This window comes from Gopherus flavomarginatus, chromosome 1 (assembly GCF_025201925.1).
Source record: "Gopherus flavomarginatus isolate rGopFla2 chromosome 1, rGopFla2.mat.asm, whole genome shotgun sequence".
Taxonomy (NCBI): Eukaryota; Metazoa; Chordata; order Testudines; family Testudinidae; genus Gopherus; species Gopherus flavomarginatus.
In genome coordinates this window covers 253847813-253919901 of record NC_066617.1, presented here as the reverse complement: position 1 = coordinate 253919901, position 72089 = coordinate 253847813, and the positions used below count along the sequence as shown (strand labels likewise).

At 39.2% G+C, this 72089-nt stretch overlaps 1 long non-coding RNA gene across 1 annotated transcript; it reads right to left on the bottom strand.

Moving 5' to 3' along the window:
* Positions 1-20391: 20391 nt before the first annotated feature.
* LOC127034332 (uncharacterized) lies at positions 20392-51087 on the bottom strand. The gene is made up of 4 exons (XR_007769353.1): positions 51033-51087; positions 50339-50420; positions 37024-37302; positions 20392-20682 (listed from the first exon to the last, which is right to left on the bottom strand). It is a non-coding gene; the product is annotated as an uncharacterized LOC127034332 (long non-coding RNA).
* Positions 51088-72089: the final 21002 nt, after the last annotated feature.

Here is a 72089-nt window from a genome sequence, read left to right as displayed (position 1 = left end):
CCCAGTCCTTCCAACCCTACCCTCAGGATTGGGATCCTCTATGGACCAGTTTTAAACCAGGCTATTTATCCAAAAAAATCCTTCTGTTGTCTGTTGGTCCCTGGAGAATCCAGTTTGAGCTAGTATATTCACACCTTTCCAGGGGGGGAAGCTTCAAAGGGCTGATAATGGAGGAAATAAATTAGAACTCCCTTCTTGCTAAAGAAGGTATGCACAACACCACAATAACACATGCATAATGGAATGTTTAATACAATGGGCCTCAAAAGGTACTAATCCTACTTCAACCCCGATTCAATTCAAGGTTTAACTTAATTAAATACATTTCTTTTTAATTCCATATGGTTTATTCAGGATATTCTGGGCCACAGAGAAGGCTGCAGTTTTCTTTGAAAATGGTGCCATGAATGGCTGCTGATGACCATTGGGGTCTCAGAATGCATTCAGGCCACAATCACCAAAGTACTTCAGCTTCACTAAATCATGTCCTTGATGACTTGCAGCTAGCATTTCAGTGTAGAAGGACACCTTTTCTGCTGTGAAGACAAAGGCTTAGGGAATAATAACAAAAGAAAAGACACCAAAAAACCCCACTCCTAGAAGTGTTAAGGGGAAAAAATGCAGCTGAATCAGTGGTAGGAAGTGTGAGAGTTTTTCTAAAATGCTCCTGTACAGACATGGTAACTGTTGCATGCAGGAAAGTCCAAACCAGAATAGTGGAGTGTGAAAACAGAACTGAATGGATTAGGAACTTTGATTTGCATTTTGGTAAGTTACAAATACAGCAGTATAAATATTATCATCACAGGATTTTTTCTCCCCACCCCAATATGCCATAAGATAGCATTTCATAAGGGGAAAAAAATAACCAAAATAATCTCTTCTGGTATTAAGTCTGAGATTATCTTTTAAAGACAAGAGCTGTTTTACCATCCCTCTCCCGCAAAAATAAAATAAAATAAAAAGTTCTAAGCACAATATAAAATGGGTAATGAAAAATATAAATGCTCTTTCAACTAAAGAAGAGAATCGCTTCATAATTTACACTATCTATACTTGAAAAGAGAAAAACGTCACTACCCATGAGTTATTGGTTTCCCACTCTTCATTAAACATTCCCTGTCTGTGTTTCTATCTATTTAGTGCATATTCTTCCCATTCCCTTGTCAGTGCCCTTAGATACAAGGAATATATCTGAGACTCAGTGCACAAAGAATTTTCATTTTAATACACAGCAAATTAGAGGCATTGCACATGCATGTATATGTGGCGTACCAGACTATTAACCTCTAATGTGGATTCTTTTTCCTTGGATAATCTTTTGCCCGCATCACATTACTATACTCTAACATTTGAAAACCAATTAATTTATCTCTTGGAGGGTGTATTTTGCTGAATTTGTCAATGACAATGAACATAAAATAAAGTATTCAAATATAAATCAGTCTAAAGTACTGTAATTGTTGACAGGAAACTGAATGGTGTGAACTGTATATAGTGCATATAGAAATGTACTTGCTCCGTAAACTCTTCCATGGATTTAAACAAAGACAAAAATAGGTATAACTTGCCTGATACTGTTTAGTTATGTAACAGATTGAGGATCTAGGTTTTAGTCACTGAAAATGTGATAAACAACACTGTGCATTAACGCAGAAAACAGATTGAGCTTTTTAATGGTACATCAAATAAGACTTTATTAGCATCTATTAGGTTCAACCCAAAACCGGGGAAATAGCATTAATGAGCATCATATATCAGTCTGTCTGTTATTAGATAACATTATCCCTTAAAACTAGCAAGTTATATAGTACTTTATACTTTTTACCTTTATCTTTAGAATTAACTGCTGACATTCTATCCTGTTACACTGGCCTTACTATTAGTAATAGTGAACCAATTTATAAACCCATTAGTGACACTTTTTCCCAAAGATAAAAACAGTCAAAATTATCTGGCAGCAATTAATCTTAATGGCTGTATGCAGTAAACAGCAATGGGCTAATTCCAGCTCTGTCAGCCCCATCAAACAATCCCACATTAGGCAGCTTTTCACTGATCCATTAAGCATATTCAGAACAACAACAAATTCAATGCTGAAGGCATATGCACTAAACATTACAACAGTGATCTTCTGAAGCCATCATTATCTCTTAAATAGTACTTCCCCCATGTATTATCATTATGCTGTACATTAGAAATACTTTGATTAAACTCCCTTAATTCATAACAGACAGCTGCAGACCATTTATGCAGTTAATCTCAACACAACAGCTATTGAGGAAATATAACAAATGAAGGCTGTAAACTGGAAGTCATTACGAGGAAAGATACTGGTTTTCTAGCCCTCTTAGAGCAAAGTGCATGGCAAGATTATGCTTTAGGACTTCAGTAAAGCTGACTGAAACCCTAATGACCTTCCTCTTTTCCTGCAACATCTACAACACAAGATGCAGTTTTTAGGGTGTGCAGCTGGGATCAAATAAACTTCCAAAGGACCAAAGTCACACTCGAGACATAACTCACAAACCAGTCTCCCCACACGCTTTTCTGATTTCACTCAGAGCTTGCAGTAATATGTCATTATGGAAGAACTGTTCTTTCTTTCTTTCTCTCTGTAGCCAGTAACAGACACACTGTGAAAGACTGCAGACGTTCCAGTTTTCTTTCCTCATAGTAATAGCAGTTTCGAGGATTTTATTCTACTGTTTTCTCTTTAAGGTATAATGGATATGAAATTGCAAGCAAATTTGCATAAAACATTTACATGGTGATGTAAAGAAAACAATATCAGGATGAGAAAGAAATCACTAGCTAAATTATATTTCCACTCTGACCTTAAATTCTCATGAGGTATTCTTATTTACTAACATGAAAGTGTTAAACAGATACAAGTTTATGGTGTTTTCTTAAGTTTTCATCAACTAGGTTCCAGAAAAAAATGTACATATAAAAAAAAATCACTCTGAAGTGTCCTTTCTACACTTTAGGGAAAAAGAGAGCTGAGTTTGTGTTGCTAAACTAGATCATACCTTATCTTAATGTAAAAACCTAAAAATCGGTGGGATTTGGGCACAAAATATACTTTCACAAATTCTTTACTTCTCAAGTATAAAGAAACCATAAAAGTGTTAGTGAATAGGATCTATGTGTCTAAAAGTTCTTCCCCATTTATAAATAGTTTATTTGTTTTTTTAAGGATATAAACCACAGACATAGTGTCTACCTTTGAATGAAATGACCAAATAAATAAAACTTCAATCTGGCATAGGCCTGTCAGTGCTGCTCTTAGTTTCAGTTTATAAGTAATATAGAATGCAGAACCTCTGCAGCACTTTCAGAGGTGTCAGTGTGGAATATTACATGTCAGGAGTAGTACCCTCTTGGGTTAAACAAGACAACTCATGACACTGAAGGTAGATGATTATCCCAAGTCAGTCCTATTTTATATTTGTCCCAACACTTTCTAAAACTCAGGGTTATCAGGAGTTCACTAGGCCACAGCTGTATACTAATTTTCCCAAATAACATGCAGTGTAAAACTGTGTATACTAACACTACAACATTACAATGAAAAACAATGCCCCATTTGTAGCTAGGGATAGGTTAAATCCATTTTTATAGTGTTCATTGGGGTGAAATTCAGCCCTCTGCAGAGAACCAGCATAAGACCTATGCAGTGCTTAAACTGTATTTTGAGGACTTAACTGATGCACAGGACTCTGCAGAGGGATGATTTTCATTCTAGAATGCGAAATATTAGTCATTACTATCTAGTGAATTGAAATTATAGTGCATATCATGATCTTCTACCTTCAGCAGGGAAAGGATGGTCTTGTGATTAAGTTACAGATTTTGAAACCAGGCGCTCTGAGTTTTCTTCCCATCTGAAAATGTTCAATCATATAATCTTGGTCAAATCACTTTAATGGTCTGTGCCTCAATTTCCCCTCTTATAGCATGGATAATATGCTTTAAGTACATCACAGGAGTGCCAATTAATGGATAATGTCCAAAGCCTTCTGAGATTTTCAAGTAGAAAGTGTTACAGAAAAATCATTATTTATTTAAACCATGGTATAATGTTTCATATGAATCAAGGCACTCTGCCTCCGTGTCCCATAACAAGATAGGGTGCTTGAGTTACTTAATCGTAACAAAGCTGTGGGCATTTAGAAGTCTACCCTACGCTGAAGTCCTGTAAAACTTATACCTCCCTTTCTGCACGCCAGCCAGAGTTCTAACTGCCACGTACTGAGAGGTAACCAGTCTCTTCAGCAATAATGTGATAAGCTCACCAATACACTTAATCAGAAGAAGTGCCAACTTCCTGAATTCCTGGGGGATGCTCGACCCCCGCTCCACCACAGATCCTGCCCCGACTCCACCCCTTCCCCCAGACCCCACCCTCGCCCCACCTCTTCCCACCCCTGCTCCGCCTCTTCCCACCCCATTCCACCCCTCCCCCACCCCTTCCTGCCTCCACTTCTCCCCCACCCTTGAGTGCTTCCTGCATGCTGCTGAACAGCTGATCACTGGTGGGGAGAAGAAGAGGGGAGTAGCTGATTGGTGGGGCCTGCAGGAGGGCTGGAAGAGGGGGAGGAGCTGATCCATGAGGCTGCTGGTGGGTGCTGAGCATCCCCAGTTTTTTTTTTCTGTGGGTGCTCCAGTCCCAGAGCACCCACAGAGTCAGCGCCTATGATCAGAAGGATGACCAGTCTTATGACTTCAGCCATGAAGAAGTGAATTAAATCATTCCATTAGTGTATAATTAAAGGAATCAACTAGTTATAAAAACTATGTTGAGATTAATTATTAATTGTTTAAAAAATTTATATTATGGCAGTTCACAGAAGCCCCAATCAGCATTGAGGACACGTGCTGCCAGACACTATACAAACACAGAGGAAGACATGGTTCCTGCCTCTAGGAGCCTGCTAACCCTATCACCTGCAGTGACTGATTTGTTCATTAATAAATGAGGGAGGCAAAAATCAGTTTCAGCAGACATCACCAATATTGCTTCATGTCAACTTCATTAAAGGTGTTTAAGAGCAAATTAGATGCAACTGCTAAATGAACTCCTGTTCCTATATATGGAATGGCTTTGATGACAATGAGGTGTCTTACCACTATAAGAAATATGAGCCAATAATATCAAAGTGAAATACCTGTTCCCATACTCAAAAAGAAATGCACTGATCATCTTCACACTAGGCAAGGCAGACTTATTATTGGCTAAACTACTCAAGATAGTTAAGACCAAAGCAGATTGTGAAGAACTTCAAAAAGATCTCACAAAACTAAGTGATTGGGCAACAAAATGGCAAATGAAATTTAATGTGGATAAATGTAAAGTAATGCACATTGGAAAAAATAACCCCAACTATACATACAATATGATGTGGGCTAATTTAGCTACAACAATTCAGGAAAAAGATCTTGGCGTCATCATGGACAGTTCTCTGAAGATGTTCACGCAGTGCGCAGAGGTAGTCAAAAAAGCAAACAGGATGTTAGGAATCATTAAAAAGGGGATAGAGAATAAGACTGAGAATATATTATTGCCCTTATATAAATCCATGGTAAGCCCATATCTTGAATACTGCGTACAGATGTGGTCTCCTCACCTCAAAAAAGATATTCTAGCACTAGAAAAGGTTCAGAACAGGGCAACTAAAATGATTAGGGGTTTGGAGAGGGTCCCATATGAGGAAAGATTAAAGAGGCTAGGCCTCTTCAGCTTGGAAAGGAGGAGACGAAGGGGGGATATGATAGAGGTATATAAAATCATGAGTGATGTTGAGAAAGTGGATAAGGAAAAGTTATTTACTTATTCCCATAATACAAGAACCAAATGAAATTCATAGGTAGCAGGTTTAAAACAAATAAAAGGAAGTTCTTCTTCATACAGCGCACAGTCAACTTGTGGAACTCCTTACCTGAGGAGGTTGTGAAGGCTGGCACTATAACAATGTTTAAAAGGGAACTGGATAAATTCATGGTGGCTAAGTCCATAAATGGCTATTAGCCAGGAAGGGCAAAGAATGGTGTCCCTAGCTTCTGTTCATCAGAGGATGGAGATGGATGGCAGGCGAGAGATCACTTGATCATTGCCTGTTAGCTTCACTCCCTCTGGGGCACCTGGCATTGGCCACTGTCAGTAGACAGATACTGGGCTAGATGGACCTTTGGTCTGACCCAGTACAGCAGTTCTTATGTTACCAAGGAAGGTAATGCTATGGTATTTTGTAATATATTTTTAAAAGTAAACTGTGTTTCATAAGAAAAAAAGTGGATATAATAATAATTATATTCATATGCAATTGTCAGCAATTTATAGCCAATTTATCAATGACCATGCAGCTGCATTCATTGTAGTTTAAAAAAACAAAACAAAAAACAAAACAAAAACAAAAAAAGCCCACCTCACATAATGTTTACATAGTCTTTGAAAGCATAGCATCTTAGCGGGGGAACAGGAAGCCACTGGAGTAATTAGAAAGGTATATTGCAGTGCATATAATCATAGAAGGATGTTTGTATTATAGTCCAACACATCATTAAGGATACAATTGTTATTTAATGTGGCACAATCATCTTTCTACTCTTCATGAAATCCACTTAAGTAATTACTTTTCTTAGCTCATTGGCTCTATGAACTGACAGTTTAGCAAGTGTTATATCTAAAGAAATATTAAATCTCAGTTTTCATAATGCCTGCACCCTTTTTAAGTTTGATTGTTACTGCTTAGTTGGAATGACCACTGCCTCATCAGAAAATAAAAAAGGCCAGAGGATTGGGAGTGGGGGAAGAAGAGGCAATTGATTAGAAGCTTAAAACAAACATTTAAGGGTTGCAATATTGATCTGAAAAATTGGAAATGTATTAAGAAAGCCCTACTCCTCTTCACTTTCCTGTGCTTATTTATAGAACATATTCTAAAATTAGGGATACGTTAAACCAATGAACTGAAATGTGTGTGCATTCTTCGTTTATTTTTGCACCTGCTAACAGCAATAGGATACTATCACTGCAGTTTTTTAATGTTTGGACTTTCTGTTTCCAGAAATGCCACCTTACTGCCTCAACGGGGAACTTGATGAGGCCAGCAGTGAAAATGGAAAATCCCAGCAGCAAAGGACAGACACACTCGCTAAGGGATACTAAGTAGCTCTTCCCCTTGGGAATCTCTGGCATCCACTGACCAGCTCGCAGGAGGGGCACTGTTTGGCCAGAATTCCCCAGGTCCCAGGGTTTAACTGGGTGCAAGGGCCCTGTGGAGCCTCTTCTGGCTCCATTACAGCAGCCTCACCCTACCCACCCACACTAGCAATGAGAATCCAGCCAGACAGATGCTGCAGGTCTAGTCAATCACTTGTTTGGGGGTCAGGAAGGATTTTTTTTTCTCCCCTGGGCCAATTGGCAGATGACCAGAGAGTGTTTTGCCTTCCTTGCAGCGCCTTCAAGCCATAGTGGGTTAAGTAGGAACATGGTTGTACCTAACTGAGGTACTGGAGTTAAGTTTTTTATTCATTACAATTTGAAGCTGATTTCCAGTGAGGTTAAAATGATGAAATAAATGGTTCTCAGAGGTAAAAGACCTGGGATTTTGGTGATGGGCCTTGCTCTTGTGGGATAAGGTGAGACCTTGTGGCCCTCGTGGGCCAAGGTCAGACCTTGTGGCAGGCCTTACCTTTCTGCACCCTCTGCCATCCTAGTGGAGGGGTGGGTGCTAGGGCTCAGAGAAAGCTGAGTTCTGGAGGGTAGGCTAAGGGGAACCTACCCTGAGTTCTGGGTATATGGTAAGAAGCCCTGTATCCTCTCGAATGGAACCAAATAAATGCCTGGTATAGGAGTGCATGTGCGCTGGGTTGGTAGGGCCCCTCCCCTGTGTTAAATTTTAATAAAAGTTTCAGCCTGCTGCTTAATTCCATAAGTCCTCATTTTGCTGCTGTGTCCACATCAAAGAAAAATTATACAAAACAACATTGTTCAAAGTTTTATAAAGTAATAACTTTTGAAGCTACCAAAAACATTAGCCTATTTTTTTCTAATGTTACTGTACTTAGATCAAAACCAATAAATAGCTAAAGAAATACAACACCTATGAAATCAAACCTCATTCAAAATAAAGGTCTTTACATGCATATATATTTTAGTATGAAGTACAAGACTTTTCTGCAAAGCTTGCCTAGCATTTAGCAAAGACAACATTGAAGAGCAGTGTGTAAATTGCTAGACAATATTTTTTTTTGCATTTTAAACTTTAAGCTTGTTTTCCAAAGATGTTATGGTTTTCATGTTTACTATCATTACAACAAGGTAAGTCTGAAATACCTTTATCTTATTTGGTAGATTTGTGCTTGATGCTCTTTGTTTGAATAGAAGTGTCAGCTGTATTTTACTTTACTGTATAAAAAAGTTTCAGAATTTAATTAAGGGTCAAGTACCAGCAGTAGATAAATGCAACAGCTAAAGCTGTTCTGATCTCTCTGAAGTCTGCAATCATGAAAATTATTATCATTGAGTAAAACTGGTCTCAATGATGGTAACTGGGAGATGGAATCTGTGCTAGTCAGCCATAATTTACATAATAATGGGTTCCCAGTTTTCATCAGCACCTTTTGTTTGTACAGTGCTTACTGCTACAGTAAATTGTTGAAATGTCATTCCTATCCAATCAGCCAGAAAATATCAACAGTAAACAAGGCACAAGAAGAAATTCTCTGATTAAAAGTATGGTGGAAGTATTAGTAAAACTGAAGACTCTGTAATAGTCTGAGTGATAGTATTCTGGTATTTTCAATCATACAGTTGTACAGCTTATGAAACATTATTATTTTTTAATGAGGAAACAACACACAGGCTGTGATGTCATTCAAAAATCTCAACAAATGAATCAGCCTTATTTGTTCACATTTGTATTTGTCATTACCTGTTCGTTTCCCTTTCCAGAGTGGCAGTCTACCGCATCTTACCAAGCAATCCAGATTAAACTAAAAATTTACCTTTGTACTTTACGATGATATGGGCTGGACGCTATAGGGCTCTAAGAATAGTACCAAGATGAGTACCATATCTGGACTAAGACTGCTGCTTCAAATCTCTCTGTCTCACACACACACACAAAGCTAGATGCTATTTAAATTAATATGAATTCAATGTGTCTTTGAGCCACCCTCTAAAACCACAGAAGAGCAAGGAGAGGATGAATTAGTACAATATATGCTTTATAACCATTATAATCGCAAACTATATTAAAATTAAAGGCTTCAGATTGTGTTTCAAATAAAAATGAGTAAAGTGGCATCCTGCCAAAGAGTACTAGAAACTACTCTTGTGTGGAACTGAAACACTTAGCTCATATAATACTTAATTTATTTTTATGAAATGACAAGTTACATAAATGTATGTTTAAATCGGAGCAAAAAAAAATTTTTCTTTAAAGTTGCTTTGTATTCTGGCCCATAAAGGTGGACACAGTTACAACCAGTATATAAACAGAACAAAACACAATAAACTTCCGGCAAGTGGGTTTTCCAGCTATTCACTCCTAAAATGATTTTTAAAAATGTGATCATGTAGTTGAGTCACCAAAGAAAAGGCTCCCAGTACCTTCTTTTGAAATGAATCGGAGTTTAAAAATCTATTGAAATGAAGTGTTGACATAAGGAAATATTTTGTAGAGCTTTCAGGTTTCTTTACCATTCACTTTATTTTGCTTGGCTACTTTTCTTTTTTTTTCCCTACTTCTTCTCTTTGAAAATCCTACATTGTCCAAACCCTTTCGATTAAGCAGCGCGCCTGAATGAAAGCATTGTGATGATGTGGCAGTGCATCAATAAACAGGATGCCTCTCAAAGCTGGACAAGATGCTGAGAAATAGGGTTGATCAGTGGTAATTACTCTGACACTTCATGCAGTACAGTGAATTAGGACTTTGGGCCAAATGAAGAAGTAGTAGTTGATGTTCCACATTGTGAATGCATCAGTGCCTGAACCCATTACGAGTTTAAATGGAGATGGGAATTTACTATACACATTTTTTTTTGTTATGACTATGGAGCAGTGTGCAGTAATTCAGAATGCTGAGAGAACTGCATTTGTATTTTGTCTACAGATCTTACATTCATTTTCTGTAAAAACACAAATAATTAAATAAAGGGATGCCCACAGCAACCATATTTATAGGAAGAAACCCACTGTCTTGAAGAAGGCACCCATGTGCCAAGTAAGTAAGTGGAATTACTCTGTGGCAAATCTACAGAAACTAAGGTACATGAAAACACATAGCAGGAGGGGAAATACAGCTAAAAAGGCAACTAGTTAGCAGCTGCCACTATGACCTTTAACTGCATCCATGGTAACTGGGCTAAAGATGGAGTTCCATTTTATTATTCTCACACCCACAATGTTAAGCCTATGAATCCCATTGCAATTTAATGGCTGAAATCAGAAGGCAGATCTGTGTTCATTGGACCAGTGCCGACATCCTCTTAGCTAATGAGCGCAATAAACATTTTCATGCCAGGAAACCAGTGCAAGTGGAAATATTATGCCATACAGAAATATATCCCCCAAACACAAAGAAATGGTCAGTAAAGTCAGTTCTTTATGATCATTTGCATATAGTATAATTTTTCAGGTTTGAAGCCATGCATCTTTGAAGCAGGAAGATATTTAATTCACATGCTGTTTAATGCTGTGGCATGCAACACAGTTCATTTTACATTAAAAATGTTAAGAAGAAGTATGTATTTCAGTGTTAATGTAGTACATAATGAAATTTCTCATTATTTTCCTAAAATCTTCTTACTTTTTTAATGTATTTTTCTTTTATGCGCCAATAATATATTTCATCCTCTTTTCTTGGCTATCTAGAGTATCACCAACTGAGCAAAAGACAGTAAAACAGTAAAGTGTTTCAACAAGAAAGAGGGCTTTGTTCTAACTTTAGTCTCTATTGTAATTTGACTCAAGCAGTTTTCTTAAGAATCAGTGACAACGTCATATCTTTGTCATGTGAGCAGAAAGCAAGACATATATCATCCTTACTTGGGCTGAAGAACCAGAGCAATGACAACAGCAGTTAAAGGGTCTGCACTAGATATATCTTTGAATTCACATGCACATCTGCCTCTGATTTCTGTGGTTACCTGTAAAATGGAAAATCAAAGATCTAGAATGCAATTAAAAACTGAGTTTTAAACCTTTACCTGGAAAATCAGATAACTGAGGGCTATACATAATTATTTAAAAAAAATTAAAATATATAATGTTTAGCTTTACTAATACATTTTACCTGTTATCTTTTTTTCAGAAAAAGGCAAACCGATCTTCTAATAACACAACAGACTGTTGTAAAGTATGAAACCTTGACTGTGTAAATGTACAGTTAGTAGAAGAAGGTCACCAAAAGTCTCCTGAATTCTTAGGTAAACCTATCTTATTTGCTTCAATACAGTTCAGTCATAGACATAAAACTACATTAGTTCATTCACTGAGAGTAATAAATAAAATATTCCTGTCTCTCACAGTCAACTTCCTCCTCCATCTTAAATTATATCAGAATTTTATTTTTGGTAAAATGTTAGCCCAGCATAAAAGAGAGAGGGCTTAATAACTTCCCCTGACAAGATCAAGATATATAAATATATATATATATATATATAATTCTGTATGGAATAATGCCAAAAATCCTTTGTAACAAAAAGCTTGAACTATTTTGCTAACAGAAGCTGCTTGTTCTGGTATCTGTAAAGGTCACACAGAAAATAATTTTGGTGCTTCTTATTTTTTAAAATAATGTCACTTTTTATTATTATTGTAACATTTTTTGACAACAAAGAAAAGAGAAAACAGAAGATGTGATACCCCAAGCCACCAGGTATACTATTTATTAAAAGATATTAGATTAAGAAAGCTGTTAACCAATTATATCAAAGCCTGGAAATGTCACACAAGCCAATGAAATCTCCCTGGTAACATCCAGAAATAATATGCTTTGGATCATACTGTATATTAAATGACAACTGCCAATTTAAAAAAGAAGTCCTCCAAAATCTTTGATGTATGACAATTCTGAAGTTGAAATACACCGTTCTTACCATTTAACATCCTTGAGATAAAAAGCTTCTGACACATTGACTAATGTGAAGAAATAAGTGCTTCTCGTTTACCCCCCTAAAGTAGTACTGGACTGCAGGGTGCAGGCTTTTTAAGGAGAAACTTGATACGTAATAACCTGGCAATGTTATTGTTTTATTTGGTTAAAAACTACATACATTTATAGCTATTATATTACCCTGATAAAAACAGGGAAAAGTTGAGGTTTAGTTCTCCTAGAGCATATACTGTTTTTTACTATGTTTAGTATTTCTTTCCATTAATATAGTCACCTATTGTAATAAATATGTTACAAATCTTATGTTAAAAAAAACCTGTATTCTGAGTGGAGATTAAACAGTGTTTGCACGTGTACTTTACTGAGTTATTAATAGTTAATCTACAATTCAATGAATTGTGATTGGTTAGAGATATCACGGAATAGGATAAAACCTGATTTTGGAGCAAATAGGTCAAAAAAGTACACTTCCACTGACTGTCCAACGATACTTTGACATACTCTAGCTATTGAATTAGGCCATTTAGAGAGCAGAACTCTTCAGTTAGTTGAAGTTTCTCACAGGTCTTGTCTACACATAAAATTTGTATTGCTTTAACTATACAACTATTTACTGACAGCAATGTAGTTAAAGAGGTACAGCCACCTAGCATGGACACAGTTATACTAGTAAAAAGGTGTATATACCTATGTAGCTTATTCCAGTAGAGGAAGGGGAAAAGCTGTATGGTATAAAGCTATTTTATACCAGTATTACTATGTCCACACAACCGGTTGTACCAGTATAAAAATAGGTTAGGGAAAAAAAGTCATACCTGTAACTGCCATAGTCGTACCACTACCAAATTAGTATAGATCAGGCCACTGATGGCCTATTACTGATACTGACAGTGTGCAAAGAGGTCAACGTCTCCTTTTTGAAGGGAGAAAAACAAAACAAAAACCAAAATAATCCCAAAACACAAATCTGAGAACAATCTATTTTTTTAAAAAGGACAAGAATATACGAATTGCTGTACTGGATTTACCCGTTTCTGGTCTCTGACAGTGGCCAGTGCCAAATGCTTCAGAGGAAGGTGCAAGAAACCCTGCAGCAGGCACATGTAAGATAATCTGCCCCTGAGATTTAAGGCCAATCATAATGCTAGAGGAAGGAAGAGCAATTTACATCCTCCTGTGCCAGCTGATTCCCCTCCCACTCCCCCTCCCCCTCCCCCAAGAACCCAGTGGGATTCACTTGGGAGGAGGCAGGAGGTACACTGCTAGTTGTCTTCCCTCAAGACTCCTCTAAGGTAACCAGTTTAAACTGGTTCTCTTAAGAAAAAACAATAACCACCACTCATGGAGCCAGACCCACTGCTTCACTAAGTCTCTAGAGGACATAAAACTGCTGAACCAGTATCCTGGGAAACTACCTTGGGGTAGGGGAAAGCACTTAAAAGTTTACCTGGGAATTCATTCCTATTATCATTATTTCTATATTTGCTCTTTTATATTTGTTATATTCAGACACAATTTGCTCCCTAGCCTTGGTGGTTGCTGAGGAATTCCAGTTTCATAAGAGAAACCCAGGAAGACAAGAAAATGGTTTCATAATTTGTGGCAGTCTTTAAAAGGCTCAGTGAACATTGTGAACTTGATGCTATGTTAAATGACACTCTTGTTGACATGTTGGTCTGTGGTATATGCAGTGAGACAATACAAATGTACCTTTCGTCTGAGCCTCCTTTTATATACCAGATGACAATAGAAATCAAATTTGGTTACAAACTTTGCAGTAAGGAAGTCCTGAGAGCTGAATGTCTTTTCAAAAGTCCACAAGCTAGCAGCAGAATTTTCAAGTAAGTATCATGTACCCAGGAATCTCACCTTTGTGGCTAGCTGGGTCATTCAGAAGACAGGTATTGGTGTAAAAAGCTGGTATGCTGACATTGTGGTAAAAGAAAAAAGAAAGGGGCACATTGAGCATCTCTGCAGGTATGAAAAAAGTGTCTACAGGAAAGACTGGGACCAGGAAAGTTAATGAAACAGGGCATTAAAAAGTGATAAAATACCCAGTAACAGGACCAAGATGGACAGATAACTCAGAAGAAGACATGACCTCTTGAATAGGGGGGAAGTGGCAGATGTGGAATAGCATGTCTTAAGTAACGCTTTTGATACTGTCTCGTATGACCTTCTCATAAACAAACTAGGGAAATGCAACCTAGATGGAGCTACTATAAGGTGAGTGCAAAACTGGTTGCAAAACCATTCCCAAAGAGCAGTTATCAGTGGTTCACAGTGGCTCACAGCCATAGTGGAAGGGTATAATAAGTGGGGTCCTACAGGGATCAGTTCTGTGTCTGGTTCTGTTCAATATCTTCATCAATGATTTAGATAATTGTATAGAGCAGTGGTGGGCAACCTGTGGCCCGCGAGACATTTCAATTATGTTGATCATCCGCAGGCACGGCCCCCCTTAGTTCCCGTTCTCGGCCAATGGGAGATGAGGGAAGTGGTGGCCAGCACGTCCCTGTGGCCTGCCGCTTCCAGCAGTTCCCATTGGCCGGGAATAGCAAACCGCAGCCACTGGAAGCTACGGGGGGCTGAGCCTGCGGATGGTCAACGTCAGCAAAATGTCTCACGGCCCACAATCAGATTACTCTGATGGGCCGCAGGTTTCCCATCACTGGTATAGAAATACATTTATAAAGTTTGTGGACAATACCAAACTGGGAGGGGTTGCAAGTGCTTTGGAGGATAGGATTATAATTCAGAATGATCTGGACAAATTGGAGAAATGGTCTGAAGTAAATAGGATGAAATTCAATAAGGACAAATGCAAAATACTCCATTTAGGACAGAACAATCAGTTGCACACATACGAAATGGGAATGACTGCCTAGGAAGGAGTCCTGCAGGAAGGGATCTGGGGCTAATAGTGCATCGCAAGCTAAAGATGAATCAACAGTGTGACACTGTTGCAGAAAAAGTGAACATTATTCTGGGATGTATTAACAGGAGTAGACAATACACAAGAAGTAATTCTTCCACTCCACTCCACGCTGATTTGACCTCACCTGGAGTATTGTGTCCAGTTCTGGGTGCCACATTTCAGGAAAGATGTGGACAAATAGGAGAAAGTCCAGAGAAGAGCAACAAAAAATGAATGAAGGTCTAGAAAACACGACCTATGAGGGAAGATTGAAAACATGGGGTTTGTTCAGTCTGGAAAAGAGAAGACTGAGAGGGGACATAATAACAGTTTTCAAGTACATAAAAGGTTGTTACAAGAAGGAGGGAGAAAAAATGTTTTTCTAAACCTCTTAGGATAGGACAAGAAGCAATGGGCTTAAATTGCAGCAAGGGAGATCTAGGTTGGACATTAGGAAAAACTTCTTAACTGTCAGGGTGGTTAAGCACTGTAATAAACTGCCTAGGGAGGTTGTGGAATCACTATCATTGGTGATTTTTAAGAGCAGGTTAGACAAACACCTATCAGAGATGGTCTAGGTAATACTCGGTCCTGCCATGAGTGCAGGGGACTGGACTAAATGACCTCTTGAGGTCCCTTCCAGTCCTGATTCTATAGCCTCAGTATTAGTTCTACTGATTCTTGTATTCTATGTATTCTTCCATATCCTCACTATGAGTGATTTTTTGCACAAATCCTCTGTGATTCCATTATTGAAAGAACAACCATTACCAATAGAAATAGATACAGGAGGTACCACATCATTTCTATCAAATGCAGTGTATTATAATGAACACTAGAGCTTGTCAGGAAACAGTGTTTTCTGTGGACATTTTTTACATTGTGGCAAAAAATCGGAAATCAAAATATTTTAGTCAAAACCGAAAACACTTCTATTTGGAAATGCCAATGTGGTGCATCATAAGAGATGTAGTTTGGGTGCTTCATGCCTCCATTCTCCTGTATAGGCCAGAGATTCTGGCTGGACTATATCTTCCATAATGTAATAGGGTCTTCCTTCTTGGCAAGCCACGTGGTGTACCATGGGAGTCCCCTGGTGTGGTGCATCATGGGATATAAAGTCCAGTTGTGGAGCCCAACCTATAAAGGAGAATGGGAACACAAGGCACACAAATCACAACTCTCATGAGGTTCTGCAGAAGCATTTCCAAATAAAAATAATTTTATTTGGGACTGAAACGAGCAAATTGTTTGCTGAAAAAACAAAGAATCAAAAATGTCCACAGAAAGTGGACACTTTTCTTTAAATAAATAAATAAATAAATAAATAAATAAAGGTTTTGTAGACCCCCTCAACTTTTCCATTGAAAAAGTTTCCAACCAGACTTAGCTAACACATTTTCAACAAGACTTAGCTAACACATTCATCTTCTATAGTCTGCCCAGAGGTGAAAGTAAGCCAGTACGGTCCGGTACGTTGTTGGGAGCACAGGCCTTTTCCCACACCCTGCTGCCGGAGCTCAAGTAGTGCTTTAAAGGGCCCGGTGCTCCCCGGTGCAGCCAGAGCTCCAAGCCCTTTAATTCCCTGCCCGAGCCCTGCCACCACTACCCCAAATAACTCCCAAATAGATGTTAGTCTCTAAGGTGCCAAAAGGACTCCTCGTTATTTTTGTCCCAGTCCTGTCTCTTCCCTACCCTGACTCATCCCAGTCTCATTCAACTTGTCAACACAGCCTTGCTCTGCATTCCTTAGGCTTTCATCAGAGTCCCGATCTCCTAACTCCACCAGTCCTAGTCTTCTCCTTTAGGTTTGCTGTCAGAGTCCCATTTTCTCCCTCACAGTTTCTCTCGTTCCCCACATCCAATCTTTTTACCCAGTCAGTCCCAGTTCCCTACTTATCTGATCTGTCCCTTCCTTCCCCCACACCCAACTCCCACTCCACTGGCACCCAGTCCCGAAGCCAATCCCTTTGGCTCATCATTCAATCTCAGCCTCTCCCCATACCCACTCTGGCTCCTTGTTCCACGCTTTTTGACCAGTTGGTCCCAGTTCTTCCCCCACTTCAGTTCCTTATCAGATCTGTCCCTCCTCTCCCCCTTCCCTCTCCCACTGGTTCCCAGACCTAGCCTCCTTGTCCAGCCAATTCCAATCTCTCCCCCACTCCTAGCTCCTCAGCTAATGTCAGTGTTTCCCTCCCTGACAATTGGCTCCCAGTGCCCTTCAGCCCTGTTTCCCACATTGAATCCAAGCCCAAGCTCCCAGCCTCTTTGTTCAGCCAGTTCCAATCTTCCCCTCCAATTCCCAGTCTCCCCAGACTCTACCATTCCAATTCCCAATCTCTGCCCTCTAACTCCTACTCACCAAACTCTGTCCTCCAACTCCCAATCTTCTATCCATTCCAGTCTCACTAGGTCTACCTATACTACAAGGTGCTACAGTGAAAGTTCCATTTTCAGTACACAGAATCCTAGAGTTAGAAGGGATCACAAGGATCATTTCATCTAACTCCCTTCCAAAATGCAGGATTTGTTGTGTTTAAGCCAGCCAAGACAGATGGTTATCCAGCTTCCGACTGAAAACCTCCAGTGAAAGAGATTCCACAACTTCCCTAGAGAGTCTGTGACCATTATCCTACTGCTCCTACAGTTAGGAAGTTTTTCCTGAGATTTAATCTAAATCTGCTATGCTGTAGTATGAACCCATTGCTTCTTGTCCTGCCCCCTGTGGAAAAAGAGAACAACTTTTCTCCATCTTTTTTATGGCTGCATTTCAAGCATTTGAAGACCGCTGTTGTGTCTCCCCTCAATCTCATCTTTTCCAAACTAAACATACCCAGTTCCTTCAGCCTTTTCTCATATGGCTTGCATTCCAAATCTTTGATCATCTTTGTTGCTCACCTCTGGATCCTTCCCAGTTTCTCCAAATCCTTTCTATATATTGGTGACCAAAATTGGACACAGATGAGGCCTAACCAGTGCCAAGTAGAGTGGTACTATCACCTTCTGTGACTTGCATGTGATGCATCCATTAATGCAACCTAAAATTGCATTTTTTTTTGCAACAGCTGACTCACATTGCTAACTCATGCTGAGGTTGTGGTGCACCATAACTCCCAGATCTTTCTCTGCAGTGCTGCTGCCAAGCCAGTTATCCCCGATTCTGTATTTATGCATTTATTTTTTCTTCCCTAAGTGTAGCACCTTACGTTTGTCTTTGCTGAATTTCATTTTTTCATCTATAGCTCAGTTCTCCAATTTATCAAGATCCCTCTGAATTTTAGCTCTATCCTCCAAAGTGTTAGCAACTCCTCCCACCCCAGCTTTGTGTCATCTGCAAATTTGATCAATATGCTCTTTATTCCTATATCCATGTCATTAATAAAGATGTTAAAAAACATTGGATCCAGAACAGATCCCTGTGAAACCCCACTTGAGACCTCCCTCCAATCCGACATCCTTCCATTAATAGTTACTCTTTGTTTGCAGTTGTTTAACCAGTTATGTATCCACCTAATGGTAGTTCTGCCAAGCCTACATTTATTCAGCTTACTTATCAGAATGTCACATGGGACTATGTCAACAGTCTTGCTGAAGTCCAGATACACTATGTTTACCACATTCCCCCTATTCACCAAACCAGTTACCATATCAAAGAAGGAAATCAAGCTGGTTTGACATGATTTATTCTTGGTAAATCCATGCTGACTGCTAGTGATTACCCCTTCATCCTGTAGGTATTTGCAAAATGAATGTTTTATACATTGCTCCAGTAGCTTCCCACATATCGAATTCATGCCGACTTATGTGACATTATGCGATAGGAATCTCAATCACTTTAATTATTACTAGTGGCAATGCACATAGTTTGGAGCAGAAAAATCCAAAACTTATCCGGAATTTGAGGTAGTCAAACCTCATTTTCTAGTTAATAGAATGTACATTATATTTTTAATATGTTATATAATGGCATTTTATGTGGATAATCCACTTTGGCGGTCTACTTTAAAAATTATTGGATAGCAGTTGCCAGCTTAAATTTGTATTCCCACAAAAAGAGAAATGTTAGAGTTTATTTCTAGGAATCAGGGCCTGCAGCAGAGCCAGTCTCCAGGCAATCTAAGAACACAGCTGACCTGTAGTATACTGCCTAGTTGGCTGCACCACTTGATTGGGTGGAAGAGCCAGGAGAGTGGCTCATAAACCCAACAGCAGCGGCAGCTCAGTGGCTGCTCAAAGCATTCACCCACTGCTGAGATAAACCTGGTCCTGTCTTGCCTTGCTTCCTGGTTCTGACCTTCAGCTTTGACTCCTGGCTACCGAAGCCAGCTGCAACCACTAGGCTCAACCACCCATGGCCCAGTCTCTGACAGCTGGAGCTTGAGTGTCTTATTTAAGAGTCTATTTACATTTCAAAATATAACACTCGGTGTAAGAATTCCCCATCTGGATACGTCCCACAAAGAATGTAAAAGATGCTACATTTAGAAATGCAAAAAGAAACTTGAGACCAAAATAAAAAGTCAAAATGATAGGAAACAGAGTAAATTTTGTCATGTTTTAGTAAAACCTGGAGATAATGCAAGATACAGAAATGTTGATACAACTCTGAACTAAAAGTTCTTTGAAAACATTTGTGGCTGTACAAGATCATGGTACAATGTGATGCTTTGGTAAAATGAAAATAACAGTTTACATATAACAGTTTTCCAAGGATGAAGTACATCAGTGTGGAAGGGAAGAAGATTAACAAAATAAGGTATCTGTTAAGTATTTTTTGAGGGTTATTAGAGATGCACAAAGTGTTGATTAAATTGGCAAGTGGCACAGTATATCAACTTTATGCAGGGAGTATCCTTTTACAATTGAGAAAAATGTGCATAATGTAAGCCTAATAGCTAAAGTCAACATTCTCATTGCACAATCTTTGTAGAACTTGAGGATGGGGTAAACAGTTTGTAAAGTGTCTTGAATGGATAGAATTATAGCTAAGGAATCTCAGTAAATTTGTAGATTTACAGTGCACTAATTTTGAAGTGTGGAAAAGGATGGTTTTCTTTATTTTAGAAAGGGGATAGAAGAAACTTTTGCAGCGTATTGAAGAGAAGAGTGAAATGTAGTACAAGTGCCTTTGGAAAATGTACACTTTTTCTGCTAATCTGAGACAGTGACATTGCTCCTGCAGTGAGAGTGACGGAGCACTCACCTGCAAAGCACAGAGATCCGGATTCAAGATCCATCACTCTTTGAGGTCTCTACATTCCTTAGCACATATGCTTGTTTATATAAAAAGGTGAGGTGCATAATGGCCTCTTGCTGAATTTGTGTTGAAATATCACAGTGGCAGGGTGCCTGGCTGGCCACATCAATATTTTATTCACATATTGCAACTCACCCTACTCTAAATTGAAGTCCTGTTTTGGGGTCCTGTCCTCCACACAGGTACCTCACTTCTGTAGGAACCACAGCTATCATTGCTGAGCAGACCTTGTAGAGGGAGTTGTGAGGCAGAGGTCAGTGATGGCACCAGCTGCCAATGTGCAAATACTGTTCACAGAACCCTCGGCACTGCTATGATCATTAGCCAGACCACTATTTCCTGAGGCCCAGATAAAAAATATTTCCCTTACCACGATGACCCTGGAGGAAAAAAAACAACAAAACAAAACTGAACTTTCCATTCAGACATTTTATTTTAAACATTCAATACTATATGGCTGCCAAGCTTACAAGGTGTTTTTGATTATGTAGCTTTCAATTACCACAGAAAAATGTGTGCTCTTTAAGGAGCCTTGTAATAGCTGCAAAATATGATTCTTTTTATGTACCTATACATTAACACTGACATTCATTCATCCATTTAATTAACAATATTTGAATGTAGTTTCCCTTCATGAAGTAATGGTATTTTTTTATACCCAAACTGAATAAAAAGAGAGAGAGAGAGAGAAAAACCATCACTTTTGATGGAGATAGAATGGCAGTACCCAGGTTCATTCAGAAATAAACACACATAATAAAGTGCTCCTTTGTGTTATGGTTACTGAAACATTTAAACTTAAATGTGAAGTCTCCTGCAATGAGGGGAAGGTTTTATTGAAAATCTTGGATGGTAAACGAACTTTTAGGTTTTGATTTCAGCAGAGAACTTCCAACTTTTGAAACTCTTTCTTTCAGTGCTTTCAAAGCTAGCCTGCTGGGACTGGAAACTTCCATGTGTTTAGGACCCTGGTAGCAGCTATAAATATCTTTGTGGTCATTACTGTAGGTCTGTTTGCAGTAAAATCTAGAGCATCTATTACATGACCATCAAGGAGTTGAATTCTGAGGAACAAAAAGTTTAAACTCCATTGCTAATGTGAAACTTTAGCAGTGAGATAAAAGATATGGCAGAAAGGGTCAAACTAATGTTTTTCAGTTACCTGCTTTTCTTGATTAATGTTGACAAATCCATGAAGACTAAAATTAACCCTTGATTATGCAGGCATAATGGAGGATGATCCTCTTGCATTTGGTGAATAATATGCACGCAGTTATTAAAAATGAGGAGTAGAGAGGAATAAAATGTATAGTTCACATCATATGGAAAATGTTGAGCTCTGTTCGAGATCTCTTCTGTACATCTTCCCAAAGGTCCATGAGAATATAACCACAATAGTGTGTTTAAAGAAAATAGTAAAAAAAATAGAAGTCTAAATCTATATAAACAAGCTAGTTTCTATATATAAAAATACACAGGGAAATATTTTGAAGACCATACCTTGGGCAGACTCACTCTCCTAAATACATCATAGGCAATAACATTATGTGCCATAAAAGTGCTTAATTCTGACTATTTCATAGTTCATCTTCATGACTTAGCTAACATATTTCTAAGGTAGCAAAATAACTTGTATCAGGAAGTTAAAACCAATCTTTCATGTAGAGTTGTGATAAACTAGTTCGAAACATCCAGAACCCCACAGAAATCCCGCCTCAATTCTTTTAAACTTTGGATTTGTGAGGCTATTTTCTTGTGAGATTGCATATGACTGGCCATTTCTTGTAGGAAGGCATATGAAAACTTAGAACACCCTTTCCATAAAAATACACACCTGGAAAAGCTCAGCCCTTCTCCCAAAAAACCTCACTGAAAACAAAAGAAACACAACATATTTAACATGGAATATTTTATTATTTTGGTCAGATCTACTTTCAAGTGACTAGAAGGAAAGGAAGGCCACAGTTTCTCTTGGAACGCAGGGAAAAAATGCTTAGAAAGGTAACTTTGAAATTACATAAGCCACATTCAATGGAGTAGAAGAGATGTTGCCCTGAAAAATATATGTATGTTGATATGGTCACAGAAGATCCTGTCCCAAGAGTCAGAGTGGGAGCGGGCCTTGAGGAGGAATGAGGGTGGAGCATTGAAGGGAGGGAAGGCTGAACAGGGGCAGGGCCTTGGAGCAAAGCAGGAGGGGTGTGGCTGTAGTCTGGGAGCTGATGGCCTCCACACTTCTAGGGAGCTTCCAGGGTGCTCACACCCAGCCTCCCCAAACTTAAGAGTCACATGCCACCTATGGCCTTCACCAAACAAGGACACTCCACCAAAGAAGTATATTGCATCATGGAAGGGGCTACCCAAATGTCCCAAGAGAACCTGCTTCAATACAGAAATAAAATCCCCTCTGATCTCACACCCCTACTTGTCACCTACCACCCGACGCTGGAACCCAGACAGGGTATCGTCAAACAACTACAACCCATACGCAAAGGAGACCCCATTCTGAAAGAAATTTTTCCTGAAACCCATCTTCTGGCCTTCAAGCAATGCTCCAACATCTCCAAACTCATCATCAGAAGGAAGCTCCCCACAGACCAGGCTACACCATCTCAAAATGTCACCAGACTCTACCAGAACAACAGATGCAATACCTGTAGACATATCTCCACTGCTACAATGATCAACACCCCCTACAACACATCTTTCAAGATCCATGAGTACTACATATGCCTGTCAGAACATGTGGTGTACCTCATCCAGTGCACTAAATGCCCCAATAGCAACTATGGGCATGTTCACGCAGCAAAGAAAAACCTATGGCTGGCCCATGCTAGCTGACTTGGGCTCATGGGGCTTGGGATGCAGTGCTGTTTCACTGCTATGTAAACTTCCAGGCTTGGGCTGGAGCCTGAGTTCTGGGACCCTCCCATCTTGCAGAGTCCTAAAGCCTTAGAATATGTGCTAACTACTCACGCTAAACTATCTCTTTGATATTGTATTTAGCTGTGACACTCTAAGGACCTTCCCCAGACCTGAGGAAGAGCTCTGTGTAGCTTGAAAGCTTGTCTCTCTCACCAACAGAAATTGGTCCAGTAAAAGATATTATCTCACCCATCTTCTCTTTTTAATATCCTGGGACCGACAGAGTTGCAATACTGCCTACAACATAGGAAATTATGTATCAGAGGGGTAACTGTATTAGTCTGGATCTATAAAAAGCGACAAATAGTCCTGAGGCACCTTATAGACTAACAGAAGTATTGGAGCATATGCTTTCATGGGTGAATACCCACTTCGTCAGACCACTTGCATCTAACAAAGTGGGTATTCATTCACAAAAGTTTTTGGGAGATTATGACTTTCTCAGATTTATTCATTAACCAAAATTATTCCCTGAATGATTTTTGCTAATGATTCTTGGAAGGTGTCTCATTCATGAGCAGTTCATTGCAACTATTTGATACTTAATATTTCTGCGTTGGTTATTCATAACTGGACACTTCCCTTCCTATGGTTCGTTTCTCTGACTGGAAAAATATAATTCCTAGAATCAGGTTTTTTAGGGGGTAAATTATCATGCTTAAGAATAGAAAATTCACTTTCTATGAATATTTTCTAATATTGATTTAACCTTTTTCCATGAATATTGAAACAATGTGAACTAATTTTTGTGGAATTATTTTTGCAGTATCTGTGCAGCTCTAGTGGAAGACTACTTAACAGAATTGCTATCATAATTTTTGTTATACTAATAGAGATAAGTTTGTCCAACAGAGTAATGGAATCTTGTGAATATCCAAAGGCTTCATGATGTTTTTCATCCATAATAAGATAGTAATGGGAAATAACGGCCCTGATACCATGAAAGCCCAAGATGTGGTCTTCAAATTAGTCAGAGGTATGATTGAAGGATGAAGAGGTTCATTTATATCCTGAATGACTTTCTTTTGTATGCTCATAAAACAGGAGATTTTCTTGGTCCAGGCTTGTTTCTGATGAACCATTTGCCACAGTATGGATCAGAATCTCTCCTGGCTCCTGTATTGTTAAAAACTGATTATAATAAAATTTTCTAACCTCCCATCCTCCTCTATTTTCTTCTTTTCTTTTTTTTTTCTGAGGGGTAAGAAAGAGGCATGGAATTGGAGGAGAGCTATACAAGGGGATTACACTGTGTGTTTAACATTTAGTAATTTCCTAGCCTCCACTTGCAGTCAGTCACTCAGCCATCCTAACCATCTGCTCAAAGCTAAACTTCTTCTTACCTTTTAGTCTAGCTGAACACAGCAATAGACACAATTTCTTTGGGGAAAGTGAATGTATTGGTACATATGTATTGATGAAAGACCTATTCTTTGTATTCTTAGAAAGTAAGACTTCCTGAAACAAGTAGCTAGCTTTGAATATGTCAAAGCAAGTGTTTAGAAAAGGAGATATGAGTATTCAAATGATCCTTACAAAGTACTAACTGCTCCAAAAGAAAATCTTGTGTATGATAATTTATCTTGGGAGATACAGTTTTGTTTGGCCTTTAATTGACACTTATCATAACTCAATGCTTTGGATTTAACTCCCACTATGGTTGAGAAGACTCTGGTCTTTAATAAATTAGGGCACAGTCCTACACACATGCATGTTAATAGTCCCAATACTATTCACACGAGAAAAGTTATTCACAGGCATAAGCAATTGCAAGTTTTCTGTTAGCGGGAATCTAAGGCCAGTCTACACGGTTACAGCAATGATGGTTGGGGTGTGACATTTATTTTTAACAACATTTCTATACTGGCAAATGCCCCAAGTATAGGTGGAGTTATACTGGCATAAAAGTACTTTTGTTGGTATAGCTTATTTGGTTTGCTGAACCTGGTATAAGCTATTATGCTTAAATCACTTTTTTGCTAATATAAGCTAGGATGGCATGCTGATATAGTGTTGCCAACTCTCAAGATTTTATCATGAATCTTGCAATATTTGGTGTGACCTAGTGAACAGAGCACTAAATGGGGAATCAGGAGACCTGGGTTCCGCTGGGTGACCTTGGACAAGTCACTACAGCTTCTAGCGCCTCAGTTCCCCATTCAGTCAAATGAGATTAACGATACTGATCTCCTTTGTAATGCGCATTGAGATCTAAGGATGAAAAATACCAGATAAAAGCAAGGTGCTTTTATAATTATTGTTCTTAACACCCGAGCTCCCAGACTCAAAAGCCTGTGTAAGATTCTCAGCGTTCTTTTCCTTTCTTTTCTTTTTAAAGGAAGATTCTTGCCCTCATCGTTTCAGAATAAGTTTGAATGTGGGAAGTGAGTTAACCTTAAAAGCTCAGGGACTAGGAATCAAATTATAATCTAATCTTATTTATCTATCACGATCTTAAGAGAGTCTCATTATTTTTTGGGACCTGGTATGATTTTTGAACATTTGGTGTTGGCTGTACTGCCAGTGTTGATCTTCCAACTCTGTCAGAGACTAAGTCAGGCACATATTTCCAGTGCATGTTAAGTATACAACTTTATTAGCTCAGTAATCGTGGAGCATTTGCTTTCATGCACTATTAATAATAAACAGTAATAATGTGCATCCCTCATCCAAAGACCACTTTGCATCAATTGAGGAATCCGTTTTAGAGGTGGATAAACTGAGGAACTTGAGGCTAAGGCTTCAATTCTCTAATGCGCATAGTACTTTCCTCACTTACTTAATTTTTAAAATATGACCTGTCTCATTGATTTTATTAGGACTATGCACATACTTAAAAGTTAAGTGCATGCTTACGTACTTTGGGAGATCAGGTCAGAGCGGTCAACACTTTGCAGGATTGAGCCAGAGCAATTCACCAGCAGAGTTAAGATTAAGACCCAGTCTTGACTCCTTGTCTCCTTGGTTGGATCACTGGACTAAATATGCACAAGCTCCTCCCGTGGTGAATTTGTTTGGATGTATATAAAGACTTTTTAAGATCCCTATAACACAAATATTAAAAAAAAATCTAAAAGGCTAAAGGTTGGTACTGCTAAAGACAGAAATCCAGTTATACAGATAAGACAAACTGCAAACTAATAAGGGCAAAGACATGACACATGTGTGAGCGTGCAAAGATGGATGCTCCATGCAGCTGATGGAGCAGCTTGAAGAAAGGATGCTCAAAGAATCAAGAATATACAAATGTAAAATGGGAATTAAAGGCTAGACAAGAGCATCACAGAGAAGGATGCACGGATCATAACGGATGATACACTGAATGCTTAAAAAATGCAATGTTGTCACAAAAAAGACAAGTGCTACACTGGGTTGTGTTAATTAGAGTATGGCTTGTGAGACAAGGGAGATAGTTTTTCCACTCTATTCGACACTTGCTAGGCCTCATTCAGAGTTCTGCATTCAGTTTGGGCTACCACATTTTTCAAAAGATACAGACAAATTAGAGGGACTTAAGAGAAGAACATCAAAAATGATAAAAGGTATTGAAAATAAGGCCCATGAGGAATGATTAAGAGAACTGGACATGTTCAGTCTAGAGAAGAGAGGGCAAAAGGGAGACCTCATAACTCTCCACAGCTGCATAAGGGATGATACAAAGAGGACAGGGACCAATTATTCTCATTAGTTAGTGGGGACACAACAAGAAGTAATGGCCTCAGCTACAACATAGATCATATAGGTTAAATATTAGGAAAAACGTCATAACTCTAAGAACAGTTAGGTCATGGAGCAAGCTGCCAAGGGATTTTCACTGGATATGTTCAAGGCTAGATTTAAAGGCAATCTATCTGGAATGGTTTAAGGTTAATGAAATAAATCCTGACACAGTATGTGAGGGAAAGAGGAGAGAGACTGAACTAAATGACCGACTAGAGGTCTCTTCACTGGCAAATGAGTCTATGACCCTGTGCAGTACAATGGAAGGTTTATTTGCTATTAATATTTTGCATTATATAATCTCTGCACTTGTTTCAAAAATAAAATGTACAGAAGTGTTTTTTGGTCTTAAATGAATATTTAAAGTTATTTACAATTTTAGAGATGGTACCACATTTCCAGTGGTCCGGTTGGCTAGTCACTCGTGCATATGTAAGTATTAGCTATGGGGAGAGGGGGAACCCTGCTCTTACCCAGAGGAGTAGTAAGCAACACTCCAATCTATTCCAGTCTCAGAATGGTTTAGGCTAAATGTGTGGCTGGCACTGCCCCACTCCAACTTTTGGTAAGTCTCTCTGGGTATGGGCAGGATTTTGGCTTTGTTCTTTATATAACGCCCCTGCCCCCCTCATCCTCAGCCTCTGCAAAACAATGGTCATTTCCCACCTCTTCAAAAACAAACTATTAACAACGTAGTTTCCTTCTTACATATAACATATAAGCAGATCAATGTGTTTCCCTAAAACTGTGAATCTTGTGTTCATGGTGTGACAGTGCCTAAAGCAATCTCTTGCATGAAGCATGGTGCCCTACCTCCATGTGAATGTAAGGTATGACCTACTAATATGTTTGGAACTGTTGAAATGCATCAAAACAATGTGTATCGACAGATCTAAAAATAACCATTAATGCCAGTTTCACAATCTAGTATGCTAGCAACTTGCATTAATAATCTAATTACAGATGAGAAATTCTTACTTTAGAAATGCAAATCAGATTAATATTTAGCCAAACTGAAGCACCAATATACAGTGAAAGGAATTTTTTGTTTTACCTTACTGAAATTCTAAGTGTCCTCAAACCACTGCTTAATGCTATCTGCTGGAATAGACTGGAAATGAAGTAGCTATATGAGTTCCCTGCATTGCCATCTTCTGCCAACAACCATTCCAGTGCCAATAATAAATTCCCAGACTAAACAGTTTAAAGTTGGCATTCTCATTTGCGATGCTGTACTTATGTTACACTCACAAGATTGATTCTCTGAATTCAAAGTATTCTAGCAAATGACCTATTAGAAATACATAATTTTGGATGACAACCATATGTCTATGGTAGATTAATTTGATATTTGAACAGAGCATTTTTCTTATCAAGAGAAATTTGTGGTGCTACTTGAACTATTATAGCTACAATAAGGGTCAGTCAGATATCCGTTCTAAACTCCTTCTTTCAGAAGTTTAAATCCAGTGCTGGCTGGGTCCTGGCAAACAGATCTCAGAAAAAGAGAAATGTTTTTTTAGCAACTGAGGCAAATATTGGTTTTCTATATTTATGTTTAGATTTTTTTTAAAAAAAAGTTTACCTGATTTAAGACAAATTCTTTCCCGTGTGTAACTAACATGGCTTCAATTTAAATTGGAATTTGTCCAAGCACTAGTTCACGCTGTAGTCTAATGGCTTAGGTATTTTGAAAATGGAAGAGAGAGAAGTACAAAGGTTTAAAAAAGGACTGCAAAACAAACCAAACAGAAAAAAGCTTCACAAGCATTTTTAAATGTGGACTTAATATGCATGTGTAGCAGCTGGATTGACACAATGGACCATAACGGCGCCTTCAGGTTTCTTTCATACTGTATTATTCACTCTGCAGTCAGAGTACTAAAAACAATTTTGGGGGGTGGGGGAAAGAGCCTATATTTTTGCAAACAGCTGCATTTAGACAACAATAGCACAGGCCATTTTCTCATGTGAGAGTTCCAATATAAACATCGGCTTGTTTGATTTAAATATTGAGTGACTAGATGTAAGGGGGTGCATAGGGTTTAACTCAGAGCAGCATTTGGCCCAACTGCTAGAAAGCCTTTAAACATGGATTCAGTATCCAAAGAGAATGTAGCCCTGCTAAATCACATCTAAAGTGCTTTAAAAATGTTGCTTATATAACTGAGTTTGTTTTCTGTTACAAACAATAAAAGATGTGTTGGATTTATTGAGCAATTTTATCTGATTTATGAAATCTACTCTTGTCCACTCTAACCTTGTCTGTTACAAGTAGCTGTACTGTAAAAGGAATATGCAGGTACTGCCATCAGGAAAGACCATGTGACTTTAATTATTTATGAATTAATATGTCACAAATATGAAGCTTTGAGACAAGCACACTTCCCAGCTGCACATTTTGTGACTTGTGATTTTTCTAAATGGAACAGATGAAATAATGACTCTCTCTCATTCCCTCTGTTCCCCTTGTATATTGGTTGGTTTACTTGCCATGACTCTGGATATGTAAAGACAGGTAGAAATACTTACAGAGATGTTTATCATACAGAGATAGAGTGTAAATTAAACATGCCATTACTTTATCAGCTGCGATAATAAACACTTGATGCCAGAATGTATTTTCCCACAAGTGAAACTATCATTGTTTTTTAAATATCTTATTTTGCTTTTAGTGATGCAAAAAATAATTGCATGTCTAGTGTAAAATTACAGAATGCCAATGTAATAACGTAGTAAAATCCTACACGTGAAGGGTATTACTTTAAACACCAACAGAACAACAGCAAAATAATAAAAAGGCTTAGTTAAAGCATTAACTTTTTTTGTTCTTTTAGGGCTAACCAACAATTTTGATATTATTAAATGCATACTTGTTTGCTTTGTCCTGCAGACTTAAAAGGCAAGTTGAAATTAAGCTCAGATGGCTTAATTGATGGCATAAACATAAGGGCAAGAAATATATTCAGAATACATATGGCTGTACCATCTGATGTAAACAAGTACAGCGGAGATATATATACATACATATATTTATTTAGTTCCTAGCTGGGCACATAAGTTGAAATTAAAGCCCATTTTCAAGCATGACCTGTGATAATCAAATGCATATAAATAAACAATAAACCAAGATAACACAAAAATAACATCAATTACAACAACTTCTAGTCATCATGAGGTATTGTTTCAGTTCCATCTTAAAACAGGAAAAGCTCCCAATTGTTCTTAAATCAACTGGTAACTGATTCCACATTTGTGCAGCCTTGAAACAAAAAGCTTTTTGTCCCTCGTTTGTATTCATTCTAGGACACGCTAGTCCCAGAGCCTGAATAGAGTGTAATGTATAAGCTGCTCTGTGTGAATGTAGCAGGTTGAAATAGTGAACACTAAGATACACAGTGCTCTAATTTATATTTTGTATATTTTTAAAAAGTGTATGGCATTTAAAAAACACTAACAGCAAAAATTCTTACATGAGGTTGACATTGCAATGGTTCTGGTCAATGGAAAGTGCAACAGAAATCTATGGAATTTTGCACACTGTTCAGTATCATGCTTGATATATACTTACACGTATGGAACATATTGTGTGGAACAAGATTATGAAAATAAGCTTTTGGAACTTTGAAAGCAGGCCTGTTTCAGCTGTGTTATTAAAAAAAGGAAGAGACAATCCTCTGATAGACAGATTGAAATGGAACTTAAACATGAAATCCTAAGAAAAAATGTTATTTATGCTCCTTTTTCTTTTGATATATAAAAATGCTCTCTAATGTTTTTTTTTCTGTCTTTCAAAAATAGGTTTGCTTTTTTATTTTCATATTTTTAAAATTAGAAGTGTCAGGACCTGATTTCAACATTTTTCCTGGATGAGCCTTTGGAAGACTAGAGACCCGGTAGGATTATTATGACATCAGATAAAGGGAAAAAGAAGACTAAAACCTGATCAAAAGAAAGAGGATGGGATGTCTAGTCAAACAATTTAACTCTTTTATTCGTATAGCTCAAATTCCTGCCAAATACTTGAGAGAAATACTGTTTGTGAAAGAGTCAACCCTCTTTTAAATGAGGGCTGAGAAAACTCAAAGTTGTAAGGTTCTCCAGAAAATCTTTGAGCAAAATGACTGAAGTCAAGACTTGATATTGCTAAAGTTTTAAAAAAAAAAGCTTTGTGGCCCTCTTCTCTGTATATATCATAAAGAACCAGTAAAAGACACAAACTATATATATATTCCTTCCAAATCCACTATTAATGTCAAATGGTGTGGAATCTTGCACAACCACTGACAGTCCAAAACAAAGCAGATATGCTGTATTTCCACTGTCTGAATGGAAAAAGAGAAGAGTGGCCAAGGTCCAGAAGGTAGGATACCAGGGTGATAGGTGCCTCAGAAAGACCTAAGGCATCAAGGAAAGAGCCTGCAGCCCACTGTATGCCACAGAGCAAAGGTACCAGCAGGGGTGTGTGTGAGGGAAATGATAATCTGCTACTAATCAGAACTGGATTGCTTCCACCAGGAACAAGGGAGGAGCAGTAAAGAAATTGTGCTCTCCAAAGGACAGATGGTATATGAATAACATATCCTTGAAGGAGCAAAAGGTGGATGTGGGTGGATGTATAGCTATGCCTAAACAACATAGTAAGAGAAGCAGTGTGAGGCAAAAAGGCATCCTTTAAAAAGTGGAAGTTAAATCCTAGTGAGGAAAATAGAAAGGAACATAAACTCTGGCAAATGAAGTGTAAACATATAATTAGGAAGGCCATAAAAGAATTTGAAGAACAGCTAGCCAAAGACTCAAAAAGTAATACCAACATTTTTTTAAGTACATCAGAAGCAGAAAGCCTGCTAAACAACCAATGGGGCCACTGGATGATCGAGATGCTAAAAGAGCACTCAAGGACGATAAGGCCATTGTGGAGAAACTAAATGAATTCTTTGCATCGGTCTTCATGGTTGAGGAGGTGAGGGAGAGTCCCAAACATGAGCTATTCTTTCCTCACAAATCTGATGAACTGTCCCAGATTGAGATGTCATTAGAGGAGGTTTTGGAACAAATTGATAAACTAAACAGTAATAAGTCACCGAGACCAAATGGAATTCACCCAAGAGTTCTGAAGGAACTCAAATGTGAAATTGCAGGACTACTAACTGTAGTCTGTAACCTATCATTTAAATCAGCTTCTGTACCAAATGACTGGAAGATAGCTAATGTGATGCCAATTTTTAAATTGGGCTCCAGAGCTGATCCCGGCAATTACAGGCTGGCAAGCCTGATTTTAGTACCAGGCAAACTGGTTGAAACTATAGTAACAAAAAAAATTGTGAGACACATAGATGAACATAATTTGTTGGGGAAGAGTCAACATGGTTTCTGTAAAGAGAAATCATGCCTCATCAATCCACTAGAATTCTTTGAGGAGGTCAACAAGCATGTGGACAAGGGGAATCCAGTGGATATAGTGTACTTAGATTTTCAGAAAGCCTTTGACCAGGTCCCTCACCAAAGGCTCTTAAGCAAAGTAAACTGGCATGGGATAAGAGAGAAGGTCCTCTCATAGATTGGTAACTGGTTAAAAGATAGGAAACAAAGGGTAGGAATAAATGGCCAGTTTTCAGAATGGAGAGAGGTAAACAGTGGTTTCCCCCAGCGATCTATACTGGGCCCAGTCCTATTCAGCATATTCATAAATGATCAGGAAAAAGGGGTAAACAATGAGGTGGAAAAACTTGCGGATGGTACAAAACTACTCAAGATAGTTAAGTCCCAGGCATACTGCAAAGAGCTACAAAAGGATCTCTCGAAATGGGATGACTGGGCAACAAAGTGGCAGATTAAATTCAATGTTGATAAATGCAAAGTAATGCACATCAGAAAATATAATCCCAAACATACCTATAAAATGATGGCGTCTAAATTAGCTGTTACCACTCAAGAAAGAGATCTTGGAGTCATTGTGGATAGTTCTCTGAAAACATCCACTCAATGTGCAGCAGCAGCCAAAAAAGTGAACAGAATGTTGAGAATCATGGATAAAGGGATAGATAATAAGACAGAAAATATCATATTGCCTCTGTACAAATCATGGTACGCCCACACCTTGAATACTGCGTGCAGATGTGGTCGCTTCATCTAAAAAAAAAAGATATTTTGGACTTGGAAAAAGTTCAGAAAAGGGCAACAAAGAGGAGAGAGTAATAAGATTGTGAATTTTCAGCTTGGAAAAAAGACGACTTAAGGGGGATATGATAGAGGTCTACAAAATCATGACTTGTATGGAGAAATTAAATAAGGAAGTGTTATTTACTCCTTCTCAGAACACAAGAACTAGGGGCCACCAAATGAAATTAATAGGCAGCAGACTTAAAGCAAACAAAAGGAAGTATTTTTTCAAACAATGCACAGTCAACCTAGGGAACTCCTTGCCAGAAGATGTTATCAAGGCCAAAATTATAACAGGGTTCAAAAAAGAACTAGATAAATTCATGGAGGATAGCTCCATCAATGGTTATTAGCTATGATCGACAGGGAGGGTGTCCCTAGCCTCCATTTGCCAGAAACTGGGAATGGATGACAGGGGATGGATCACTTGATGATTACCAGTTCTGTTAATTCCCGCTGGGGCACCTGGCATTGGCGACTGTTTGAAGACAGGATACCGGGCTAGATGGACCTTTGGTCTGACCCAGTTTGACCGTTCTTACGTTCATAGGGTCTACAAACTGTACAGGCCCACTGCACAATGCTGCAAGTGAAGGGATAGCAGACCAGGACATGGCTCACTGTCCAAGTGCTCTGAGCCCTCCTTCACATGTAGCTCTCCCCTGACAAAGCCCTTGTATTCAAGCTTCACTCTGGGGATGAGGATTCTGAAGTTTAATGCCATCTCTATTCAGTTGTTTTTGCCCCCACAGCTCCTATAAAGTCTTGTGCAACGTAATCAGTCTGGCTCAGTGCAGGTGGCCTCCATCAGGTAACTGAATCTTGTTTTTCCCCACTGTGGAGAATTTTCATGTTAAAATTTCTCAGATACAGAATGACCTATATTTCTGCATGAATGGAGGGCAGTCTTTTGAGGGGAAAGACACTATGGGTGAAATGCTGCCCTCACTGAAGTCACTGGGAGATATTCCTGGAGGAGCCAGAATTTCACCCTATGCCTTCTCTTGAACTTCAGGCAGTGCTGCTCATTGTCTGTATCAAATCTATCCAATTGCATTGTCTCTCTTACTGGGGAAGCTGTGGTCTAGTGTCTTTGATTATTGGAGCTACCTAAATAAAATAAATAAAAATAAAATAAGAAAAAAATTTAACATTACATATGCCTTGCAAACTGATAAAAGTAGGGCAAACGTTGAGCCTAGCAGCTACAATAACATACCTTTAAACTTTAGGCCTGTGTGAAAATCATCTTCTTGATATCAGGAGTCAGATTAATATAGTGGTACTGTAGTGACACATCATGTAACGAGTTGCCAATTATAGGACAGTATTTTTCAGTAACATGGCAACTATGTGTAAACTCCACTGGAAACTATGGTCGCTCTGCAGCAACTCTAAGTTAATGCTGTGGCATTATATCCCTATAACATAGTCAGTCAACCCTTTATCTCTATGGATCTCAATATAGTAGTTATAACTGTACTGTTTTTGCTACTTCAGTTCTATGTTGTTCACACAGGTTTTTTTGGAGGTACTAATTTATAGTTGAATTTTTTTGTCACTACTACCATTATTCCTTTCTACTAATCTGCTGATAAAAATGGAATAGCTCAAATATTGTCTGTCCAGCATATCTCATGATTCTTTCCTTAATTAAAACATAATGGTTTTTCAGGTTGGAAGTGTCTGTGCGAGAGATGAGAATTCCTAAATCTAAGCTGATTCCCTTGTTTAGCACAAAAGAAACATTTTAAAAGAAAAACCCTGTACTTCTATCTTTCTGAAAAGTCCACATCTGATCACATTTTTTATTAAACAACCCAGAGCTTAGGACAAAGGGAATCGGGTTCTCTGTAGCAGAACACCCAATCTTCAAATTTAAACAACTCTTTGGAATAGTTTACCTAAAGGCAAATACTGAATCCTTTAAGTAGGAAAGTCTGAAAGGATTATATTCTGAAGTAGTTGAAAGTTTGAAAGATTACCTCTTCACTTCTTCAAGCCGTGAAAGTAAGGCTGGGCAAGCCCTTCTTCATGGGCAGATCCTGCTCAGCGCCATAGTAGGTTAATCAAAGAGGTTGTAATTCTTTCCTCAGAAACAAGTCATGAGAATTCTCCCCCCTGCCAACAGTGCATGAACCTGAGCTGAGCTGGAAGTAAGTAGGAGGCTCAGAGGCATCCACTTCTCTGAAGGAGGAGGGAGGAAGAGGGCTGCTGATCAGGCAGCAGGTAAGGGAAGCTGGGAGTAGATTACAGAGCACAGGGACTGCTCCAGATGGGCCTGAGAGAACCCCTGGAGCCCAGGAAAGAAATAGTCAGAGGTTAGTGGAGTCCAGATCTGGAGCTGGGCCCTAGTGGAGCTCAGCACTGAGTTTGGGTGCATGGATGTTCAATATTCAAATTCAAGGCAATGCAAGTCAAGAAGTGGAAGCATATGCTACCCAGGTCTAATGGTTTCCATAGACAGTGATGAAGATGGTGAATAAGAAAACAGAATTACCTTGGGTGGGGTAACATTCAGCAGACTACAGCAGTTTCTTACAGAAAGGATGCCACATTGCCTGAAGTGAAGGTTGTATAACATATGCATTCTGCCTGCTGGCATGTATAGTGCTGAAATTTGGACACCATCAAAGGAAACGCAAAGTTTCTTGAAGATAAGGCAAAGAAGAGAGGCGAAGACAATGCTTGGTATCACATTGAAGGATACGAGAACTGACATGTAGAGTTTGCAGATTTGATGTCATCATCAGTACAAAGAGTAGGTAGAAGAAGCTCACTGGCTTGCTCACTAGGTGGGGGATGGAAGATAATCAAAAATGGTTTTTAAATGACTGTCCATAGATTGTAAATGAAACAGAAGCCAGCTGCGAGTTACATGGAGACATGACCTGACAAAGTTGCTGGGACAAGAATGGCACAAAATCAAAATAATGGTGCTTTATGGAGGAGGCCTTTGTCCAGCAGGGGACTGACAGAAGAAGAAATGCCTAGAGGCCCCAGTCAGGGACTGGAGCCCCATTGTGCTAGACACCAAGGAGCTGTGCAGAAGTCAGTAAGAGGAGGCCTGAAGTTTCTACTAGTCTTGTTGGAAACACTGCTTCTTAAGGAGAAACCCAACAAAGACTCAGCAAAGTCCCTACAACATGTGCCCAGGAAATCATAATTGCATCTTGTGTGTTATTATTTAGTTGTAAGATTTATAAACTATAACGATAAACTGTAAGCACCATAGAGATGTCTACTCTAAAGTGTTGTTTTAGCCTAGATTCGGTTTTGGAGGTGAGTTTAGCAGAAAGCTTGGGAAGTAGTGAAACTATAATAAAGAAAATAGGGCACTTCAATTAAAAACTTGATACCTGTAGAAGTGAGTAAGAAAAGTGAAAAGTACTGATGCTTACCTATGCACATAATTTAGATGGAGAATAACCCATTAGCTAAAGAGTAAAGCCATCATACATTTAGAACTTGAGCCTTTCCTCACTGAAGCAGGTGCAAAATTCCCTTGGACATCTGTGGGAGGAGGATGAGCCCATTTAACACCTTGTTTAATAGAGACGGAAAAATCACATCTATTTTCTATGTGCATTTTAGTTGTGACTTTAACAAAAATGGAAGTGGCAGTGAGATATTGTAACTCACAGACAAATGTGGGATTATTTAATGGATTTATATTTCTTTGTCTTTCTTGGGCTGAGTGGTTAATCTGCAGTTAATAAGAGACTCCATTCCCAACGTGGCTTATTCCTGTGTACAGTGCAATATCCTTGAGTTTCAAATAAATCACAATTTTTTCCAGTTCTGTAATTGAGGAGATTATTAGAATTGGGGCTAGCCCCTCCCCACCCTATTATGGAATTAAAGCAGAAGATTCAACCATGAAAAATCTATGCATTGCAGAGACTTGCACATACCTTGGGATCTGCCAGGGACAAGGAATTTTCAGGATTTCCACTACATTGCCAGCTCTCTTTCCATTGTGCTTGGGTAGTATGGGCTCCTGCAGAACAAGTACTGCCTAAGACTCCCTTGACCATAGCTAAGCCTGGAACCATGTTCCCATGGAGTTTCGACACTGATGTGGAAGCAGTAACAACAACAGGTACTGTAGACTTTGTCTCCACATTCTTTGCCTCTCAAGCCGGTTCCACGCAGGAATCTCTGGGTGCATATCCCCGCCATCATCTCCACCACTAGCAGAAGTGGAGGGAAATACAGAAATCAACTTGACTAGTTAGCAGGATTTTTCAAATCTTATTTTAATCATTTTTTACAACTTTACACGATGAACAGCCAAACTCTGGGGCATATATTAAACCCATATCCAAAACGTATGCACCTAAAAACAAGTTTGCAGTGGTGAAAAAAATATAACACCAAGCAACCAGCCCTAACTTCCTTTTTCAAGAAGACAGTGCACCAGTTAAAAATGATTATAAGAGAAAGGCTTATTTTACATTATAGCACAATAATCTGAGCACAGCTAGGACAGTAACAGAGATGACGTTTAGTTTGTTTGCTCTTCTTTCCCATCTCATTAATGGTTTGCCATGGGTTCCTTCTGGGTCATCTATTAGTAGAATTCACTAATATTCATTTAATCCCACTACAACCAATTATACATCCCCCTTAACCATTCTCTCCAGCTCTTTGCCTACAGAATTATGTCTAATGAAGTATATCAATATTGAGGATTCAAATGCAAGCAGCCCTTGTCTCCATGAAATAATTATAACCAGTAAATATCACACACGTAACACCACAGTGACAACATCCAAAGATTGGGAACAGTATGGTAATGATATTCAAACAGGAATCCAGCACCCCCTCAATCCTAGAACCATTAATAACTGCAGCTGGAACAACTGACAGAGGGAAAATGAATCATTCCCTTTGACGAGAACAAACCGATATTAAAGTGTAATAGTTTATTAAACAACTGAGTTTAGGAGTTAAATGACTAAATTGCGTCTCCATGGGTTTCTTCGAAGTACTGTCTGATCACAATAATGGATTGCCTGCAAACTTTTATCTTAGCCATCGCCTCTGGAGTTATGCTTTTAAATTATTTAAACATGGTATTAATGAAACATGCTGTACTGGTAAAGACACTACTTTTATCACCATATCTGAAAGACAAAATATATCGTATGCACATAAAAAAATCTACCTTTCAAAGAGCAAGAACATCCTCTTCTTGTTCCCCTCTTTCTCGCTGCCTCTTCCGAAAAAAATTGCAAAAGTAATTTGATTGCCACTATTGTTGTTGATTCTGACTTGACTTCAAAAAAAATCAAATAATAGAAGCCATTTAAAACATCTCTGTGCACCTATTGTTTTGCATTATGATCTACTGTGAATGTCCAAGTACAGCACATTGAAACATATCACTGAAGCACGAGAATGCATCACATGCAAAAAACATACAAGAATTGAGACGGTGTATTTACATACATATATCACATAACATACACACAGTGGTTGAGTTTGCACAGGCAAATATATTTTTGGCATGTCCTAACTTTTGAGTACTTGACTTTGCAAGCTTAATGTTCTCATAACATAGATTAAATATGTTTACACATATATACATTGTCTAGGTTTTTTTTTTAAAAGGAAATTGATCAAACAGAATTTACATTGTATGGAACCAAACTGACTTTCACGTGGGTCATTAATAAGGCTGCAAGTTTGTCATGGAGGTCACAGAAGTCACAGATTCTGAGACTTTCCATGAACTCCATGACTTCTGCAGCAGCCGGTGCATCTCAGGCAGCCCCTGCGCCAGTCGCACTGGCCACTGCTGTGGCAGTCTTGGGCCATCGCGTTCCCCAGCACAGCACAGCAGAATTTAGGTGTGGGAGAGGGCACAGGGTTGGGGCACGGAATGGGATGAGGCAGGCTCTGGGTGATGCTTTCTGGGAGGGCTCCCTGGAAGTGGCAATCACCCCCTAGCTCAGCTGCGAGGTGGAAGAGTGTCCAGGCAGCTCTGCATGCGGCCTCTGCCCAAAGCACTGGCTTCGCAGCTTCCATTGGCCAGGAACCACAGCCAATGGGAGCTGTGGGGGTGGTGCCTGCTGGCAGAGGCAACCCCTGGCCCCTCCCACACCCCAAATGTGCTGCTACTATAGGGGGTGGATGGGGTCCAGGTAGGGAGCCTGCTGGCTCCGCCACCGTCTTCCCCTAACACCAGCGGGGGTCCTGGGCTGTGCACTGCCCCCTGCACACCCTCCCCCAGCACCAGCAGGGGCCCCAGGCCTTGCGCTGCTGTCCCCATCCCCCAGCACGTGGGCTGCCCTCCCCCAGCACCTGCGGGGCCCAGAGGCAGCCCCTTCCCAAGTCACAGATATTTTTAGTAAAAGTCATGGACAGGTCATGGGCTGTGAATTTTTGCTTACTGCCTGTGACCTGTCCGTGACTTTTACCAAAAATACCCGTGACTAAGACATAGCCTTAGTCATCAGTGTAGCAGAGACCTTTTGAGTCACAGCACAGACCTCTCTGCCACTTGAGCTAGCTGATAGCTGTAGTAGGTTGTCATTCTTCATGTGAACCAGCCAGTAGAGGGAGTTAAGACATTTTATTGTTGGGTTTCACAGATATTTGCTGACAGCAGAGGAATGTTCAGACCTTTTTAACCCAGGTCCATGTTCTGGAAGGGAGTATTCTCTGGTGAATAGACACCCACCTGCCCATATCCGTGCTAAGACTGACCCTTTTTTTTCTGTCCCCTAGCATGCCCTCTCCATCGTATTCTCTAATAAGCCTTTTCATTTGCAAAATGGGGACAAGAGTACTTCCCGACCTCACAGCTATGTCATAAGGCCTAACTCATTAAGGATTGGAAAGTTCTTTATAAGGTGTTATAAAAGCAGAAATTATCATATGAAATGCCTGCACAATTAACAGAGTACGTGCATCAAAGATAAACACAATTAGTTGTTCAATGCTTTATATCTGACCAGGAAAAAGAAATCATGGTCAGCCCCAATTTCTACAATCTAGAGCATATCAGCTGTACAGGAAGTGAAAACAGATTAGTTAGCAGTGGTACAAATTAGGAGGGGCTTGAAGGAGGGATGAATGCTGCCCGTTTACCAGCCCTACCCCCTGGTTTTTGCCCTTGCTCAAAGTTCCATAGGACACAGAACCAGAGTGGATGATGGCCTGACCACTTTTATGCAATGGTCACATATTAAATCAATATAGCTGGTGCTGGAACAGTCCGAAGTGTCACCTTGCTGCACAGTCACAATACCACTTACATTTCAAATGCTAAATTTCAGTGAGTGGTGTTGCAATCTGACACACAGGGTCACACAACACCACTCAAATCTGGCCCATTTGCCCCTCCATCCATACAGATGTGTGGTCAGGCCAAATGAAATTGCAACATGGTGCATAAGCAGTTTGTTTCTGTATGGAGGAGTGTGGGAGCGTGTGCCAAGAACTTGACTCCTGCCATCACTGTGTCATGCACTGGGTGGGTAAGAGAGGGGGAGACTCCCTGGCTGAGGGAGACCCAGGGTCCTGCTGGGAGTTGTGAGCAGGACAGAGGAAGAGCAAGGACTAGAACTGGTTCCCTGCAGGGGGGGACTGGAATTTGCTCAGCCTCTCAAGAAATAACTGAATTGGCACCACTGCTATTTGTCTGAGGACTCTAGGGATAAGTCATTTCACAAAAGAAGCCCAATACTGAAACACACGTTCAAGACATTCTTCCAACTGTATTCACCCAGACTCTGACTTTGGAAGCCAATAACCTACGGATGAAAGATTCCAAGTGTTCTGAATAGGAAGAGAGTTGAGAAGTGAGCTCCTCTCTTTCTCAGGAAATTTCTTCTCTGCAGTTGTCAGGCCTGCAAGATCAGATCCCCAGGATCATCTTTCCCCCACTTCCCAAATTCTGAAGAGAAATCTTCAGAGGAGGCCAAGGGATCAGGATGCTTCTGAGCTGAAACTGAGCTGCTGCTCAGGGTCAGAGAGGGCAGTAACATGCAGTTTCACAGACACAGGTGTGGCCTCTACAGGAGGAAGCCAAATGTGAGTGTGACTGGAAAGTGTGGTCTCTCTGAGGCTGGGGAAGCAGGCAGTTAGCTGGCACCAGAGAAGGAGTTAAGGGTGAGCAAAAAGGAAGATCACAGAAATTCAGATGAGAGTGCTGTGACAGGCTGGCTACTGAGAGCACTACAGAAAGCTGTCTGCTGTGAGAGGGACTGAGCAGCAGAAAGTGGAAGGACATTTGCCAGGAGAGGAGTGGGGAGGGGAGATGTACCCCACCTGGAAGTGCTGGCTCCTGGGCTCCCAGTTTGGACAGGGGAGGCAAAGGCTGCAAAGCTAGAAAAGGGCTTAGGAGGGGTTCCCAGGTGGAGGGTTGGCTAATGAGTGCTTTATATCACCTGCCAGGGCTTTGGTTTACATCTCATCTGATAGACCCACACACAGAAAGGTGCAAGATACCTATCTTATGTCTTGCACTGAGCAAGCCTAGGCCAGGGATGTAATTGCAAATGTGAATCACCTTTGAGTATTGGGAGGAATCTGGGTTTGCCTGGGGGAATTACTGAAGTCAGGATAAGGGTCATGGTTTCTTGTTTTTTTAATATAGAGGCTTTCTGCTGAGCTTGACTAGGAAAGAGAACCTTCAGCAGGGGAAGGGGTGGAGACAGAAAAGCACTGCTAAAAGCAGGGCTTAAAAAGGATCTGGACAGCAGAAAAGTATAGATATATCCCTGGAGAGACTGGGTGGCTGCTGAGAAGCTGTTGAGAAGGCAGGCTGTCAGGAGAGACTGAATGTTTGAAGAAAGGAGCAATGCAGGGGAGATCCTTGTTGATTCTATATTGGTAGATTCAACACCTTACCAGGTAGACAAGCCCACTCCTCCTACACAGGTGACATATCAATGGGATACTCCAGTATCAAATATCAGAGAAGTAGAAATACATTCTAGCTTCTAGGGTCCCTCCTTAATAAGAGCACCCTAGTTTTCAGGTGCTCTTCTTGTTTTGTTCATGAAAAGACTGAAGGGGAACCAGTTCCTGTCTAGGCCATTCCCTCTACAGAGGGCAATGCCAGACCCACACATGAGGTGGCTTCTCAGGTCTCCCCTGACTAAGTATTCTCTTGCTCTTAATAGGAAACGCCGTTACAGAACATGAAGCTCTGTCTGACACATCTTCCTCATTGGAGAGGGAGGAACGACCGAAACTCTAGACTTCTCAACTTGTCCCTTATTTTCTTCCTTAGATGACCAAGCACAAACAGGAGAAACAGGATTCACAAATATAGAAAAGGAAGGAGGATGACTGACAAAAGGACTCAGTGCTTCCACCCAGGAGGCAAAGTAAATCAGAGTGAGGAGGTCTGGTGAAGGCATTTATGTTGTTGTTTCTTTGGCCTGAGCAGTTAGCCAATATTTGGAGTCTTGAAAGACTGCTTAAGTTAGGAGGCGAAATGAATGACATAAGGCAGGTATATTCTTTGGTGAAATATTGTTCTCTTTTTATATATATATAAATAAATGTTCAAAGTCCTGTTTCCCTGAACACAGTGGAAACAATGGGCAGTTTCCTTGCTTGCAATTTTCAAGTTTGCCTCTTCTGTCAGTCCTGTGCCCCAAAGAACTCTGTCTCTGCTTCCTCTTAGGGTCACGTGCACAACTGAGGCCACGTCTACACTTACAAGCTTACAGCTGTACCGATATACACTCACAGCTGTACCGATATAACTGTGCCGCTGTAAGATTGCTCGTGTAGTCGCATTATGCCAATGGGAGAGACAGATCTCCTGTTGACGTAATAAAACCAGTTCAACGAGCAGCAGTAGCGGCAACATAGCACAGTGAACACAAGTGCGTATGCTGGCAAAATTTATGTTGGGCTGGGGTGGGAGGGGTTTCACACCCTGAGCGACAAAAGTTTTGCTGACATAAGTGCCAGTGTAGACCTGAGTCTCTAGCTGTCTGCTAGCTTTCTGCCTTTCACACACACACAGCTTGCGGAACAATCCTCAGCCTTTGCATTTGCAATCAAGGAACCTCTCAGCCCTTAGCTTATGGTAAGAGGTTAATTGCACCTTCTATTTAGCCAGAAAGAAGAGCGCTTAGCACACACATTGGCTTTAACCAGGTCTGTGACAGTCTAAAGATCACAGACTCACTTGATGGCAGCCATTAGTACCTATCAGCACAATAATATATTCAGGGGACAGAATTTCAGAAGTTCTTAGTCTCCTGGCTTCCCAGTGGCACCATAATGCCGTCTGTCCCTTAATCCATTGTTTTAGAACAGGAGAAGGGAGAGACGTATGGACACAGAAGGTTTGGAACCAGAGTATTGACAATTGCGGAGCATACCTCCTGTTTTGAGTTCATTGGAGTGTTTTGGGTCACTGAGATGTACCCATTTCTTTAACTCAGGCCAGTCCTTCTACATTAATAATGTCAGTTGGAAGAAGAAAAATATGATGTTACACCTTTGCCTTCCCCAGCTTCATCTTGTCCTTCAAAAGTTGTAAAATGACGTGCAAAGCTTAAAATAACAAATTAAAAAGAATATAATATAAATCTATCTCATAGAGCTGGAAGGAATCCTGAAAGGTCATTGAGTCCAGCCCCCTGCTTTCACTAGGCAGGATCAAGTACTGATTTTGTTCCAGATTCCTTAAGTGGCCCCCTCAAGGACTGAACTCACACCCTGGGGTTTAAGCAGGCCAATATTCAAACTACTGAGCTATTTCTCCCACCCTCCTGACTGAGTATTACACATTACTCCCTGAAAAGCTCTATGCTAGTTACTAAACAACATAGTTAATATAATTAGAAATAACAAATTCCAAAGGTTTAAATACACTAACAAACTTACAGAATCACAAATCAATGCACATCAGGATACCAAGCAGATCAATTATTCATAACAATCTTTTTCTAAGCTGACAATATATTACACTATGAGAAAATGTATATAACTTGGAGGTACTCTGGTATTATATTCCTTTCATAACCATGCCATACATTTAATGAACAATATACACAGGATACCTGAACACCATGATGTACGGCAAGGGGGAACGCAACTCCTCTTCCACTGCTAGAGCTGAGAGAGAGCTCCTTCTCCTATGTCTGGTTGGTGGGAATATCAGTCCATCATAGCTTCTCATATTGTTTCAATTGTAACTGTAAACCAATGTATCTGAGCAGCGAGCACACATTTTCATTACAAAGCAAGAGGGCAAAGTTAAGACTGAGGGTGGGAGTGATAGTAAGAGACGAAGGGTTTTTATAACCCAGGGGTGGGGACAGGCTGTTAATTTCCAGGCACTCAAACATGGTTTTAAAAGCCTGTAGAATTTTTGCCAAAAAAAGTATAACATTGGTTTGGGATGCCAGCTAGACTCCATTGAAATATACTTTCAACGTACACTGTTGCTATATTAAGGACAGATTTTGTTTGTGATGATTATAGATGTATACATTTATTTCAAGGTCAGTTTGAAAAATGTCAGAATTGGGTACTTACTAGCTATGGGCAGAAAGAAAGGAGGGAAGGTAAAAGAGGGGGTTGCTCTGTCTCTCTAGCATCGATAGGTTTAGAAGGTGTGGGGTACAGGGTTTTGGATTACCTAGTTGAGAAGATTGGCCTAGGGAAACTATTGAGCTAAATGTTGAGTCTGGCTGGGAGGATGTATGAAGGCACCTGTAGGAGTACTGTCTACATTATAAAAAAGAGGAGTTGCCCACTATATTACATTTAACAGTATTATGTTGTTCACCTGTGGAAAACTTATTTAATAAAAGCTGTTGCCAGTGATCTTTAAAAAAAGAAGATTAGTTTCTGTATTTATTTTGTGACATCCAAGTAGTAGAACCCATTATGGTCATTCCATTAAATGCACCTTAAAACACTGACATAATGTTTCTATGTCTTTGGCAGTCTCAGCTTTCCTACACTTCCAAACAATCCTCTTCCCCCCTGTATTTTGTTTACACTAACTTCTTCATCTCCCCCACAAAAATCCACCCTAAAATCTCAACAGAAACCTGTGGACAAAAATCTCTATTAAAATAACATGGCAGGCCTAACTGACAAAACCAGAAATTCAGAGTTAAGACTGAAATTCCATACTTAAGACACCCCGTTGTACTTTGTTGCATTTTAATAAGTGTTCATCTGACCCTTTGCCAGTTAATTATAGGGATCTTCAGAATTTCGTTCTAGGCCTCTTGCTCTTCAATACCGATATGCTTCTTTCATGTTTATTTTTAGGCATCTTCAGGTGAGTTATCTTTGCTAACCTGATAACACCCAGATCTATTTTGCTCTTTTAGCTGATCCTACTGAGGCAGCGTTAGTCTTTTCATCTTACCTCACTAAAGTGCAAAGTGGGATCTCACAGAATCTTTTAAAAATGAATGCTGTTAGAAATGAGAAAGACTACACAATTAGATAGATTCCCTACAACCTGCTGCTTCGGGTTTTTAGTTCCATTAGTTGGAAATGAGACTGTCACTTACAATACTGCTAGCAATTTGGGGCAGTTAATGGATTTGAGTTAGCTGTGTTCTTGCTCTTTTACCACTTACTAATTTGGAGCTTAATCCTGTTCACTACCGTTCCCATGGTGAGGGTCCACAGTAACTACCCAGTCCACCTAGTTACCACAGCTCTGGAGGCTACTTCTAGAACTTGGGAGGGGAGAGAAACTCTTTCCCACATGAGACAGCTTATGTGGCTGCCTAGCAGGGCCATCCCTAGCTATTCTGGGGCCCTATGCAGCACCTGCGTGGGGGGAGGATGGAGGGCAGGCCTCCATAGAGGGGCGGGAAAGGAGGGGGCCCCAGGCCTTTAAACCATGATTTGAGGACTTAAGTAACTCTGCTAGGTCTATTTTAGGAGTGGGTGGGTGAGGTTCTGTGGCCTGCAAGATGCCAGAGGTCAGACTAGATGATCACAATGGTTCCTTCTGACTTTAAAATCTGAGTCTATGAGCAAATGTATTCTCACTGTGATGACATAAAGATGTTATAGCCTAATTCCACCTTCCCTACCCCCACTTAGTGAATAGGAGGGAATTTTTATGCCAGTACAGTCTATTTCTATACTGTATAGACTGACATTCATTAGTAATTCCCCCTAGTATTTCATAGATCAAAATTGATTTTGTAACAAAAATAGAAAAAGCTCTAATGAGTTAACTGATAAACATATTTATTTGTTAAAAAATCATTAAAGTATTGACATGTTTCTATGCACTAATGCATTAGACAACTTGCTTTTTGTTTGACCCAAGTCTTTCAACTCTTGTCTTCTCAAAACTGCAAACTTCCCCTGTTCCCTGAACACCTCACAAACTATACTTAATAGAAACAGTATCCCTGAGTGTAGCATTGGTCTGATAAAGTCATCTTAATGGTGAATCTTCCATAGGAGTATATGTTACAAATAACAGGATTTTCTGGTCACTTTTTTCCCCCCTGCTGATTCCAAGCTTCCTCTTCTGTACAGGAAATATTAGATTTCTAAAGTAGCTGTTGGGCTAAGCTGTTTGGTTCTGCCTCTACTCCTAAACAATGTAAATGCCTGCCAGTGAGCTCTGCTTCTTTAGCTCTGGCCCAAAGCCGGTTTTTTGTTTACATTCAGCCATTTGATCAGGTATATAGATAGATTTTTTAGGTTTTCTTTTAAAACTAGGGTCATAGTGGAGGGTCACTAATTTATTTTACAAGCAAAAAGTCAACTTTTTGGAAGTCATGAACTTTGCCATATCCATATTAAATGTTTAATTTCATTCTAATGGTGGTATACCATGTGCAGTGGCTCCAGTAAACGCCAGTAGCAGGTCCATGATGAAGCTATTTTTTTAAAAGCTACATTTTTAGTATTTGCTCCTGTTTTTTTTAAGAGATTGGCTAAAAATAATGCAAACTAAACAACTTCCACTCCTCACCTGTCAGACTACAAACCCACTGGATTCTCTTGCATGCTGGCTGACAGAACACGTCACTTTCCTCAATTTTATTGAATGGCTTTCGGTACGAAATTTTGCAGCATCTGTTACCAGTCAATTTCTGTGAACTCTTTTACACTGATGTTGGTCAGATCAGAGCTGTAAAATAGGAACACGAGGGTGGGGAATCTGAGCAGAGTGGCAACCAGCAGTGAGTGTATTCTGATAGTGCATTCCACATGGAATGCTGGCATGGAAAATTCTTGACGTTTTTCAAAAGGTTGGTTGACTAGTGTGTATCTTGGGGCGGCTGAGGAAATGTGATTTTACAGCACATTTAGCTTCTGAACCTGCAACTGAATCTGCATGGATGGACCATTGCGCCCATCCAGCATCCCACTGACATCAGTAGGGCTTCATATGGATGTAAGCATCTGCCTATGTGAATTCTATTGCACAGTCACTTCAAACCTGATTCAGCTGGAAGGTTAATGACAGTGTCCAATGGGTTGTGGCTCAGTAAATCTGCAAAGTGTGCACAGTAGAGGCCCCTATACCCTTTGCAATATGGGTTCTCATGTCTTCCAAAAGGTCACAGCAACTACATCCACTTCATGAGCTACATCCATTGAGCAGAGCCTGGGGTCCCCTCTGGTCACTAGGCCTATTGTGACAGACCCAGGCCAGTGGGATACAGGAGTCTGGTAGAGGGCAAATATACTGGTCACTGGGTGAGTAGTTTTCCGTTCCCTGAGTGACCAGAGCAGGGGCTGCACTAGAGTAATCAGGAACCTGCTAGAACCAATTAAGGCAGACAGGCTGATTAGAACACCTGCAACCAATCAAGGCAGGCTAATCAGGGCACCTGGGTTTGAAAAGAAGCTCACTCCAGTCAGGCGAGGGGGAGCCAGAGGAGAGGAAAAGTGTGTGAAGAGCTGGGAGCAAGAGGCGCAAGGAGCTGAGAGTGAGAGGGTGTGCTGCTGGAGGACTAAGGAGTACAAACGTTATCAGACACCAGAAGGAAGGTCCTGTGGTCAGGATAAAGAAGGTGTTTGGAGGAGGCCATGGGGAAGTAGCCCAGGGAGTTGTAGTTGTCATGAAGCTGTTACAGGAGGCACTCTAGACAGCTGCAATCTACAGGGCCCTGGGCTGGAACCTGGAGTAGAGGGTGGGCCCAGGTTCCCCCCAAACCTTCCAACTCCTGATCAGACACAGGAGAAGTTGACCCAGACTGTTGGGAAGATCACTGAGGTGAGCAAATCTGTCAAATAAGCGCAGGACCCACCAAGGTAGAGGAGGAACTTTGTCACACTATATATATTCCATAAGATACATTATTGTACAGCTACTATTAATACTTACTCTCCATACTATATACAATACAACTGTATCTCCTTCAAATCACCACACAATGAAAGCAAACCCACTTCTGATCTACACCACTGCGTAAATTAAAAAGAGTTTAATATCCACTTAAATTCTGTATTCCATTCCCAGTCTTTGGTTTGTAGCAAGTTCTCTGTGAAAGAGCCTTCAGGTTAGCTCCTGGGGATCCTGTGCAATGGTCTGCCTCACCTTAATCGAGTAACTTCCCAGAAAATGCAATGTATTAGTAAGAGAGCAGGTTGAATCTACTTCTTTTCTTGGGAATCCTGTGCTGCTAGAAACAGCTGATGATATATTTTGGGCCTGATTCCTCTCTCATTTACACTAATGTAAATCAGAAGAAACTCCACTGGAGTCAGCTGAGTGCAATCTTATACAAGCGGCATAACTGAGAGAAGAATCTAGGCCTTTGTTACTGGCTTTGGGCTAGTGCCCTTACTATTTTTCATTTTGCTACTATGATTCCCGGAGAAATAAGTATAAAATGAACCTCCAACATACAGTACCAGTTCTTTTACTGATCCTCATTCTGTAACCACAGTTCCTAAGGAAATAAGTGTGAGGTCTACCTCCAGCATGCAATTTTTTAAAAACCACTTCTTATAGCACTATCTCCTAAGGACATAGGGACAATACATGCGTTCATTTCTAGTAAAATATAAAAGGTATGGCATTAATAAAGAGTAGTCAACTCTATTAAGGAGTATACTGGCGATTAGCTGCTTTTGCTCCAACATAGTACACACTACTTTTTTTTTTAATATAAATACCCCCACCTTCCTTGAAGTCAACATTTCCGTCACAATTTTTGAAGTATTTTACATAAAAAATGCTGCAGATTTCCAGATGAGCCCATATGTATAGGCATATCTCAATTTAATATGAAATGCTACAACCGACATAGTATAAAGTATCCCTAATGCAACAAAAACCTTCACATGACTGTGAATTCTGACATGAAGGAATTAGCATACACTACAACACAGCACATGGAGTTTAGCTTCTTAAAAATTTATATTTAACCATGAAATCAAACAATGCTCAATGTAAACATGTACCTGATTTTTATAAACTGTGATTAGATGCAAAGTTAGCAAGTTGGAAAACAGCACAATGATACTGAGGGGAGTAGCAGGGGGATTAGAAATACTGAGAAATCACAAAATAATTCCCATTTTATCAATTTAAAAACTGTCATTCTACAAAAATACCATTTCTGTTATGTTCTTAATATGTCATATCTGTAAAAAGGAAATGTGGCATTATTACAGCTAACTTGACTTCTTTAAATTATTCCCAAATCTTATTTCACTTTGAAAATATCTCTGAATGACAAAGAACACAGGGCCAAATCCTGCCCTCTGTTACATTTAGGCAACCCATTTGAGTTCAGCAGGATTGCCTGGATGCAGCTCAGACTAGAGTTTGGCCCACATTATATGCACAGAAGTGACCAGGGAGCAAACACGTTTTCATTCAAATCTCCCTCCAAACTGTCAGTTAGAGCAAAAAAAAACAAAACAAAAAACCTGTTTTATTTTGAAAGAAAAAGAGTGAGTCTTTTAGTCAGAAAACTCAATAGTAAGAGGATATAAAGGGTGATGCCAAGAGCCTTTCCTAATAGTCATACCAAAAAAGTCAGAAACTGAAACATGAACTGGGTCATAATATGAAAGCATTGTATATTCAGTAACACGGGAGAGCTAGAAATACAACTTGTCAGCCCTACACAAAATATGTTATAATCTTACTTAGGGATTTCATGGAACATATTAATATTATTAATCTGACCTACCACAAAGGGATGCTGTGCATTTTAGTAAGTTAATTTTTGTATAGCACTTTGAGGAGGTAAAACTTTGTATAACGTCAGTGTTATGTATTATTGTATACTGTACCTTTGCCTTTTGTTGTTAAACTTTAGAGACAGAATCTTCCTATCTATTTGCTTCATTGAGTGTTATAATTATATGCACATTGCTGTAAAAAGATACATTAATCATGGTAAAAATTGCACTTCAACTGAGATAAATGTCATTCCAAAATTTAAACAAATTTGTTTTCTCTGTAAAATATTCATATTGAAGGGACAGTGTAGATATGTCAGAAAAAACAATGTGCTTGAAAACTGAGTTCATGCCATAGCTAGACCTCTAAATATCCTGCCATGATACTGGAAGCTCTTTCAGAGGGTAAAACAGCAGGTTGTTTCCCTGATTGCCAATACCTATTCCAAAAGATGGGGCAGGGGCAGTAACAGGCATTTTGTACAATTTCTTCTGGAATGTGAGCTGGCTGCAGATGAATACTAATATTTAGTCAGAGACATATTTACTGATATTTTTTTTCAGCCAAACATCGCAATATACTATAAAACATATGAAGACAGCAAAGCAGTTAGGCACATTCTGAAGAGTGCTTTTATTTTTTCCCCTAACTATAATGGGTGATTGCTTTTCTGCCTAAACAGCTCAAAAGGGCTATGAAAACTAAAGTCCTTAAAAGCTGTTAAATGCTTCTTCAGATTTACAATAAAATTCTGCATTACAAATCTTCTAGTAAAATCTCTGGAGCGTTACAAGCAGTACTTACATAATTTTCCGTTAAGTCAGTGTTTGTGTATTCAACACCTAGAAAATAAGGAAAGTGAATGTGGGTAATGAAAAAAAAACAACAACCCCCCCCACCAACTTCCCCCCTTAACCCTCCCCCCCCTCCACGTACACCTAAGAGGCAGGAGGGGAAAAAAACCAAACAAAACCCCTCAAACAGGCATGCAGCTATTAAACATATGCCAAAGTAAACAATAATGTTAGGGTCTGCCATAGCTTTGCCCTGCAGGTAGACGGCAGGCGGCACAGAAGGAAAGCAAATGGAAAGGAAAAGAGAAAGACAGTACAGGATGTGGATGAGATGCCGAGCCCTGAGAGCATGAACGGCCTGATTGTGATACTCAAGTCACACCATCAGCCATGCAAAACAGGACATACCTTTCTGGCTTGCTGGTTCTGTCGGCTGAAACAAAGCAGTCCCATTCTCAGCGGGAGGCCAAATCAAAATGAAATTTTATTTAGTCTGCACTGTCCCCAGATTGGATTTCAGAATGACTGCTTTAGGAGATAGCATGGATGTGGCTGATGCATGCTTTGCATATGAAACTGCAGTAGAAAAAAATCTACATAATCAAAAAAATCTGCGCTGTGTGTATGGCAAAAAACCCTGGACGTTAGTGATTCAGTGACAATGGAGGTTTTCAGAAATGACCTGTCTGAATAAAATACACTTTTCTTTCCAAAACAATATTTTCAATAAATACATAATAAGTCATTTTACATATAATTATTCAGTAGCTGCTTTGAGTGACTGAAACACCATCAATATTTATCTTAATATATTTTTTAAATGCATTAGAATTATTGTTTGAAAACAAATACAAAGAATACATACATCTAAGGAGTATTTTTGTGTCATGCAGTGACAGGTTTTGTACCTCAGAATCCTTTACTAATTTAATGTTTTGTTTAATTCCCTTCTTACTACAGCATCCAAGAAAAGGCCTAGAAAAGAACATCTGTTTAATGTACCACTAATCTAATGCATGTCACTTTGCACTTTCAAGGAAGGACCCATTTATTTAATTACACTCTTAATTTTGCAGACTATTAATATATATAAAAATCACCAAATGATCTCAAAACATTTGCATTAGAAGTTAGAAACAACTTATGAAGACAAAGAATAGTCCGCAGAATATATACCATGTAATGCCTTTGTTATCAGTTATGCTGCAAATGAGATTTTCAAATAGGATTGCAGACGCAGGGCAGCAATCAACACAGTGCAACATCCAGGAAAGAGAAGTTGCACACAGCAGTCTGTGAAAAAAGGAGCCTGTTTGTAAATACATGTTATTATCCTAAGAAAACACTTATCACTGCTTGATTTTGCTACATCAGTTACTTGGAAATAGGTGATACCAACAATTTTATTTTGTGTGTGTGTGTGTGTGTGCGTTCACACACATATGCCTCTATTATTCTTACATGTAGATACCTGTATAAAAACAAAACAAACAATACACATGGGTTCAGTTTACAGATATTTCCATGCTAAAACAAGCAGTGTTAATGTTATGCTTCATAATGTACTGAGAGGTAAAGAAGAGGACAAAAATATTAAAGGTCTGAGAATGCAAAGGGAATAATGATCCCAAATAAACAAAGATAACAACTTCCAAGAATAATGAGATGCAATACAGATCTTTTACACAACACTGATGGAAATCACTGACAACAATGCCACCATGTACATACACCCCTTGGAGAAATGGTCAGACCATTTTAGAATTCAGTCTTCCTTGCTTTGTAAGCTGAGCTTGAGATTTTCAGTAATATGTACTAGAAAATTGGTATTTTAAATTAATACATGAACATTTTGGAAGGTAACTTCAAACACATACTGTGTACTCCTGTGGTTCTTTAAAGCCAGAAATCCACAAGGAGTAGAGTGCAAAAATATCCCCCTCCCCTTTGTCTTGTAACAACTGTGTTTGTATTTCTTCATAGTAATAACAATGGTAGTTGGATTAACTATTGTCTTGAGTAAGACGCTCTTAGCTATTCTCCAGTTTCATACTGTATCATATTTATTCTGATATACATCTTATAGGGAAGCTTTGTCTGAATTGAATGAATCTTGATTTTTTATAAATGCTACTTCTTGTCATAGGACCTCCCTCCTTTGTGGAAAAAAAAAGAAATGAGTATTCCCAAAATTCAATGCACCTGGCATTCACTTTATACCTAATAAGCATCCGTGAATATGCAAATGTTCTGTGTCTCCAGTAACCTCATTAATTTATTCCTCAGGCAATCAAAGAATGTGAACCAGTCCTCTGCCACTAATACTGGAAGTGGTACGCCATTCAGCACTGCTAGAATCAGCTGAAAGCACCTTCTGCATATTGAAAAACTGTTTCATCTTTCTTCCTTCCTTTGCTACTCTAATTCAAACAAAGACTTCCTACCTCAATCTACATAGCTGACAGCAAAAGTTGAAAAATGTCAAGGAATAATTAAGGCCCTATATATATATATACCTTCTATATATATAAAGAAGGTAAATCGTTTAAACAAAATCTCAACAGAATTCCAGTTTGCAAACTGCCTGAGTTTTGTTATTTATTTATTTGTGGGAGGCTTTGACCTGCTTTCTACTCTGCAGAGCAGCTGAATAATCTTTTGCTTTGCCCATGTTAAAAGCCCTGAATAATGTTTATAAAATGTTAGGGAATCCCGGTAGGTTTCCTATTTAACAAGCCATGTATGACAAATCACAGTGTAATGTACTGCGTTCTTAATCTTTAATTAGAATGTGAATATCTGCTAGAGAACGCAGTTAACTTTGACACATTAAATCTTCTGGTTAAAGTGCCTTACAGGAAGTGCAAAGATGAAACACTGTAACAATCTACTGCCTCTTTCTCCATTCACCCAGACAGTTGGGGAAGGATGATAACATCTTGTAATACCTGCTCTGTAGTAATTAATCGCTGTGGTATTTAGGACCATTCAAGTAGACAAATATGACAGAGACAGGGACAATTAGGAACCTTGTTCAAGCTACATTAACTTTTCCAGCTATTACAACACAGCAGCTCAAGTTTGCTTGTAAAAGCTGCAGAGGGATTGTTATGCATTAGCTGTGCGATTATTAATGAAAGAAAAGGAGAACTGTGTTTATTGTAGTTTGAAAATTGCAAATAAATTTCAATTATCTGCTATGTCATTTTGTTAAACATGCATTCTGGAAATGCCTTTGTACTCTAAATCATGAGCTACTTATAGCAAACAAATACTAGAAAGCCATTGGGAGATATAAAGTCAATATTTTTGTTCGACTGGGTTTCTCTCTCGTTGAAACCAGAGATGGACTGAGCTACCTGAAAATATTTCAGAGAGTTAGCGAACCCTGCAGACACTTGGGTATTAATACTGCTTCCATCAACCAACAGGCATTTGAATCAGACTCTTGCAGGTGCTGGAACATCTCTGATTGAAACTGCACTCTGCTCCACTAAAATGAGAAGGCTGAACTTCCCCCAGTGATTGCATTCATAATGTGCATACAAATAAATAAATAATAATTGGAAACAAATCTGCCTTTTTTCCATTAGTTCTGCAGTCAGTAACAGAATGGACTACGTGAAACACAAGGGAAAGATTTGGGAATGGTATGGATTATGTCTTTTAAAGGTTACACACTGTGCTTTACTTTCTTCAGATTGTAAAAGCTCTTCAGATTGTAAAGTTTATATTTTAAAATTATATTTTAGACAGCCTAAGTTACCATTGCTGTTCCACGTTGCATGAAAGCACTATTGTTCTCAAAATTAAATGAGCATGGAGAGAAAAGAGCAGAACTGGATGAATACTACAAAGAATTTTCCATGAATATTTCTCTGATTTTTTTTTAAAAAAAGGAATTCATCTATGCTCATGGCTCTTTTGTGGTCACTTTCCATGAATATTTGAACTATTGTGTTTTAACAGCATGAGCATTCACAGAAAGCTAATTTGAGAGTCCTACGTGTGTATCTGTGAAAACTTAATTCTAAATTTGCAAGGGCAAATATTTACACTGGATATGCTGTGTCACACTCATCCAATCAGGGACCAGAAACAATATCATGTGACTTGCCTCACCAGTCATAGCTAAGGAACTCAACTTGAATTTCAAATATTGAGTATCAAATTGGCACATTTAACTTGGCCAAATGAAAAAGTAAAAGAAAGAAAAAGTTTAAAATATGTATCATATAGGTTTCTGAACAACAAATACTTGTAGTGACTTGAGATCTGCACTTGGGTATTCCATGAGCAGAAACAAATGCATATAGAGATTAATCTGATACAAATTATTCACTCAGCTCCAGTAACAACTCCTCCACCCCCACACTCTTCTTCAAAAGAAAAAGGTAGATATACACATTGGGAAAGATGACAACCTCTCCTGATCTGCCCAGTTGTGTAGCCACTATCTCTCAGAAATATCCTTTCAAATGTCTTCAGCAATATACATTTCAAAGCACTTTCTGGATGGGAAGGAAACCGCCATAGCATGCATTTCCAGGTGAAGTCTACCACACATTTCAAACATTTATCAAATTATTCCTTGAAGTTTGTTTAGCTGCAAACCAAACACCAGCCATTTGTTGTGTGTGTGGTTTTCCTTGAGACTGACAGACCTATATCAATTGTACTCTGTAAATAAAAAGAAAAGCCAGCTTAGCACGGCACATATCTGTATCCCCACCCCAGAATCTGTTGTCACAAAATGAACGGGGTGGGGGGGTGGAGATGGGGAGCCGGAGAAGCTGCTCAGTGCATAGGAACAATTCCCCCTCTCAGCTGAGCTGCGATGATGTCAGCTTTCTGATTACAAACTGCTTATTTATGCTTCAACAGCTGCCAAGAGCAGCAAATAAGTGGCTAAAAGAGTGTCTAGACCAGGCATTCAGGCCTCTATTGTTTGCTGGTTGTTACCTGGTTGACAGCAATGGGTACAGCTGCCTAGTGTGAAAGAGAGCAGAGATGGGGAGGCGGTGATTGACAGAAGGGCCCTCAGGGTCAGGCACAGCCAGCCCTGATGGCCCCATGTCTTTATATTCACTGCTCTAAAGGGAAAGTGATGGCCCTGCCTTGAGGTGGGAGGTGAAAGGAAATGTTTGAGGGTAATGAAAAAAAATCCTTTGGCCAAATTTGTGATGATGAACATTTGCTCTGGGGAATTCAAGCCAAGTGTTCTGCAGGCTCCTGTATCTGCAGAAGTAGGTATATGTAGCAACTACTGGCATAAAAATATCATATTTCATAGAGTACAAACTATGTATGTAAGTATAAATGTATTTGTGCAAGCTCACACATATGGGAACATATCCTATTTATTTTTATTTTAGCTAAAATCTAGAGAATATAATGTCTAAAAATCCACTGCATGTCTCATTGGAAGAGTATTTCTAATACTTGTAATACTTGTGAACTTTACTCACAATATTCAGATATGTAGGAGAAAATTGTTTTCTGGCTAGATGAGCATAAATGACTCATCAAAGTCTCCCCGCCATTGAAGTTGACTTTCTTTTCTTTAGCTTCCAGCTAGATAGTCTCCTCTAGCATGTTTTAAAAGAAAAAGTTAACCAAAGAACAACCTAAAAAGCCCTCTTCCAAAATGCATTCTCATAGACTGAGATGGAAATATACTGGGCCTGATTCTAATCTCACATACTCCAGTGTAGTCCAGCAGTGATTCCATTGGCACAAGGCAAGTGTAATATCAGAATCAGGCTTACAGAGTTAAACTTCTTTTTCTCTGTTTACATATCTTGTGGCTGTTTAAAGAAGAGCTACAAGCACTCAGAAATCTTCAGAATGTGAAGAAAATGAATTATTTGTAATGCCTTTTAATTATAAAAAACATGATACTGTACGAGCATGGGATACATTCTAAAGAGTTAGAATGCTACATTCTTGGAACTCATTATTCTCTCAACCTACAATAAGGAGCTGGGGTGACCTTGTTAGTGAGAATTAATTTTACAGCCCTATATGCGATTTCTGCCCTCAAAACAAAACCCCGTGCAAATAGAACAAAAAATGGAAGGAAGGTGATTTTAAGAACCTGTTACACATGATATAAATATTAAACATTATATGACTCTGTGGTTTAAAAATGTTTCCAGTAATATTATAATAGCACAAATATGAGTAATCTTTCTATAGCAAAAAGGAAAAACATACTGTAAAAAAACCCACCACCATCCAATTAATCCTCAACAGCAACTAGATAAGTAAGAAATGTGACAGAGCACCTGAATAGCAGAAGCCTAATTTGGGTATACAGTTGGTTTTTATATATCTGATCCAGACTCTGTAACTAAAATGAAATCATGTTAAATTAAGTGTAAAAAATAAGTTGATTTAATTAAGCACAGAAAGACTTATTAGACATAATAAAATGTTAAAAAGTCAAATGATGTGCAGTTACATTTCAGTTAACACTGCTCAACAAATGCACTAAATTTATTCCTTTCAATAACGATGTGTTTTGAGCATTTAATTAGATAAATAATATTTAATCACTTCAGCAAATTTGAACTAGAAGAATTCCTTGTCATCAAAGGTGACTCATACTTGCTAATATCTACGTTTAAAGAAAAGGTAACGCTAGACAACCTCCTCTTCTTGAGCAGAAAAGAAGCATGAACTAGTACAAGTCTGTCTCCAGGCCTCATTAAAAATCAAGGTTTGCTAAACAAACTATTATTTACAGTAAGGAGTGTGCATATTTTAATGGGAAAGAGATTTCACATGTTTGCCTCTTTTCAGCATCAGGCACTATAAGTAGATGATAAGAAAAGGTATTCAATAGATGTCCTATAATTCATCATAATACTGTTTCATTTAATAACTACTTTACTGAAGTGATTGGCATGATTACAGGAAAATTACTTCAAATTATTCATCTCTTATCTTGCATCTAAGATGTCCTAAACTTGCATGATAGTTAGCGTAATGGGACCCTATTAATTACCGATGCTGTAAGTCCTTCACCACTTAAATATGCCCTCTACTGGGTGTAGCGTGTAACCCAAATAATGAAAATACAGCCAAAAATGCAACCATATATCAGCTCTTCCTGAAGATGGTGACACCCATTGTTTACTAAATGTAATATCAAGCACAGAAGTATATGGCTAATCATCTTCTAGGGGATTCCAGGACAAAATTAAATTCAATATTTAAAAAAAGTCTAACAGTGTAGACATTCTGATTGTATGAATGGGCAGGGAAAATGGCATATATCATCATTATTTCTGATTCAGAACCAGAGATATGTTTGTTGCTTTAAAAGACAGAGAATACATGGTTCCTTCTGTGAAAAGCCTTCAGTCTCAGAGCCTGTTCCTTCAAACCTTTAGTCATTCAAGTAGTCTTTACTCATCTGAGTAAACACATTGAAGTCAATAGGCACTATTTTCTGTTTAGTTCATGCATCCAAGGGTGGGGCCAAGGGTGGTCTTAAGCCACCTTTGTGCTCCCCATATCCGGGCTCAACTTCCCTGGTCTACTGCCCTGAACTTACACTCCTACTTTTTGTGGCCCATAAAGAGCCATGGGCAGTAGAGAGCAGCACTCCAGACACAGTCCTCAACCCCGGCTTGCCCCAACATGCCTCTGCACCAGGACATGAAAGGGGACCGGCTTATAAGCACCTTCCCAGTGATATACCAGCAGGCAGATATTCCATAGGCATTTTCTCCTTTTTCTTTACAGTCCCTTTATGCTTCTGGAATAAAGTAAAGAAGTCTGGTGAAATGGAAAATCAGCCTCAATGGGTCAATTCACAGGAGTAAGAACTATGGCCAGATACTTCATTGCCTGGCACCAAGTACAAAGTGGATACATAAGTGTAGCAATTTTGAACTGGTAGCATTAACATCCACTTTGCAAAGCTGTAAATGGCTATATAGTATGAAAGAAAATGGAGAATCAGGCCTTATTTGTGTAAGGTTTGCAAGATCTGGCCCCAAGTATATGGCCCCTCCTTATCTTTCCCTCAACTCTGCAGTTTTAACATTGGTTGCCAGTATCTCAAGCGCTATAAAAATAGATCCACAGTATCATGACGACAGTGATAGATTCTTTGCTGCTTTGACAGTGACAGTATCACTCTAAGATTACGTTTTGAAATCTGGAAAAGTAAAAAATTAATTAGAGACCTTAATAATAATAGATTTTTATTTATGGTAGGGCAGGTGACCATGCCCAAAGGCAACCTGCCCAAATAAATCCCAGAGTGGGAGCCAACACAAGAATTCCAATGACCCATCTATCAGAATGAGATCAACAAAGCAACACAGCACCTCAAAACAATCTAAAATTAAACACAAAAACAAATTTTTAAGCCTCACCTTGAAGGATGTCGGAGAAGCTCTCTGGCATACTTTATACTGAAGACACAAGTAATTAGTTCCAAACACGCACAAACCTAAGTAGACCAGGCAATCCTCTATAAACATTCAGATATTGACAAAACACTATCTCAGAGAACCATAGGGTGTAACATACCTAAACCAGAAGAATGAAAGTTAACATTCTGTTCTTAAGTATATGCCTGTTGTTCATAGTGAGTGCAAAATAACTAGCAACTGGTATGCAATGGTTATAATCGCAGGAATTAAGGATGAAGTAGCTTAATACTACATTGCCTTACTTTTTAAAGTTAAAACTAAAAATTCTTTAATGTTGTTTTCAGTTTACTATTACTATTTTTATTTTAAGACAACAAGACATTTTTGGACTCATATAAAATTTTAAAGGATTATATGAGACAGTCATTGAAGTGGTATTGGTCTTCTGGGCTCAATATAATTTCAAGGAATTGATTCGGTGCTCCTGTTTTGTAGCCATTACTATCCCAATAATGCATACAGCATAAGATACTGCCAAGCTACTCATAGATGAGACGAAATGTGTAGGACTTTATCAAATCTTAGTACACTTTCATACATCCTTAAAGATTTACAGGATGGACTACAAGGTACATTTGCCAAAATTAACAAGTGATCACTGTTTACAGATCTTTGGTATAATGGTAACAAATTCTGTCTTCTAAATCCAAATTTGAAAATTTAGAATTAGCCCCAAATAAAAAAAATATTGTTAACATTTTCCTTATGTGGGAAATCTGCAATCTTTCCTGAGTTGTTTACTGATTAAGTTGCACCACAAATCTGTCAGAAGGCCAGTAGATCTAATGTTCAACACTAGCGGTCATCAATATTGTAAATAAAAGGTCATCAAACATCCAATAATACCATAACATATGATGTGGCTACTTAAACTTCTGTTGCCACCAGAAACTCCTCTCCCTATCTTGTATATAAATATTGCTGTTTAAAAAAATCTAATGTAGACCCCCCAAAAGTAACATTCCAAATAATGTATTGAATATGCAATTGATGCTGTGTGTCAGCTCACTGAAAACAGAAAACTATTTTATATATTTATGGTTAAACTCCATGGAGAAGTGCTCAACTTCTCCATAAAATGATTAACTTAAACATACAATCTTACAAAAAACAAACAAAGAAAAAAACCAAACACCTAACTGCAACATATCCAGTTTACACATACTGTATACTAAAAAATCTGACATAATATTTAGGTGGGTGAGAAAGGCACTTTTTAAATTAAACATTTCCCTATTACATAGCATACCATATAAATGATGAAAAACACACAGGCAGTGCTGCTTTATGTGGCTGCCCCTTTAAAACCCTCCTGCTCATCCAGTTCCCAGGGAATGAATCAGCATCATCACAGTGGCCCCTTGTCCCCTTTTGCAGCAGTTTTCCTCTCTTTCCTTCCCATCCAGCTGTATAGCACTGTTTCCTTCATTCGGCCAGCCAGCCAAATTCCACCCACCACTTAAAGATGCGGTGCGATGCGGTCATTTTCCTGTGTTCCCACCTCATACTTCTCTCCTTGCCACTCAGGAGTTATTCTACATTAGATGACCATACAGAAAGGTGTATCTTTATCAGTACATCTGAGTTCTACACCAATAATCTCACAAGCTTCTTAGCTTGCCCTGTGAACCACAAACCAGAATGGTTTGTTCACGTGAGATATTTGAATGGAGTGGTCCTGGGTGGGTTAACACATACTTATACACACATACAGAGCCAAAGATAGAAGTAGCTCTGGTGGGATCATAAAAGTGAAGGGGAACATTGCGTGATGGGCAGAACACAGAGGCCTTAGACAATGTGATAGGGAGATAACCTCAGGGGAACCCCCGAGACAACTGAGATAAAGAAATCTAAACACTTGATGCAAGTATCCATGGGAACACCTGTTAAAGACCTGTAACATTTAATTTAAAATAAGGGCCAAATTTACTTAGCGTTTCTGTCAGCTTCAGATGATTCTGCTGAAGGGTCCCAGTCCAAAATAGTCTGCTAGGAGGAGGTTGTCATGGTGCAAATGTGACAGCTGCCCTCTTGCCAAACCAGGGACCATCAAAGCTAAAAAGTATGAGTCCTTCTACTGCTTGAGCTAAAGATCCAGGATCTGTAGTTGGGGGCTTCAACAGACTCTCTTCTTCTGCATCCAGGTGCAGACAAGGACGCATAAAACACACATGGACCCTGGGTTACAAAAAGTGTCTGTAACCTCCAATGCAAACACTGCCTGCCATCCTCCAGAAGCACAAGTCTAGAATACAAATATGCAATATATGTACTTCCCTTGGACAGAAGGAGTGAACTATTTATCCCAAAGGATTTTTTAACATATATGTTTTTGGAAACACAATATTCCTGCTATTCCCTTGCTCATATGTAGAAATGTCTAAACTACCTACCGAGGCTTCAGTTTTGTGCCTGTGAAACTCATCATTCAGATTATTAGATTTCTAATGTTACTATTTCACCCTGGAAAAGTTTCTCCCCAAATGACTAGGTGCAAAATGACAGGTTGAGTGGAAGCCTCTTGAAGAAGGTGGCTCCTTGTGGCCAAGCTCTAAACTCTTGTAAAGTGGTTCCTAATGAAAATGGGGAACAAACCTCAACCCTGGGGGATGGTGGTACTAACGAGGGTGGGCATCACTCTCATACTGAAGTGAGACAGCACCAGTGACAATTTAGTGCTGAGTAACATCAAGACAAGCCACCTTTTCTGGTGTAACTGTCTTCAAGTGTCAGTAGATATGGATCTGAAATTGAAAAGACATTTCTGACAGCCTAATAGCTTAAACAGTTTTGAAACATTTAAAGCAACAATAAAACGCAAATGGGAAAAAAAGGATAAGAATAATGGGGTGCGATTCCTCAAAGGACATATGGTTTCATCTCCTTTGCACATTTTTGTGGCTTCAAGGCTACTCTAATTCCTTCTGAAATCATGAGTCACAGTTTTTAAGAAAAACCTACCATGTTCACATGAATCTATTGGACGAGTATCTAGCTTCTTATCTTTTGACTTTTACATTTAGCTATTAAAATAGGCTGGTCCCACTTGTACAGTCATAATTTATTTTAAAGATTTTCAGGATGATCATAGCTAAGTTGCTCAACTTCATAAAATCATGAGACATTTCAAAACTTCTAGTAAATGTAATTTTGAAAAAACGACCTCCTTTGGATGATAGGCTACCACTCATATCTATCTCAGGGAACAGTAAAGCAGCTGCAATCTGTTTAAATACAATGTCCAACAACTTGAAACCATAACTAGAAAAGTCTTATACCCCCATTCTGCAAAATGCTTTGTAGGATTGTGTCCTTATTAAAAAAAACAAACCTCAAAACAAAAACACAAACCTCCATCTCCTAAACCTATGTTTCTTCTCAAACTTCCCTCGGCTCCAGCAATTTAGCAGAACTGACAAATATAAAAACATAGTTAATGTTGTACCAAATGATGGTCTTATCAAGATTGTAATCACACTGATTTGCATCTTTGCAATCTCAATATTTAGCTTCTGACTTTGTAACTAAAGATTTGCAATTTGATTTTTTTTAATTTGCAGAATATATATATATATATACACACATATATACTGACCTTCTCCAAGTAAGTTTTTCATTTTATGATAATAGAACCAGAATAGTTAAAATTTAAAAAAAAAAAGGGAGAGGGAAATAAGGAAAAGACTTTAAAATTCACATGTGAAATTCATCCCAGATTTGTTGTATTCATTACTTTGATGTGGAGTTCAGAGGCGGTATTAACACTGTACTTGCACAGTGCATAGTGATTGGACTTTCAGAATACTATTCCACACAAATTAAGGGGTACTTAAAAAAAAACCACTTTGGTTTCAACTTTATGCCATTCCACAGGGAGCAAAGTAATTAAAACAAATTTAAAAATCATTAAGAAAAACAGATAATGGAGTTTTTTTCAAAACATTTACGCTTTTTCTTCTGTTTAGCACAACAATACATTTTTTTTCCTGTTAAAAATCAAAGCTATAGGCCTAGTTCTGTCATGGCGGTGAGCAGGCAGTTGGATACGCTAATGCATGCCTGAAGCCTTCACCAAGGATGATAAGCCTGCATGAATTTTACGAGTCTCAGTATCAAGGTTGCCCTCGCCCAAGGGATTTAAGAATAAGGGGGGAAAAAAGAGAAGGCAGATGTATGAATAACTGGCATTGTAAATCTTCACCGTGGCAACCTACAGCTAGAAAAAGTCTGTGATGGGTTCATGACTTGAGAAGAAAGCGACACAGCAGAATGTGAATGGATTTTCTTCAGCTACTTAATGCACTGCTTAGAGCAGCTTAAGGGTGTGCATGTGAGAGTGTGTGTCAGAAAGAGAGCGTGTGTGCGTGTGCAAGTGTAGGGGAGGGGGAGCCTGTGGAAATTTGTTAGAAGGAATTACTAGTGTTAGAGAGCTTGCCAGCTTTTGGGAGGCGGGTGTGGGGGAAGAATACAATTTAGCCTCAGAATATAAATGACTGGATTTTGCTTGGGAGAGAAAAAAAAAAGATGGTGGGGGAAGTGCACAGAATTATGCAAGCAAGTAACAATGAGCAAATTGGACCCTTCACAATACAGCGCAAGGTCATAGCGAAAGTCACAAGAATAGGGTGGTGAGGGTGGCTGGTAGTAGAAACAGATCATGATAAATAGCTTCCCATTTTGCAAAATCTGTTAGTTAATGAAAATAAGATGCATTTGAGTTGTCTGTGAACACCTGATTTCTCCCCCCGCCTCCAGCAGGTCTTGCTGATATATGAAAGGAAAACACTGACTCTAATTGTGCAATTACAAAACGGAAATGATGCAGGTTTGGCAACACAGAGAAAGAAGGCAGCTCAATAACATTGTTTAATAACACGCAAATAAAGCTCAGAGGGGAAAGAGGTGACTATTGCTGCTTTAGACTCATTAAGAGCCTGAAACATATTGTAAAAGAGTGATATTCAATTATGGGCTGGACTGATAACATGGAGCAGGGCCTCACTGGGAGAAAGACCCTATGCTCCTAGGAGCTAGCAGCTCCAAACATCAATTACCATGATTATCTACCCCGTGCTTACAAAATGCACCCGTCTCCATGTGCATCAGCGACCTGTAAACAGGCACTGCATAGGCAAATTTATGGTCACAGTCAGCTGGGGCCAGGTGGGAAAGCAAGCTTCCCATTGGTGACTTCTGAGCAAAGAAGGAAAAAAGCAAAAGAAAGAAAAATCTGTCTTCTACACTACTGAAAGAGCAATTTATTACAGAGCATTTGCAGGAGACAGCATTTGTTGCCCTGCTGCCTTTTCTGCCTCTGTTGGCTGTCTGGATGAGAAATGGGAGTATATTAACCAACTCATGGGTTACAGAATTCAACTTGGCATGGTCCCATCAAACTTAGCAGTGCTAAGGAAGATCAAAGGTCAAGAGAGCCTCAGCAGCTAAGATTTAGAACCTAGTGCATATCTTTAACCTTAGCTGCTGGGAACGGATGGAATCGTTTTATTTCTTAAATCAGGAACTTAGTTGCACTAAAAGATATTACAAGGAGGAGGGTAGCATCCATCTTGGAGATGATGGGGAAGTGGGTAGTGTAATGAGACATAATATTCTTTAGGGGTCATACAGATAAACTTAAGAAATGTCTTTGCTTTGCTGCAGCTTCACATCTGTTATCAGCCTATAGGTTGCAGAGTTTGTTTGGGTATCTTTGTTAATGTATTAGAAACTAAGGAAATAGAGTCTAACTATGAAAAGTAAGGGCTAAATCTAAATTAACCCGCAATAAGCTTCTTAACCTTTTCACCTATTTGCACCATAATAATTCTGACTAAAGGAAGTCCATTGTAAATGCAAAATACTAACTGCATAGGAACTAAGGTTTGCTTTTAATGACAGATAGATTTCTCTGATAGGTGGAATGGCCAGTGCTTAGGGCACTAGACTGCAATTCAGGTGACTTAGGCTCCATTTTTGGCTCTGTCACTGACTTGTTGTGTCACCTTGGGCAAGTCTTGTCAACTCCATGTGCTTCTGCTTCTCCTCCCACCCTTTGCTTGTCTACTTAGATTGTAAACTTTTGGGCAGGAAATATCTCACAATGTGTTTGTAAAGTGCCTGATCTCATCTGAGGTTTGTAAGCGATCTATAATATAAATAACAATAATTAATAAAATAATAATAAGGGGCAAGAAAGGGAGAGAATGATTTGACTGTATATTCAGTGCTGATATTCATTCTGACTGAGATTCCTACTACTCCGCTGTACAATGCAAAGATTCATGGAGAAATCCATGTACAGTATCAGATGCCCAACTACTGGGCAGAAAAATGGCAGGGGGACAACACCTCCATATATATGAATCTACATATATATGTGAATGCAGAGGCCTAAGTAGGAGATGTGTGTGTGTAAAAAATAGCTGAATGCTTGTAGATTATAGGTGAAATCCTGACCACACTGACAAACTCTCATTAACTTCAGTAGAGTCAGGATGTCATCCCATATTGGCACTGAAGGATGGCTGTGCCCATTCGAATGGGATAGTGGGAAAAACCCAGCATATTTTCAGAACTGCATGTGGAACATTTAGACTGAATTAGGTGCACAGTTTTGGCAAAGGCAAGCCAAGAGATGAGGGTGGAGAAGGCCTCCAACCAGCCCTTCATTGACTATTGTGTCTACATTCAAGTCCAAAAGGAGCAGCAGCTATTAAGGGGCACATAGAGTATTGAGGCAGAGGGAATCAGGAAGCTTAAAAACAAGATTTGATGAATTAGAATGCCTAATGGCAGTGGAAGAGGATCAGGAAAAAAGCATTTCTAAAGTATAGTGATATAGCAAAAGTCAATGAGATTCCATAGCACTCAGCTACAACCTACGTAGGAAGGGCAGGAGAGACACAGAAGATGGGAAATATCACTATACTTTAAAAGATTCTGTGGAACCTAACAAGACAAAATTTCTGAATGGAAAGGACAATACAGAGACATCTGTACGAGTACAATTCCGAATCATAAAGAGTGCTAAGACATTGATGAGATTATGGTACTGGCTTCTGAATCAGGAAAAGAATGGTGTGCACAATGTTGAGGAAGACTAATAGACACCTAAATCTAGCACAACAGTAACAAATAATAGGGAGTGGCAGCTGGCTCTCAAAATAAGGGATGAGACTGCAAATACCAGAATCTCACCCCCACATCACTGCAGGTTGCCCACATTTTCCAAGTGAAAAAATAAACTGGCTGAGGAGTAAATAGGTGGGAGTGATAGGGAAGTGTTTGGGGATATAGGGGAAAGTGGTGGGAAAATAGGAAGAATAAGAGATGCCTCCTATTTTTCCCATCCCCACATCCTTTCAGAATACAAGACTGGGGCATGTTCCAATAAGGGTGGGAAAAACAATATTTATGCTTTTTGGTCCTTTACTGCTTTCTTTCATTCCAACCTCTTCCCCTCCAGTCTAGTGCTCTTATCCTACCATCTCCCACTACTCCCTTCCCACCTTGCTCTGAATCTTGCCAAGGCAGCCGTTAAAACTCAGGACCTCTCCAACCCTTTCCAATGCAATCCCCACTCCCTCTCAGAAACCCCTCCCACCTCAATCACACAGGCTCAACTCCCCCCTCTATTTTTCATCAAGCTGGGAGTCTGTACCAACACTTCCTACTTAATGTCTCCATAGCTCAGAACCAGTCCCTTAGTTCTGAATCATCTCCCCCCTCACAACCAGAGAAACCTCCATCAACACACATGGTTGTCCCCTCCAGTCTCAGAACACTACCCCATTCCCTTTCCAGGCTCAAAATCCTCCCCCAGCTCAGGAACCACTTGCTAGGTTTTGAGGAGCAAAGGCATAAGAAGTAGGAAGGACATGACAAGGGGCCTGTACTACAAGGCTATGGGGCTAAAGTGAATTAGCCTCTCACAGGACTATTTCTCTTGCTCTGTACATGCTCCGTAAAATACATGGGCTGCAGAGACTCTTGGCAGGGCACAAGCCTTACTATAAGTCCACCCAGTGGAAGTAGGTGATATTGTATCCACTGTACAACAGCAACAATATAGATACTAAACATGGTATGTTATGTTCTGCTGCCACTGCCAGCTACAACATTACTGGTGAGGTTTAGCTTCGCTAGCCCCTAGGGTCTAGCTGCCTCTGGGTATCTTCAAATATCTGTGTATAAAGTGGTCAAATGTCATATTGGGAACAAGATTTAGAAATGTAAATTCTGGACACCTTATATGATTGGTTTCTTTGAATAACAACTTCTAGATGGTTCTCAAATTGTGGGTCAGGACCCTAAAGTAGGTTGCAACCCTATTTTAATGGGGTCGCAAGTGCCAGCATTAGACTTTCTAGGACCCATGCCTGAAGCTGAAGCCTGAGTTCCACCCTCACCCAGGGCGGTGGGGTTGGTCTCCAGCTCCCGATCCCCCATCCAGGGTGGTGGGGCTTGGGCTCCGCCCCCTTCCCCTGGATCATGTAATAACTTTGTTGTCTGAAGGGGGTCGTGATGCAGTGAAGTTCAAGAACCCTTGTTCTAGAGCATGACTTAGTTCTAAGTAGCACATAGGAGCTGGTTCAAGGAGTAATAATCAAAAAATTAATAACAGTGACCATAATACAAGTACACTATCCTCAGGGAAGTCGTCATACCAAAATTAGCAGTGGCACTACACTTTAGAAAGGAGGACTTTAAAATAAATGAGGAAGTCTGTCAAAAAGACACAAAAGTCAAAAATGAGAAAATTGAAATCCTTATACTTATCATGGAGGTAACCATGGTATGTAACCGTACCATAACTGAGACTCAGAATACATACATAGTCTTTCATGAAAAAGGGAGAAAGAAGGAAAGAGAAAAAAGTATAGTTTCATGGCAAGGTTCTTGTGTTACTCAAGCCAAATAGATATCCTTCAGCAAACTGGAAATCCAGCCCAAGAGAAAGCCAATAGAAGGGAGCATAATTTATGCTGGGTATGCATGATGCTAGGTAAAATGTAAGAAAGAAACTTGAAAAGGGAAGAGTTTAGAGGGACAGCCAAAGACAAAAATAAAAATGAAAATTCTTTATCTATGTTAGAAGTCTTCAAGAGCACTGGTAAGTCTGCTGGACCACGAGGGAGTAAAGTGAACAAATAAGGAGGATAAGGACATTACAGAGAAGCTAAACAATATCTTTGCATCAGTGTTCATCCCAGAGAATGTTGATACCCACCCCAGACCACTCTTTTCAGAAAATAAAGATGAGACAACGTCAGAGATCAAAATGTCAAAAAAAAAAAAAAAAAAAGATCTGGGAAAACTGATACAGAGCAATGCATCACCAAGCAATTCCAAGACTTATAAACAAAGAATGAATTGGCTAAAAAAAAATGCCATCTTCCATTAAAAATCAGCCATTGTATGGGAATGCTAGAAGCCATCTATCTTTGTAAAAGGCACATGGGAGATCTTCGGAATTAGAGAATAGTGAGCCTTAGTTCAACACAAAGTAAATGGTTTAAACAATAATTAAAATAGAATATAAAATTGTATTATATCATGAAACACTTAGGGCTTCTTTAAAGGAAAATTGTACCTCTCTAATCTATTCGAATTCTTTGAGCATGTCAACAAAATAATGTAGAGTAGAATCAGGTGATATAATTTACTTGGACTTTCAAAAATCCATTCCTAACAAGAGATTACAGAAACTAAGGGCACATCTAACCTGCAATTAAGAGGTGTGACTCCCAGTTGGGTAAACAGACGCACTAGTTCCACTCAAGCTAGTACCTAAAAATAGCAGTGTGGCCATGGCAGCATGGGTGTTTTCTTGAGTGAGCTGCCCAAGAACATACCCAGGAGATTGGGTGGGACTGGGTGGCTAGCATGAATCACTGCCCGTGCTGCCATGGCCACACTACTATTTTTAGCATTTTAGCTAGGGTGACCAGATGTCCTGATTTTATAGGGACAGTCCCAATTTTTGGGTCTTTTTCTTATATAGGCTCCTATTACCCTCCACTCCCTGTCCTGATTTTTCACATTTGCTGTCTGGTCACCCTAATTCTAGCTTAAGCAGAGCCCACTCCTCCCAGCTACTGTTCAGACATGCTATAAGTCACAAAAGGGGCATGTGAGCCCCTTGCTAACAGAGCTGTAGATTGTATCCTTGAAGGACAATCCCATTAAGAGAATTTTTCTTGGGATTTAAAAAGCAGTAGCATTTGCCACTATTTTAAAAATTAATTGTAGAATGAATTTTCCTGCTATTTTTTTCTCTTTCAGGAACAAAGAATTTCTGGAAATCCTTGCCCTGTTTGTTGTGAATGTCTTTTCTGTAGTTTTATTTACCACCTGAGTGGGGACACAGTTGTGCTTGAATTAGGAGGAGGATTTAAAGGTGGACCACACATACAGCTGACAGTAAAATAGCCTAGCACTCTGCCATCCAATTTCAAAGTTTCTGCTTACAAACACCGAAAATCTATGCATGCCCCAACCTTGCACACACGCTTGTCAATCCACCTGCTTAAACCTACAGGGCTACTGAAAACAGGCACCATCCTGGGGGTGAAGAAGAGGATGTGCCTGTAGGCTCTGCTGTGAGCACGAAGCTGATTCTTTGCAAAGTTGGCCCCGATTCCTCCTTGTGATTCACAAGCCGATAAACACTCAAGGAGATTCCTGGCTGCTCACATTCCTGTCAGCCATGTACCAAAGAACAAAGGGAAGTAGGAATATTTTTTAACTCTACCCTCTCAGCTCATCACCACTCAGTTTACATTAAAATGGAAGAACATTTCACTACACACTCAGCTAATAATCAGAAACTAAAGCTTTGAAGTTCCCCTATTTCTCAGCTACCACTATGACAGATGCTTGCTAGAGAAAAACTCAGGGGGCATTTGCTTTCAAGCATTTTGGCTAAGAATAGTGCCCATTGTGCCATTTAATATTTGAGATATCTCTAGTGTAATCAGGAAACAGCAGTTACTTATTTATCTCACGTCTTGCTCCTTGATAGCTACCCACTACCGCCGGCATGACCTCTGAAGCACACACATTAATTTTAACTCAGTATTTCTATAGCATCAATTAATAAAAACTGACGATGTTTTCAACAAATGCTCATGTGCTGATAAATGAGGGTCCTGACTTAATTGCTCTGTAAATTAAGAGCTCACAGTAGTGACAATAGAGAATAGTTTTAATATTTAAAAACTCATTAAATTTGTGTACATTTTGAATAATTAAAGTCTCACGACCACTTTAAGGAGCTAATTTAAGTTTAATTCTTAAATGTATATCGCAGAAGAAGGTGATTTGTTAAAGAAAATATTGGTTCATTTTCTGAACTACTAAATTCTGTTGCATTATTTTTCTCATCATCTAATATTTGTTTATTTGTTTACTTACTCCCTTTTGCCCATAACAAGCTCCTTGTAACAGAAATGACAGCAGGTGTCATAAAGATGTTCTGGGACTGTGGGGGCCAAAATACAATTACTGCAGTTACCTATTCATGGGGGGGAAAAAAGAAAAATCCAATATTAATAGCATTAAGCCTCTCTCTTTTCTCTTCTGCATTGGATCATAACTCCATATTTTAATCCTTTAGATCTCTATCAGCTCTATTTATTAGATTTAAATATCTGGTGATTTAGAGAAAACAACTCTCTTTGTTTATGACTTACAGCTGTGTAAAGACACAATTCTAATGCAAAAGTATGCATTATTGTGACAGGGCTTGAAGGGGTCTGTGCAAACCATGGATGTTTAGAATTATGGACGAGCGAGCCCAGGAGACAATCAAAACTAAACCTTTGAACTATTGGAAAATACTGTTTCCTTTACAACTCAGATCACTGACTTTAATAGATGATGTAGTATTGTAAAGGACAATAGCTGATTTTCTATCCATGGACACAACCCTGAAAAGGCTGAAGAATATGAATCACTTTACTTACTTGACGAGTCCTGTTCAATTCCAGGGGACTACCCAAATGAGTGAAGTGGTTCCCATGCTCAGGTGTTTGCAGGACTGGGTTCCAAGTATGTATGCAATTTCTTTGGATAGAAACAAATCCCAGTTATAACAACTTCACCTTTGTGCAGTTAACTTTGCTTTCTCCTGTAGCTTATATGTCAATCTTTATATTGTAACTAGTATTTAATCAGTGATTAAGCTGCCATACAGTAAATATAGGTACATTATGCTGCAACATTTCTATGTTCCTTCAATATTATGAAGTGTAATATTCAGGTAGGTTCTTAGATATCAAGGTGATAGACACTTAATACCTATAATAAATGGCATGATTATTGCTGAATGGTTATACAGAAACTTAAGTATCTAACTGTAGATGAGGGGATGGTTGATTGAACATTAACTTTTATTAAAGATGGGAAAATACTGCAAAAATTATGTGAATAGCCATCCAAATTTTTCAATGTATTCACTTCTAGCAAAGCAAGTTTCTTTGGCAGATATGTTCTCCAAAACATCACATTTAAACAAATATTGCAGCATATTCAAGGAAATCAGTTTTCAAATTCTTAATTCTGAGCATTCACACCAGAAACCTGATTCAAGAAGAGGACAGTAACATGCCATG